This window comes from Electrona antarctica (genome assembly GCF_951216825.1).
Source record: "Electrona antarctica genome assembly, chromosome: 1".
Classification (NCBI taxonomy): Eukaryota; Metazoa; Chordata; class Actinopteri; order Myctophiformes; family Myctophidae; genus Electrona; species Electrona antarctica.
Window position 1 is genome coordinate 56,343,513 of NC_136806.1, and position 72,089 is coordinate 56,415,601.

The window sequence follows — 72,089 nt, forward strand, 5'->3', positions numbered from 1 at the left end:
AAAGACGAAAATCACTCCGAGTCGAGACCATGGGCTATAGTCCATCGTCTCGGAGTCATTTTCGTCTTTTTTTCAAATCCTTGTTTTTCATAATTTATGACCATGGCGATGGGCTATAGCCCATGGTCTCGAACGGCATACTATAGCATGCCATTTTCCATCATTTTTGAGGATTTGAAAAAAAGACGAAAATCACTCCGAGACCATGGGCTATAGCCCATCGTCTCGGAGTCATTTTCGACTTTTTTTCAAATCCTTGTTTTTCATCATTTATGACCATGGCGATGGCCTATAGCCCATGGTCTTGAACGGCATACTATAGTATTCCGTTTTGCATCATTTTTGAGGATTTGAACAAAAGACGAAAATCACTCCGAGACCATGGGCTATAGCCCATCGTCTCGGAGTCATTTTCGTCTTTTTTTCAAATCCTTGTTTTTCATCATTTATGACCATGGCGATGGGCTATAGTCCATGGTCTTGAACGGCATACTATAGCATGCCGTTTTGCATCATTTTTGAGGATTTGAAAAAAATACGAAAATCACTCCGAGACCATGGGCTATAGCCCATCGTCTCGGAGTCATTTTCATCTTTTTTTCAAATCCTCGTTTTTCATCATTTATGACCATGGCGATGGGCTATAGCCCATGGTCTCGAACGGCATACTATAGCATGCCGTTTTCCATCATTTTTGAGGATTTGAAAAAAAGACGAAAATCACGCCGAGACCATGGGCTATAGCCCATCGTCTCGGAGTCATTTTCGTCTTTTTTTCAAATCCTCGTTTTTCATCATTTATGACCATGGCGATGGGCTATAGCCCATGGTCTCGAACGGAATGCTATAGTATTCCGTTTTGCATCATTTTTGAGGATTTGAACAAAAGACGAAAATCACTCCGAGACCATGGGCTATAGCCCATCGTCTCGGAGTCATTTTCGTCTTTTTTTCAAATCCTTGTTTTTCATCATTTATGACCATGGCGATGGGCTATAGTCCATGGTCTTGAACGGCATACTATAGCATGCCGTTTTGCATCATTTTTGAGGATTTGAAAAAAATACGAAAATCACTCCGAGACCATGGGCTATAGCCCATCGTCTCGGAGTCATTTTCGTCTTTTTTTCAAATCCTTGTTTTTCATCATTTATGACCATGGCGATGGGCTATAGCCCATGGTCTCGAACGGCATACTATAGCATGCCGTTTTCCATCATTTTTGAGGATTTGAAAAAAAGACGAAAATCACTCCGAGTCGAGACCATGGGCTATAGTCCATCGTCTCGGAGTCATTTTCGTCTTTTTTTCAAATCCTTGTTTTTCATCATTTATGACCATGGCGATGGGCTATAGCCCATGGTCTCGAACGGCATACTATAGCATGCCATTTTCCATCATTTTTGAGGATTTGAAAAAAAGACGAAAATCACTCCGAGACCATGGGCTATAGCCCATCGTCTCGGAGTCATTTTCGACTTTTTTTCAAATCCTTGTTTTTCATCATTTATGACCATGGCGATGGGCTATAGTCCATGGTCTTGAACGGCATACTATAGCATGCCGTTTTGCATCATTTTTGAGGATTTGAAAAAAATACGAAAATCACTCCGAGACCATGGGCTATAGCCCATCGTCTCGGAGTCATTTTCATCTTTTTTTCAAATCCTCGTTTTTCATCATTTATGACCATGGCGATGGGCTATAGCCCATGGTCTCGAACGGCATACTATAGCATGCCGTTTTCCATCATTTTTGAGGATTTGAAAAAAAGACGAAAATCACTCCGAGACCATGGGCTATAGCCCATCGTCTCGGAGTCATTTTCGTCTTTTTTTCAAATCCTCGTTTTTCATCATTTATGACCATGGCGATGGGCTATAGCCCATGGTCTCGAACGGCATACTATATCATGCCGTTTTGCATCATTTTTGAGGATTTGAAAAAAAGACGAAAATCACTCCGAGACCATGGGCTATAGCCCATCGTCTCGGAGTCATTTTCGTCTTTTTTTCAAATCCTTGTTTTTCATCATTTATGACCATGGCGATGGGCTATAGCCCATGGTCTCGAACGGCATACTATAGCATGCCGTTTTCCATCATTTTTGAGGATTTGAAAAAAAGACGAAAATCACTCCGAGTCGAGACCATGGGCTATAGTCCATCGTCTCGGAGTCATTTTCGACTTTTTTTCAAATCCTTGTTTTTCATCATTTATGACCATGGCGATGGCCTATAGCCCATGGTCTTGAACGGCATACTATAGCATGCCGTTTTGCATCATTTTTGAGGATTTGAAAAAAAGACGAAAATCACTCCGAGACCATGGGCTATAGCCCATCGTCTCGGAGTCATTTTCGACTTTTTTTCAAATCCTTATTTTTCATCATTTATGACCATGGCGATGGCCTATAGCCCATGGTCTTGAACGGCATACTATAGCATGCCGTTTTGCATCATTTTTGAGGATTTGAAAAAAAGACGAAAATCACTCCGAGACCATGGGCTATAGCCCATCGTCTCGGAGTCATTTTCGTCTTTTTTTCAAATCCTCGTTTTTCATCATTTATGACCATGGCGATGGGCTATAGCCCATGGTCTCGAACGGCATGCTATAGTATTCCGTTTTGCATCATTTTTGAGGATTTGAACAAAAGACGAAAATCACTCCGAGACCATGGGCTATAGCCCATCGTCTCGGAGTCATTTTCATCTTTTTTTCAAATCCTCGTTTTTCATCATTTATGACCATGGCGATGGGCTATAGCCCATGGTCTCGAACGGCATACTATAGCATGCCGTTTTGCATCATTTTTGAGGATTTGAAAAAAAGACGAAAATCACTCCGAGACCATGGGCTATAGCCCATCGTCTCGGAGTCATTTTCGTCTTTTTTTCAAATCCTCGTTTTTCATCATTTATGACCATGGCGATGGGCTATAGCCCATGGTCTCGAACGGAATGCTATAGTATTCCGTTTTGCATCATTTTTGAGGATTTGAACAAAAGACGAAAATCACTCCGAGACCATGGGCTATAGCCCATCGTCTCGGAGTCATTTTCGTCTTTTTTTCAAATCCTTGTTTTTCATCATTTATGACCATGGCGATGGGCTATAGTCCATGGTCTTGAACGGCATACTATAGCATGCCGTTTTGCATCATTTTTGAGGATTTGAAAAAAATACGAAAATCACTCCGAGACCATGGGCTATAGCCCATCGTCTCGGAGTCATTTTCGTCTTTTTTTCAAATCCTTGTTTTTCATCATTTATGACCATGGCGATGGGCTATAGCCCATGGTCTCGAACGGCATACTATAGCATGCCGTTTTCCATCATTTTTGAGGATTTGAAAAAAAGACGAAAATCACTCCGAGTCGAGACCATGGGCTATAGTCCATCGTCTCGGAGTCATTTTCGTTTTTTTTTCAAATCCTTGTTTTTCATCATTTATGACCATGGCGATGGGCTATAGCCCATGGTCTCGAACGGCATACTATAGCATGCCATTTTCCATCATTTTTGAGGATTTGAAAAAAAGACGAAAATCACTCCGAGACCATGGGCTATAGCCCATCGTCTCGGAGTCATTTTCGACTTTTTTTCAAATCCTTGTTTTTCATCATTTATGACCATGGCGATGGCCTATAGCCCATGGTCTTGAACGGCATACTATAGTATTCCGTTTTGCATCATTTTTGAGGATTTGAACAAAAGACGAAAATCACTCCGAGACCATGGGCTATAGCCCATCGTCTCGGAGTCATTTTCGTCTTTTTTTCAAATCCTTGTTTTTCATCATTTATGACCATGGCGATGGGCTATAGTCCATGGTCTTGAACGGCATACTATAGCATGCCGTTTTGCATCATTTTTGAGGATTTGAAAAAAATACGAAAATCACTCCGAGACCATGGGCTATAGCCCATCGTCTCGGAGTCATTTTCATCTTTTTTTCAAATCCTCGTTTTTCATCATTTATGACCATGGCGATGGGCTATAGCCCATGGTCTCGAACGGCATACTATAGCATGCCGTTTTCCATCATTTTTGAGGATTTGAAAAAAAGACGAAAATCACTCCGAGTCGAGACCATGGGCTATAGCCCATCGTCTCGGAGTCATTTTCGTCTTTTTTTTCCAAATCCTTGTTTTTCATCATTTATGACCATGGCGATGGGCTATAGCCCATGGTCTCGAACGGCATACTATAGCATGCCGTTTTGCAACATTTTTGAGGATTTGAAAAAAAGACGAAAATCACTCCGAGACCATGGGCTATAGCCCATCGTCTCGGAGTCATTTTCGTCTTTTTTTCAAATCCTTGTTTTTCATAATTTATGACCATGGCGATGGGCTATAGCCCATGGTCTCTAACGGCATACTATAGCATGCCGTTTTCCATCATTTTTGAGGATTTGAAAAAAAGACGAAAATCACTCCGAGACCATGGGCTATATAGCCCATCGTCTCGGAGTCATTTTCGACTTTTTTTCAAATCCTTGTTTTTCATCATTTATGACCATGGTGATGGCCTATAGCCCATGGTCTTGAACGGCATACTATAGCATGCCGTTTTGCATCATTTTTGAGGATTTGAAAAAAAGACGAAAATCACTCCGAGACCATGGGCTATAGCCCATCGTCTCGGAGTCATTTTCGTCTTTTTTTCAAATCCTTGTTTTTCATCATTTATGACCATGGCGATGGGCTATAGCCCATGGTCTCGAACGGCATACTATAGCATGCCATTTTGCATCATTTTTGAGGATTTGAACAAAAGACGAAAATCACTCCGAGACCATGGGCTATAGCCCATCGTCTCGGACTCATTTTCGTCTTTTTTTCAAATCCTTGTTTTTCATCATTTATGACCATGGCGATGGGCTATAGCCCATGGTCTCGAACGGCATACTATAGCATGCCATTTTGCATCATTTTTGAGGATTTGAAAAAAAAGTCGAAAATCACTCCGAGACCATGGGCTATAGCCCATCGTCTCGGAGTAATTTTCGTCTTTTTTTCAAATCCTTGTTTTTCATCATTTATGACCATGGCGATGGGCTATAGCCCATGGTCTCGAACGGCATACTATAGCATGCCATTTTGCATCATTTTTGAGGATTTGAAAAAAGACGAAAATCACTCCGAGACCATGGGCTATAGCCCATCGTCTCGGAGTCATTTTCGTCTTTTTTTCAAATCCTTGTTTTTCATCATTTATGACCATGGCGATGGGCTATAGCCCATGGTCTCGAACGGCATACTATAGCATGCCATTTTGCATCGTTTTTGAGGATTTGAAAAAAAAGTCGAAAATCACTCCGAGACCATGGGCTATAGCCCATCGTCTCGGAGTAATTTTCGTCTTTTTTTCAAATCCTTGTTTTTCATCATTTATGACCATGGCGATGGGCTATAGCCCATGGTCTCGAACGGCATGCTATAGTATTCCGTTTTGCATCATTTTTGAGGATTTGAAAAAAAGACGAAAATCACTCCGAGACCATGGGCTATAGCCCATCGTCTCGGAGTCATTTTCGTCTTTTTTTCAAATCCTCGTTTTTCATCATTCATGACCATGGCGATGGGCTATAGCCCATGGTCTCGAACGGCATACTATAGCATGCCGTTTTGCATCATTTTTGAGGATTTGAAAAAAAGACGAAAATCACTCCGAGACCATGGGCTATAGCCCATCGTCTTGGAGTCATTTTCGTCTTTTTTTCAAATCCTTGTTTTTCATAATTTATGACCATGGCGATGGGCTATAGCCCATGGTATCGAACGGCATACTATAGCATGCCGTTTTGCATCATCTTTGAGGATTTGAAAAAAAGACAAAAAATCACTCCGAGACCATGGGCTATAGCCCATCGTCTCGGAGTCATTTTCGTCTTTTTTTCAAATCCTTGTTTTTCATCATTTATGACCATGGAGATGGGCTATAGCCCATGGTCTCGAACGGCATACTATAGCATGCCGTTTTCCATCATTTTTGAGGATTTGAAAAAAAGACGAAAATCACTCCGAGTCGAGACCATGGGCTATAGTCCATCATCTCGGAGTCATTTTCGTCTTTTTTTCAAATCCTTGTTTTTCATCATTTATGACCATGGCGATGGGCTATAGCCCATGGTCTCGAACGGCATACTATAGCATGCCATTTTCCATCATTTTTGAGGATTTGAAAAAAGACGAAAATCACTCCGAGACCATGGGCTATAGCCCATCGTCTCGGAGTCATTTTCGTATTTTTTTCAAATCCTTGTTTTTCATCATTTATGACCATGGCGATGGGCTATAGCCCATGGTCTCGAACGGCATACTATAGCATGCCATTTTGCATCATTTTTGAGGATTTGAAAAAAAAGTCGAAAATCACTCCGAGACCATGGGCTATAGCCCATCGTCTCGGAGTAATTTTCGTCTTTTTTTCAAATCCTTGTTTTTCATCATTTATGACCATGGCGATGGGCTATAGCCCAGGGTCTCGAACGGCATGCTATAGTATTCCGTTTTGCATCATTTTTGAGGATTTGAAAAAAAGACGAAAATCACTCCGAGACCATGGGCTATAGCCCATCGTCTCGGAGTCATTTTCGTCTTTTTTTCAAATCCTCGTTTTTCATCATTCATGACCATGGCGATGGGCTATAGCCCATGGTCTCGAACGGCATACTATAGCATGCCGTTTTGCATCATTTTTGAGGATTTGAAAAAAAGACGAAAATCACTCCGAGACCATGGGCTATAGCCCATGGTCTCGAACGGCATACTATAGCATGCCGTTTTCCATCATTTTTGAGGATTTGAAAAAAAGACGAAAATCACTCCGAGTCGAGACCATGGGCTATAGCCCATCGTCTCGGAGTCATTTTCGTCTTTTTTTCAAATCCTCGTTTTTCATCATTTATGACCATGGCGATGGGCTATAGCCCATGGTCTCGAACGGCATACTATAGCATGCCGTTTTGCATCATTTTTGAGGATTTGAAAAAAAGACGAAAATCACTCCGAGACCATGGGCTATAGCCCATCGTCTCGGAGTCATTTTCGTCTTTTTTTCAAATCCTTGTTTTTCATCATTTATGACCATGGCGATGGGCTATAGCCCATGGTCTCGAACGGCATACTATAGCATGCCGTTTTCCATCATTTTTGAGGATTTGAAAAAAAGACGAAAATCACTCCGAGTCGAGACCATGGGCTATAGTCCATCGTCTCGGAGTCATTTTCGACTTTTTTTCAAATCCTTGTTTTTCATCATTTATGACCATGGCGATGGCCTATAGCCCATGGTCTTGAACGGCATACTATAGCATGCCGTTTTGCATCATTTTTGAGGATTTGAAAAAAAGACGAAAATCACTCCGAGACCATGGGCTATAGCCCATCGTCTCGGAGTCATTTTCGACTTTTTTTCAAATCCTTGTTTTTCATCATTTATGACCATGGCGATGGCCTATAGCCCATGGTCTTGAACGGCATACTATAGCATGCCGTTTTGCATCATTTTTGAGGATTTGAAAAAAAGACGAAAATCACTCCGAGACCATCGGCTATAGCCCATCGTCTCGGAGTCATTTTCGTCTTTTTTTCAAATCCTCGTTTTTCATCATTTATGACCATGGCGATGGGCTATAGCCCATGGTCTCGAACGGCATACTATAGCATGCCGTTTTGCATCATTTTTGAGGATTTGAAAAAAAGACGAAAATCACTCCGAGACCATGGGCTATAGCCCATCGTCTCGGAGTCATTTTCGTCTTTTTTTCAAATCCTCGTTTTTCATCATTTATGACCATGGCGATGGGCTATAGCCCATGGTCTCGAACGGCATGCTATAGTATTCCGTTTTGCATCATTTTTGAGGATTTGAACAAAAGACGAAAATCACTCCGAGACCATTGGCTATAGCCCATCGTCTCGGAGTCATTTTCGTCTTTTTTTCAAATCCTTGTTTTTCATCATTTATGACCATGGCGATGGGCTATAGTCCATGGTCTTGAACGGCATACTATAGCATGCCGTTTTGCATCATTTTTGAGGATTTGAAAAAAATACGAAAATCACTCCGAGACCATGGGCTATAGCCCATCGTCTCGGAGTCATTTTCATCTTTTTTTCAAATCCTCGTTTTTCATCATTTATGACCATGGCGATGGGCTATAGCCCATGGTCTCGAACGGCATACTATAGCATGCCGTTTTCCATCATTTTTGAGGATTTGAAAAAAAGACGAAAATCACTCCGAGACCATGGGCTATAGCCCATCGTCTCGGAGTCATTTTCGTCTTTTTTTCAAATCCTTGTTTTTCATCATTTATGACCATGGCGATGGGCTATAGTCCATGGTCTTGAACGGCATACTATAGCATGCCGTTTTGCATCATTTTTGAGGATTTGAAAAAAAGACGAAAATGACTCCGAGACGATGGGCTATAGCCCATGGTCTCGGAGTGATTTTCGTCTTTTTTTCAAATCCTCGTTTTTCATCATTTATGACCATGGCGATGGGCTATAGCCCATGGTCTCGAACGGCATACTATAGCATGCCGTTTTCCATCATTTTTGAGGATTTGAAAAAAAGACGAAAATCACTCCGAGACCATGGGCTATAGCCCATCGTCTCGGAGTCATTTTCGTCTTTTTTTCAAATCCTCGTTTTTCATCATTTATGACCATGGCGATGGGCTATAGCCCATGGTCTCGAACGGCATACTATAGCATGCCGTTTTCCATCATTTTTGAGGATTTGAAAAAAAGACGAAAATCACTCCGAGTCGAGACCATGGGCTATAGCCCATCGTCTCGGAGTCATTTTCGTCTTTTTTTTCCAAATCCTTGTTTTTCATCATTTATGACCATGGCGATGGGCTATAGCCCATGGTCTCGAACGGCATACTATAGCATGCCGTTTTGCAACATTTTTGAGGATTTGAAAAAAAGACGAAAATCACTCCGAGACCATGGGCTATAGCCCATCGTCTCGGAGTCATTTTCGTCTTTTTTTCAAATCCTTGTTTTTCATAATTTATGACCATGGCGATGGGCTATAGCCCATGGTCTCTAACGGCATACTATAGCATGCCGTTTTCCATCATTTTTGAGGATTTGAAAAAAAGACGAAAATCACTCCGAGACCATGGGCTATAGCCCATCGTCTCGGAGTCATTTTCGACTTTTTTTCAAATCCTTGTTTTTCATCATTTATGACCATGGCGATGGCCTATAGCCCATGGTCTTGAACGGCATACTATAGCATGCCGTTTTGCATCATTTTTGAGGATTTGAAAAAAAGACGAAAATCACTCCGAGACCATGGGCTATAGCCCATCGTCTCGGAGTCATTTTCGTCTTTTTTTCAAATCCTTGTTTTTCATCATTTATGACCATGGCGATGGGCTATAGCCCATGGTCTCGAACGGCATACTATAGCATGCCATTTTGCATCATTTTTGAGGATTTGAACAAAAGACGAAAATCACTCCGAGACCATGGGCTATAGCCCATCGTCTCGGACTCATTTTCGTCTTTTTTTCAAATCCTTGTTTTTCATCATTTATGACCATGGCGATGGGCTATAGCCCATGGTCTCGAACGGCATACTATAGCATGCCATTTTGCATCATTTTTGAGGATTTGAAAAAAAAGTCGAAAATCACTCCGAGACCATGGGCTATAGCCCATCGTCTCGGAGTCATTTTCGTCTTTTTTTCAAATCCTTGTTTTTCATCATTTATGACCATGGCGATGGGCTATAGCCCATGGTCTCGAACGGCATGCTATAGTATTCCGTTTTGCATCATTTTTGAGGATTTGAAAAAAAGACGAAAATCACTCCGAGACCATGGGCTATAGCCCATCGTCTCGGAGTCATTTTCGTCTTTTTTTCAAATCCTCGTTTTTCATCATTCATGACCATGGCGATGGGCTATAGCCCATGGTCTCGAACGGCATACTATAGCATGCCGTTTTGCATCATTTTTGAGGATTTGAAAAAAAGACGAAAATCACTCCGAGACCATGGGCTATAGCCCATCGTCTTGGAGTCATTTTCGTCTTTTTTTCAAATCCTTGTTTTTCATAATTTATGACCATGGCGATGGGCTATAGCCCATGGTATCGAACGGCATACTATAGCATGCCGTTTTGCATCATCTTTGAGGATTTGAAAAAAAGACAAAAAATCACTCCGAGACCATGGGCTATAGCCCATCGTCTCGGAGTCATTTTCGTCTTTTTTTCAATTCCTTGTTTTTCATCATTTATGACCATGGCGATGGGCTATAGCCCATGGTCTCGAACGGCATACTATAGCATGCCGTTTTCCATCATTTTTGAGGATTTGAAAAAAAGACGAAAATCACTCCGAGTCGAGACCATGGGCTATAGTCCATCATCTCGGAGTCATTTTCGTCTTTTTTTCAAATCCTTGTTTTTCATCATTTATGACCATGGCGATGGGCTATAGCCCATGGTCTCGAACGGCATACTATAGCATGCCATTTTCCATCATTTTTGAGGATTTGAAAAAAGACGAAAATCACTCCGAGACCATGGGCTATAGCCCATCGTCTCGGAGTCATTTTCGTCTTTTTTTCAAATCCTTGTTTTTCATCATTTATGACCATGGCGATGGGCTATAGCCCATGGTCTCGAACGGCATACTATAGCATGCCATTTTGCATCGTTTTTGAGGATTTGAAAAAAAAGTCGAAAATCACTCCGAGACCATGGGCTATAGCCCATCGTCTCGGAGTAATTTTCGTCTTTTTTTCAAATCCTTGTTTTTCATCATTTATGACCATGGCGATGGGCTATAGCCCATGGTCTCGAACGGCATGCTATAGTATTCCGTTTTGCATCATTTTTGAGGATTTGAAAAAAAGACGAAAATCACTCCGAGACCATGGGCTATAGCCCATCGTCTCGGAGTCATTTTCGTCTTTTTTTTCCAAATCCTTGTTTTTCATCATTTATGACCATGGCGATGGGCTATAGCCCATGGTCTCGAACGGCATACTATAGCATGCCGTTTTGCAACATTTTTGAGGATTTGAAAAAAAGACGAAAATCACTCCGAGACCATGGGCTATAGCCCATCGTCTCGGAGTCATTTTCGTCTTTTTTTCAAATCCTTGTTTTTCATAATTTATGACCATGGCGATGGGCTATAGCCCATGGTCTCTAACGGCATACTATAGCATGCCGTTTTCCATCATTTTTGAGGATTTGAAAAAAAGACGAAAATCACTCCGAGACCATGGGCTATAGCCCATCGTCTCGGAGTCATTTTCGACTTTTTTTCAAATCCTTGTTTTTCATCATTTATGACCATGGCGATGGCCTATAGCCCATGGTCTTGAACGGCATACTATAGCATGCCGTTTTGCATCATTTTTGAGGATTTGAAAAAAAGACGAAAATCACTCCGAGACCATGGGCTATAGCCCATCGTCTCGGAGTCATTTTCGTCTTTTTTTCAAATCCTTGTTTTTCATCATTTATGACCATGGCGATGGGCTATAGCCCATGGTCTCGAACGGCATACTATAGCATGCCATTTTGCATCATTTTTGAGGATTTGAACAAAAGACGAAAATCACTCCGAGACCATGGGCTATAGCCCATCGTCTCGGACTCATTTTCGTCTTTTTTTCAAATCCTTGTTTTTCATCATTTATGACCATGGCGATGGGCTATAGCCCATGGTCTCGAACGGCATACTATAGCATGCCATTTTGCATCATTTTTGAGGATTTGAAAAAAAAGTCGAAAATCACTCCGAGACCATGGGCTATAGCCCATCGTCTCGGAGTAATTTTCGTCTTTTTTTCAAATCCTTGTTTTTCATCATTTATGACCATGGCGATGGGCTATAGCCCATGGTCTCGAACGGCATGCTATAGTATTCCGTTTTGCATCATTTTTGAGGATTTGAAAAAAAGACGAAAATCACTCCGAGACCATGGGCTATAGCCCATCGTCTCGGAGTCATTTTCGTCTTTTTTTCAAATCCTCGTTTTTCATCATTCATGACCATGGCGATGGGCTATAGCCCATGGTCTCGAACGGCATACTATAGCATGCCGTTTTGCATCATTTTTGAGGATTTGAAAAAAAGACGAAATCACTCCGAGACCATGGGCTATAGCCCATCGTCTTGGAGTCATTTTCGTCTTTTTTTCAAATCCTTGTTTTTCATAATTTATGACCATGGCGATGGGCTATAGCCCATGGTATCGAACGGCATACTATAGCATGCCGTTTTGCATCATCTTTGAGGATTTGAAAAAAAGACAAAAAATCACTCCGAGACCATGGGCTATAGCCCATCGTCTCGGAGTCATTTTCGTCTTTTTTTCAAATCCTTGTTTTTCATCATTTATGACCATGGCGATGGGCTATAGCCCATGGTCTCGAACGGCATACTATAGCATGCCGTTTTCCATCATTTTTGAGGATTTGAAAAAAAGACGAAAATCACTCCGAGACCATGGGCTATAGCCCATCGTCTCGGAGTCATTTTCGTCTTTTTTTCAAATCCTTGTTTTTCATCATTTATGACCATGGCGATGGGCTATAGCCCATGGTCTCGAACGGCATACTATAGCATGCCATTTTGCATCGTTTTTGAGGATTTGAAAAAAAAGTCGAAAATCACTCCGAGACCATGGGCTATATATAGCCCATCGTCTCGGAGTAATTTTCGTCTTTTTTTCAAATCCTTGTTTTTCATCATTTATGACCATGGCGATGGGCTATAGCCCATGGTCTCGAACGGCATGCTATAGTATTCCGTTTTGCATCATTTTTGAGGATTTGAAAAAAAGACGAAAATCACTCCGAGACCATGGGCTATAGCCCATCGTCTCGGAGTCATTTTCGTCTTTTTTTCAAATCCTCGTTTTTCATCATTCATGACCATGGCGATGGGCTATAGCCCATGGTCTCGAACGGCATACTATAGCATGCCGTTTTGCATCATTTTTGAGGATTTGAAAAAAAGACGAAAATCACTCCGAGACCATGGGCTATAGCCCATCGTCTCGGAGTCATTTTCTTCTTTTTTTCAAATCCTTGTTTTTCATCATTTATGACCATGGCGATGGGCTATAGCCCATGGTCTCGAACGGCATACTATAGCATGCCATTTTCCATCATTTTTGAGGATTTGAAAAAAGACGAAAATCACTCAGAGACCATGGGCTATAGCCCATCGTCTCGGAGTCATTTTCGACTTTTTTTCAAATCCTTGTTTTTCATCATTTATGACCATGGCGATGGCCTATAGCCCATGGTCTTGAACGGCATACTATAGCATGCCGTTTTGCATCATTTTTGAGGATTTGAAAAAAGACGAAAATCACTCCGAGACCATGGGCTATAGCCCATCGTCTCAGAGTCATTTTCGTCTTTTTTTCAAATCCTTGTTTTTCATCATTTATGACCATGGCGATGGGCTATAGCCCATGGTCTCGAACGGCATGCTATAGTATTCCGTTTTGCATCATTTTTGAGGATTTGAACAAAAGACGAAAATCACTCCGAGACCATGGGCTATAGCCCATCGTCTCGGAGTCATTTTCGTCTTTTTTTCAAATCCTTGTTTTTCATCATTTATGACCATGGCGATGGGCTATAGCCCATGGTCTCGAACGGCATACTATAGCATGCCGTTTTCCATCATTTTTGAGGATTTGAAAAAAAGACGAAAATCACTCCGAGTCGAGACCATGGGCTATAGCCCATCGTCTCGGAGTCATTTTCGTCTTTTTTTCAAATCCTTGTTTTTCATCATTTATGACCATGGCGATGGGCTATAGCCCATGGTCTCGAACGGCATACTATAGCATGCCGTTTTCCATCATTTTTGAGGATTTGAAAAAAAGACGAAAATCACTCCGAGTCGAGACCATGGGCTATAGCCCATCGTCTCGGAGTCATTTTCGTCTTTTTTTTCCAAATCCTTGTTTTTCATCATTTATGACCATGGCGATGGGCTATAGCCCATGGTCTCGAACGGCATACTATAGCATGCCGTTTTGCATCATTTTTGAGGATTTGAAAAAAAGACGAAAATCACTCCGAGACCATGGGCTATAGCCCATCGTCTCGGAGTCATTTTCGTCTTTTTTTCAAATCCTTGTTTTTCATAATTTATGACCATGGCGATAGGCTATAGCCCATGGTCTCGAACGGCATACTATAGCATGGCGTTTTCCATCATTTTTGAGGATTTGAATAAAAGACGAAAATCACACCGAGACCATGGGCTATAGCCCATCGTCTCGGAGTCATTTTCGTCTTTTTTTCAAATCCTTGTTTTTCATCATTTATGACCATGGCGATGGGCTATAGCCCATGGTCTTGAACAGCATACTATAGCATGCCGTTTTGCATCATTTTTGAGGATTTGAAAAAAAGACGAAAATCACTCCGAGACCATGGGCTATAGCCCATCGTCTCGGAGTCATTTTCGTCTTTTTTTCTAATCCTCGTTTTTCATCATTCATGACCATGGCGATGGGCTATAGCCCATGGTCTCGAACGGCATACTATAGCATGCCGTTTTGCATCATTTTTGAGGATTTGAAAAAAAGACGAAAATCACTCCGAGACCATGGGCTATAGCCCATCGTCTTGGAGTCATTTTCGTCTTTTTTTCAAATCCTTGTTTTTCATAATTTATGACCATGGCGATGGGCTATAGCCCATGGTATCGAACGGCATACTATAGCATGCCGTTTTGCATCATCTTTGAGGATTTGAAAAAAAGACGAAAATCACTCCGAGTCGAGACCATGGGCTAAAGCCCATCGTCTCGGAGTCATTTTCGTCTTTTTTTCAAATCCTCGTTTTTCATCATTTATGACCATGGCGATGGGCTATAGCCCATGGTCTCGAACGGCATACTATAGCATGCCGTTTTCCATCATTTTTGAGGATTTGAAAAAAAGACGAAAATCACTCCAAGACCATGGGCTATAGCCCATCGTCTCGGAGTCATTTTCGTCTTTTTTTCAAATCCTCGTTTTTCATCATTTATGACCATGGCGATGGGCTATAGCCCATGGTCTCGAACGGCATACTATAGCATGCCGTTTTGCATCATTTTTGAGGATTTGAAAAAAAGACGAAAATCACTCCGAGACCATGGGCTATAGCCCATCGTCTCGGAGTCATTTTCTTCTTTTTTTCAAATCCTTGTTTTTCATCATTTATGACCATGGCGATGGGCTATAGCCCATGGTCTCGAACGGCATACTATAGCATGCCATTTTCCATCATTTTTGAGGATTTGAAAAAAGACGAAAATCACTCAGAGACCATGGGCTATAGCCCATCGTCTCGGAGTCATTTTCGACTTTTTTTCAAATCCTTGTTTTTCATCATTTATGACCATGGCGATGGCCTATAGCCCATGGTCTTGAACGGCATACTATAGCATGCCGTTTTGCATCATTTTTGAGGATTTGAAAAAAGTCGAAAATCACTCCGAGACCATGGGCTATAGCCCATCGTCTCAGAGTCATTTTCGTCTTTTTTTCAAATCCTTGTTTTTCATCATTTATGACCATGGCGATGGGATATAGCCCATGGTCTCGAACGGCATGCTATAGTATTCCGTTTTGCATCATTTTTGAGGATTTGAACAAAAGACGAAAATCACTCTGAGACCATGGGCTATAGCCCATCGTCTCGGAGTCATTTTCGTCTTTTTTTCAAATCCTTGTTTTTCATCATTTATGACCATGGCGATGGGCTATAGCCCATGGTCTCGAACGGCATACTATAGCATGCCGTTTTGCAACATTTTTGAGGATTTGAAAAAAAGACGAAAATCACTCCGAGACCATGGGCTATAGCCCATCGTCTCGGAGTCATTTTCGTCTTTTTTTCAAATCCTTGTTTTTCATAATTTATGACCATGGCGATAGGCTATAGCCCATGGTCTCGAACGGCATACTATAGCATGCCGTTTTCCATCATTTTTGAGGATTTGAAAAAAAGACGAAAATCACTCCGAGACCATGGGCTATAGCCCATCGTCTCGGAGTCATTTTCGACTTTTTTTCAAATCCTTGTTTTTCATCATTTATGACCATGGCGATGGGCTATAGCCCATGGTCTTGAACAGCATACTATAGCATGCCGTTTTGCATCATTTTTGAGGATTTGAAAAAAAGGACGAAAATCACTCCGAGACCATGGGCTATAGCCCATCGTCTCGGAGTCATTTTCGTCTTTTTTTCAAATCCTTGTTTTTCATCATTTATGACCATGGCGATGGGCTATAGCCCATGGTCTCGAACGGCATGCTATAGTATTCCGTTTTGCATCATTTTTGAGGATTTGAAAAAAAGACGAAAATCACTCTGAGACCATGGGCTATAGCCCATCGTCTCGGAGTCATTTTCGTCTTTTTTTCAAATCCTTGTTTTTCATCATTTATGACCATGGCGATGGGCTATAGCCCATGGTCTCGAACGGCATACTATAGCATGCCGTTTTGCAACATTTTTGAGGATTTGAAAAAAAGACGAAAATCACTCCGAGACCATGGGCTATAGCCCATCGTCTCGGAGTCATTTTCGTCTTTTTTTCAAATCCTTGTTTTTCATAATTTATGACCATGGCGATAGGCTATAGCCCATGGTCTCGAACGGCATACTATAGCATGCCGTTTTCCATCATTTTTGAGGATTTGAAAAAAAGACGAAAATCACTCCGAGACCATGGGCTATAGCCCATCGTCTCGGAGTCATTTTCGACTTTTTTTCAAATCCTTGTTTTTCATCATTTATGACCATGGCGATGGGCTATAGCCCATGGTCTTGAACAGCATACTATAGCATGCCGTTTTGCATCATTTTTGAGGATTTGAAAAAAAGGACGAAAATCACTCCGAGACCATGGGCTATAGCCCATCGTCTCGGAGTCATTTTCGTCTTTTTTTCAAATCCTTGTTTTTCATCATTTATGACCATGGCGATGGGCTATAGCCCATGGTCTCGAACGGCATGCTATAGTATTCCGTTTTGCATCATTTTTGAGGATTTGAAAAAAAGACGAAAATCACTCCGAGACCATGGGCTATATCCCATCGTCTCGGAGTCATTTTCGTCTTTTTTTCAAATCCTCGTTTTTCATCATTCATGACCATGGCGATGGGCTATAGCCCATGGTCTCGAACGGCATACTATAGCATGCCGTTTTCCATCATTTTTGAGGATTTGAAAAAAAGACGAAAATCACTCCGAGTCGAGACCATGGGCTATAGCCCATCGTCTCGGAGTCATTTTCGACTTTTTTTCAAATCCTTGTTTTTCATAATTTATGACCATGGCGATGGCCTATAGCCCATGGTCTTGAACGGCATACTATAGCATGCCGTTTTGCATCATTTTTGAGGATTTGAAAAAAAGACGAAAATCACTCCGAGACCATGGGCTATAGCCCATCGTATCGGAGTCATTTTCGTCTTTTTTTCAAATCCTTGTTTTTCATCATTTATGACCATGGCGATGGGCTATAGCCCATGGTCTCGAACGGCATGCTATAGTATTCCGTTTTGCATCATTTTTGAGGATTTGAACAAAAGACGAAAATCACTCCGACACCATGGGCTATAGCCCATCGTCTCGGAGTCATTTTCGTCTTTTTTTTTTCAAATCCTTGTTTTTCATCATTTATGACCATGGCGATGGGCTATAGCCCATGGTCTTGAACGGCATACTATAGCATGCCGTTTTGCATAATTTTTGAGGATTTGAAAAAAAGACGAAAATCACTCCGAGCCCATCGTCTCGGAGTCATTTTTGTCTTTTTTTCAAATCCTCGTTTTTCATCATTTATGACCATGGCGATGGGCTATAGCCCATGGTCTCGAACGGCATACTATAGCATGCCGTTTTCCATCATTTTTTTAGGATTTGAAAAAAAGAGGAAAATCACTCCGAGTCGAGACCATGGGCTATAGCCCATCGTCTCGGAGTCATTTTCGTCTTTTTTTTTTCAAATCCTTGTTTTTCATCATTTATGACCATGGCGATGGGCTATAGCCCTTGGTCTCGAACGGCATACTATAGCATGCCGTTTTGCATCATTTTTGAGGATTTGAAAAAAAGACGAAAATCACTCCGAGACCATGGGCTGTAGCCCATCGTCTCGGAGTCATTTTCGTCTTTTTTTCAAATCCTTGTTTTTCATAATTTATGACCATGGCGATGGGCTATAGCCCATGGTCTCGAACGGCATACTATAGCATGCCGTTTTCCATAATTTGAGGATTTGAAGAAAAGACGAAAATCACTCCGAGACCATGGGCTATAGCCCATCGTCTCGGAGTCATTTTCGACTTTTTTTCAAATCCTTGTTTTTCATCATTTATGACCATGGCGATGGCCTATAGCCCATGGTCTTGAACGGCATACAATAGCATGCCGTTTTGCATCATTTTTGAGGATTTGAAAAAAAGACGAAAATCACTCCGAGACCATGGGCTATAGCCCATCGTCTCGGAGTCATTTTCGTCTTTTTTTCAAATCCTTGTTTTTCATCATTTATGACCATGGCGATGGGCTATAGCCCATGGTCTCGAACGGCATGCTATAGTATTCCGTTTTGCATCATTTTTGAGGATTTGAACAAAAGACGAAAATCACTCCGAGACCATGGGCTATAGCCCATCGTCTCGGAGTCATTTTCGTCTTTTTTTTTCAAATCCTTGTTTTTCATCATTTATGACCATGGCGATGGGCTATAGCCCATGGTCTCGAACGGCATACTATAGCATGCCGTTTTGCATCATTTTTGAGGATTTGAAAAAAAGACGAAAATCACTCCGAGACCATGGGCTATAGCCCATCGTCTCGGAGTCATTTTCGACTTTTTTTCAAATCCTTGTTTTTCATCATTTATGACCATGGCGATGGCCTATAGCCCATGGTCTTGAACGGCATACTATAGCATGCCGTTTTGCATCATTTTTGAGGATTTGAAAAAAAGACGAAAATCACTCCGAGACCATGGGCTATAGCCCATCGTCTCGGAGTCATTTTCGTATTTTTTTCAAATCCTTGTTTTTCATCATTTATGACCATGGCGATGGGCTATAGCCCATGGTCTCGAACGGCATGCTATAGTATTCCGTTTTGCATCATTTTTGAGGATTTGAACAAAAGACGAAAATCACTCCGAGACCATGGGCTATAGCCCATCGTCTCGGAGTCATTTTCGTCTTTTTTTCAAATCCTTGTTTTTCATCATTTATGACCATGGCGATGGGCTATAGCCCATGGTCTCGAACGGAATACTATAGCATGCCGTTTTCCATCATTTTTGAGGATTTAAAAAAAAGACGAAAATCACTCCGAGTCGAGACCATGGGCTATAGCCCATCGTCTCGGAGTCATTTTCGACTTTTTTTTTCAAATCCTTGTTTTTCATCATTTATGACCATGGCGATGGGCTATAGCCCATGGTCTTGAACGGCATACTATAGCATGCCGTTTTGCATCATTTTTGAGGATTTGAAAAAAATACGAAAATCACTCCGAGTCGAGACCATGGGCTATAGCCCATCGTCTCGGAGTCATTTTCGTATTTTTTTGAAATCCTCGTTTTTCATCATTTATGACCATGGCGATGGGCTATAGCCCATGGTCTCGAACGGCATACTATAGCATGCCGTTTTGCATCATTTTTGAGGATTTGAAAAAAAGACGAAAATCACTCCAAGACCATGGGCTATAGCCCATCGTCTCGGAGTTATTTTCATCTTTTTTTCAAATCCTCGTTTTTCATCATTTATGACCATGGCGATGGGCTATAGCCCATGGTCTCGAACGGCATACTATAGCATGCCGTTTTGCATCATTTTTGAGGATTTGAAAAAAAGACGAAAATCACTCCGAGACCATGGGCTATAGCCCATCGTCTCGGAGTCATTTTCGACTTTTTTTCAAATCCTTGTTTTTCATCATTTATGACCATGGCGATGGCCTATAGCCCATGGTCTTGAACGGCATACAATAGCATGCCGTTTTGCATCATTTTTGAGGATTTGAAAAAAAGACGAAAATCACTCCGAGACCATGGGCTATAGCCCATCGTCTCGGAGTCATTTTCGTCTTTTTTTCAAATCCTTGTTTTTCATCATTTATGACCATGGCGATGGGCTATAGCCCATGGTCTCGAACGGCATGCTATAGTATTCCGTTTTGCATCATTTTTGAGGATTTGAACAAAAGACGAAAATCACTCCGAGACCATGGGCTATAGCCCATCGTCTCGGAGTCATTTTCGTCTTTTTTTTTCAAATCCTTGTTTTTCATCATTTATGACCATGGCGATGGGCTATAGCCCATGGTCTCGAACGGCATACTATAGCATGCCGTTTTGCATCATTTTTGAGGATTTGAAAAAAAGACGAAAATCACTCCGAGACCATGGGCTATAGCCCATCGTCTCGGAGTCATTTTCGACTTTTTTTCAAATCCTTGTTTTTCATCATTTATGACCATGGCGATGGCCTATAGCCCATGGTCTTGAACGGCATACTATAGCATGCCGTTTTGCATCATTTTTGAGGATTTGAAAAAAAGACGAAAATCACTCCGAGACCATGGGCTATAGCCCATCGTCTCGGAGTCATTTTCGTATTTTTTTCAAATCCTTGTTTTTCATCATTTATGACCATGGCGATGGGCTATAGCCCATGGTCTCGAACGGCATGCTATAGTATTCCGTTTTGCATCATTTTTGAGGATTTGAACAAAAGACGAAAATCACTCCGAGACCATGGGCTATAGCCCATCGTCTCGGAGTCATTTTCGTCTTTTTTTCAAATCCTTGTTTTTCATCATTTATGACCATGGCGATGGGCTATAGCCCATGGTCTCGAACGGAATACTATAGCATGCCGTTTTCCATCATTTTTGAGGATTTAAAAAAAAGACGAAAATCACTCCGAGTCGAGACCATGGGCTATAGCCCATCGTCTCGGAGTCATTTTCGACTTTTTTTTTCAAATCCTTGTTTTTCATCATTTATGACCATGGCGATGGGCTATAGCCCATGGTCTTGAACGGCATACTATAGCATGCCGTTTTGCATCATTTTTGAGGATTTGAAAAAAATACGAAAATCACTCCGAGTCGAGACCATGGGCTATAGCCCATCGTCTCGGAGTCATTTTCGTATTTTTTTGAAATCCTCGTTTTTCATCATTTATGACCATGGCGATGGGCTATAGCCCATGGTCTCGAACGGCATACTATAGCATGCCGTTTTGCATCATTTTTGAGGATTTGAAAAAAAGACGAAAATCACTCCGAGACCATGGGCTATAGCCCATCGTCTCGGAGTCATTTTCGTATTTTTTTCAAATCCTTGTTTTTCATCATTTATGACCATGGCGATGGGCTATAGCCCATGGTCTCGAACGGCATGCTATAGTATTCCGTTTTGCATCATTTTTGAGGATTTGAACAAAAGACGAAAATCACTCCGAGACCATGGGCTATAGCCCATCGTCTCGGAGTCATTTTCGTCTTTTTTTCAAATCCTTGTTTTTCATCATTTATGACCATGGCGATGGGCTATAGCCCATGGTCTCGAACGGAATACTATAGCATGCCGTTTTCCATCATTTTTGAGGATTTGAAAAAAAGACGAAAATCACTCCGAGTCGAGACCATGGGCTATAGCCCATCGTCTCGGAGTCATTTTCGACTTTTTTTTTCAAATCCTTGTTTTTCATAATTTATGACCATGGCGATGGGCTATAGCCCATGGTCTTGAACGGCATACTATAGCATGCCGTTTTGCATCATTTTTGAGGATTTGAAAAAAAGACGAAAATCACTCCGAGACCATGGGCTATAGCCCATCGTCTCGGAGTAATTTTCGTATTTTTTTCAAATCCTTGTTTTTCATCATTTATGACCATGGCGATGGGCTATAGCCCATGGTCTCGAACGGCATGCTATAGTATTCCGTTTTGCATCATTTTTGAGGATTTGAACAAAAGACGAAAATCACTCCGAGACCATGGGCTATAGCCCATCGTCTCGGAGTCATTTTCGTCTTTTTTTCAAATCCTTGTTTTTCATCATTTATGACCATGGCGATGGGCTATAGCCCATGGTCTCGAACGGAATACTATAGCATGCCGTTTTCCATCATTTTTGAGGATTTGAAAAAAAGACGAAAATCACTCCGAGTCGAGACCATGGGCTATAGCCCATCGTCTCGGAGTCATTTTCGACTTTTTTTTTCAAATCCTTGTTTTTCATCATTTATGACCATGGCGATGGGCTATAGCCCATGGTCTTGAACGGCATACTATAGCATGCCGTTTTGCATCATTTTTGAGGATTTGAAAAAAATACGAAAATCACTCCGAGTCGAGACCATGGGCTATAGCCCATCGTCTCGGAGTCATTTTCGTATTTTTTTGAAATCCTCGTTTTTCATCATTTATGACCATGGCGATGGGCTATAGCCCATGGTCTCGAACGGCATACTATAGCATGCCGTTTTGCATCATTTTTGAGGATTTGAAAAAAAGACGAAAATCACTCCAAGACCATGGGCTATAGCCCATCGTCTCGGAGTCATTTTCGTCTTTTTTTCAAATCCTCGTTTTTCATCATTTATGACCATGGCGATGGGCTATAGCCCATGGTCTCGAACGGCATACTATAGCATGCCGTTTTGCATCATTTTTGAGGATTTGAAAAAAATACGAAAATCACTCCGAGTCGAGACCATGGGCTATAGCCCATCGTCTCGGAGTCATTTTCGTATTTTTTTGAAATCCTCGTTTTTCATCATTTATGACCATGGCGATGGGCTATAGCCCATGGTCTCGAACGGCATACTATAGCATGCCGTTTTGCATCATTTTTGAGGATTTGAAAAAAAGACGAAAATCACTCCGAGACCATGGGCTATAGCCCATCGTCTCGGAGTAATTTTCGTATTTTTTTCAAATCCTTGTTTTTCATCATTTATGACCATGGCGATGGGCTATAGCCCATGGTCTCGAACGGCATGCTATAGTATTCCGTTTTGCATCATTTTTGAGGATTTGAACAAAAGACGAAAATCACTCCGAGACCATGGGCTATAGCCCATCGTCTCGGAGTCATTTTCGTCTTTTTTTCAAATCCTTGTTTTTCATCATTTATGACCATGGCGATGGGCTATAGCCCATGGTCTCGAACGGAATACTATAGCATGCCGTTTTCCATCATTTTTGAGGATTTGAAAAAAAGACGAAAATCACTCCGAGTCGAGACCATGGGCTATAGCCCATCGTCTCGGAGTCATTTTCGACTTTTTTTTTCAAATCCTTGTTTTTCATCATTTATGACCATGGCGATGGGCTATAGCCCATGGTCTTGAACGGCATACTATAGCATGCCGTTTTGCATCATTTTTGAGGATTTGAAAAAAATACGAAAATCACTCCGAGTCGAGACCATGGGCTATAGCCCATCGTCTCGGAGTCATTTTCGTATTTTTTTGAAATCCTCGTTTTTCATCATTTATGACCATGGCGATGGGCTATAGCCCATGGTCTCGAACGGCATACTATAGCATGCCGTTTTGCATCATTTTTGAGGATTTGAAAAAAAGACGAAAATCACTCCAAGACCATGGGCTATAGCCCATCGTCTCGGAGTCATTTTCGTCTTTTTTTCAAATCCTCGTTTTTCATCATTTATGACCATGGCGATGGGCTATAGCCCATGGTCTCGAACGGCATACTATAGCATGCCGTTTTGCATCATTTTTGAGGATTTGAAAAAAATACGAAAATCACTCCGAGTCGAGACCATGGGCTATAGCCCATCGTCTCGGAGTCATTTTCGTATTTTTTTGAAATCCTCGTTTTTCATCATTTATGACCATGGCGATGGGCTATAGCCCATGGTCTCGAACGGCATACTATAGCATGCCGTTTTGCATCATTTTTGAGGATTTGAAAAAAAGACGAAAATCACTCCAAGACCATGGGCTATAGCCCATCGTCTCGGAGTCATTTTCGTCTTTTTTTCAAATCCTCGTTTTTCATCATTTATGACCATGGCGATGGGCTATAGCCCATGGTCTCGAACGGCATACTATAGCATGCCGTTTTGCATCATTTTTGAGGATTTGAAAAAAATACGAAAATCACTCCGAGTCGAGACCATGGGCTATAGCCCATCGTCTCGGAGTCATTTTCGTATTTTTTTGAAATCCTCGTTTTTCATCATTTATGACCATGGCGATGGGCTATAGCCCATGGTCTCGAACGGCATACTATAGCATGCCGTTTTGCATCATTTTTGAGGATTTGAAAAAAAGACGAAAATCACTCCAAGACCATGGGCTATAGCCCATCGTCTCGGAGTCATTTTCGTCTTTTTTTCAAATCCTCGTTTTTCATCATTTATGACCATGGCGATGGGCTATAGCCCATGGTCTCGAACGGCATACTATAGCATGCCGTTTTGCATCATTTTTGAGGATTTGAAAAAAATACGAAAATCACTCCGAGTCGAGACCATGGGCTATAGCCCATCGTCTCGGAGTCATTTTCGTATTTTTTTGAAATCCTCGTTTTTCATCATTTATGACCATGGCGATGGGCTATAGCCCATGGTCTCGAACGGCATACTATAGCATGCCGTTTTGCATCATTTTTGAGGATTTGAAAAAAAGACGAAAATCACTCCAAGACCATGGGCTATAGCCCATCGTCTCGGAGTCATTTTCGTCTTTTTTTTTTAAATCCTCGTTTTTCATCATTTATGACCATGGCGATGGGCTATAGCCCATGGTCTCGAACGGCATACTATAGCATGCCGTTTTGCATCATTTTTGAGGATTTGAAAAAAAGACGAAAATCACTCCGAGACCATGGGCTATAGCCCATGGTCTCGGAGTCATTTTCTTCTTTTTTTCAAATCCTTGTTTTTCATCATTTATGACCATGGCGATGGGCTATAGCCCATGGTCTCGAACGGCATACTATAGCATGCCATTTTCCATCATTTTTGAGGATTTGAAAAAAGACGAAAATCACTCAGAGACCATGGGCTATAGCCCATCGTCTCGGAGTCATTTTCGACTTTTTTTCAAATCCTTGTTTTTCATCATTTATGACCATGGCGATGGCCTATAGCCCATGGTCTTGAACGGCATACTATAGCATGCCGTTTTGCATCATTTTTGAGGATTTGAAAAAAGACGAAAATCACTCCGAGACCATGGGCTATAGCCCATCGTCTCAGAGTCATTTTCGTCTTTTTTCAAATCCTTGTTTTTCATTATTTATGACCATGGCGATGGGCTATAGCCCATGGTCTCAAACGGCATGCTATAGTATTCCGTTTTGCATAATTTTTGAGGATTTGAACAAAAGACGAAAATCACTCCGAGACCATGGGCTATAGCCCATCGTCTCGGAGTCATTTTCGTCTTTTTTTCAAATCCTTGTTTTTCTTCATTTATGACCATGGCGATGGGCTATAGCCCATGGTCTCGAACGGCATACTATAGCATGCCGTTTTGCATCATTTTTGAGGATTTGAAAAAAAGACGAAAATCACTCCAAGACCATGGGCTATAGCCCATCGTCTCGGAGTCATTTTCGTCTTTTTTTTTTAAATCCTCGTTTTTCATCATTTATGACCATGGCGATGGGCTATAGCCCATGGTCTCGAACGGCATACTATAGCATGCCGTTTTGCATCATTTTTGAGGATTTGAAAAAAAGACGAAAATCACTCCGAGACCATGGGCTATAGCCCATGGTCTCGGAGTCATTTTCTTCTTTTTTTCAAATCCTTGTTTTTCATCATTTATGACCATGGCGATGGGCTATAGCCCATGGTCTCGAACGGCATACTATAGCATGCCATTTTCCATCATTTTTGAGGATTTGAAAAAAGACGAAAATCACTCAGAGACCATGGGCTATAGCCCATCGTCTCGGAGTCATTTTCGACTTTTTTTCAAATCCTTGTTTTTCATCATTTATGACCATGGCGATGGCCTATAGCCCATGGTCTTGAACGGCATACTATAGCATGCCGTTTTGCATCATTTTTGAGGATTTGAAAAAAGACGAAAATCACTCCGAGACCATGGGCTATAGCCCATCGTCTCAGAGTCATTTTCGTCTTTTTTTCAAATCCTTGTTTTTCATTATTTATGACCATGGCGATGGGCTATAGCCCATGGTCTCAAACGGCATGCTATAGTATTCCGTTTTGCATAATTTTTGAGGATTTGAACAAAAGACGAAAATCACTCCGAGACCATGGGCTATAGCCCATCGTCTCGGAGTCATTTTCGTCTTTTTTTCAAATCCTTGTTTTTCTTCATTTATGACCATGGCGATGGGCTATAGCCCATGGTCTCGAACGGCATACTATAGCATGCCGTTTTGCATCATTTTTGAGGATTTGAAAAAAAGACGAAAATCACTCCGAGACCATGGGCTATAGCCCATCGTCTCGGAGTCATTTTCGACTTTTTTTCAAATCCTTGTTTTTCATCATTTATGACCATGGCGATGGCCTATAGCCCATGGTCTTGAACGGCATACTATAGCATGCCGTTTTGCATCATTTTTGAGGATTTGAAAAAAATACGAAAATCACTCCGAGTCGAGACCATGGGCTATAGCCCATCGTCTCGGAGTCATTTTCGTATTTTTTTGAAATCCTCGTTTTTCATCATTTATGACCATGGCGATGGGCTATAGCCCATGGTCTCGAACGGCATACTATAGCATGCCGTTTTGCATAATTTTTGAGGATTTGAAAAAAAGACGAAAATCACTCCAAGACCATGGGCTATAGCCCATCGTCTCGGAGTCATTTTCGTCTTTTTTTCAAATCCTCGTTTTTCATCATTTATGACCATGGCGATGGGCTATAGCCCATGGTCTCGAACGGCATACTATAGCATGCCGTTTTGCATCATTTTTGAGGATTTGAAAAAAATACGAAAATCACTCCGAGTCGAGACCATGGGCTATAGCCCATCGTCTCGGAGTCATTTTCGTATTTTTTTGAAATCCTCGTTTTTCATCATTTATGACCATGGCGATGGGCTATAGCCCATGGTCTCGAACGGCATACTATAGCATGCCGTTTTGCATCATTTTTGAGGATTTGAAAAAAAGACGAAAATCACTCCGAGTCGAGACCATGGGCTATAGCCCATCGTCTCGGAGTCATTTTCGACTTTTTCTTTCAAATCCTTGTTTTTCATCATTTATGACCATGGCGATGGGCTATAGCCCATGGTCTTGAACGGCATACTATAGCATGCCGTTTTGCATCATTTTTGAGGATTTGAAAAAAATACGAAAATCACTCCGAGTCGAGACCATGGGCTATAGCCCATCGTCTCGGAGTCATTTTCGTATTTTTTTGAAATCCTCGTTTTTCATCATTTATGACCATGGCGATGGGCTATAGCCCATGGTCTCGAACGGCATACTATAGCATGCCGTTTTGCATCATTTTTGAGGATTTGAAAAAAAGACGAAAATCACTCCAAGACCATGGGCTATAGCCCATCGTCTCGGAGTCATTTTCGTCTTTTTTTCAAATCCTCGTTTTTCATCATTTATGACCATGGCGATGGGCTATAGCCCATGGTCTCGAACGGCATAATATAGCATGCCGTTTTGCATCATTTTTGAGGATTTGAAAAAAAGACGAAAATCACTCCGAGACCATGGGCTATAGCCCATCGTCTCGGAGTCATTTTCTTCTTTTTTTCAAATCCTTGTTTTTCATCATTTATGACCATGGCGATGGGCTATAGCCCATGGTCTCGAACGGCATACTATAGCATGCCATTTTCCATCATTTTTGAGGATTTGAAAAAAGACGAAAATCACTCAGAGACCATGGGCTATAGCCCATCGTCTCGGAGTCATTTTCGACTTTTTTTCAAATCCTTGTTTTTCATCATTTATGACCATGGCGATGGCCTATAGCCCATGGTCTTGAACGGCATACTATAGCATGCCGTTTTGCATCATTTTTGAGGATTTGAAAAAAGACGAAAATCACTCCGAGACCATGGGCTATAGCCCATCGTCTCAGAGTCATTTTCGTCTTTTTTTCAAATCCTTGTTTTTCATTATTTATGACCATGGCGATGGGCTATAGCCCATGGTCTCAAACGGCATGCTATAGTATTCCGTTTTGCATAATTTTTGAGGATTTGAACAAAAGACGAAAATCACTCCGAGACCATGGGCTATAGCCCATCGTCTCGGAGTCATTTTCGTCTTTTTTTCAAATCCTTGTTTTTCTTCATTTATGACCATGGCGATGGGCTATAGCCCATGGTCTCGAACGGCATACTATAGCATGCCGTTTTGCATCATTTTTGAGGATTTGAAAAAAAGACGAAAATCACTCCGAGACCATGGGCTATAGCCCATCGTCTCGGAGTCATTTTCGACTTTTTTTCAAATCCTTGTTTTTCATCATTTATGACCATGGCGATGGCCTATAGCCCATGGTCTTGAACGGCATACTATAGCATGCCGTTTTGCATCATTTTTGAGGATTTGAAAAAAATACGAAAATCACTCCGAGTCGAGACCATGGGCTATAGCCCATCGTCTCGGAGTCATTTTCGTATTTTTTTGAAATCCTCGTTTTTCATCATTTATGACCATGGCGATGGGCTATAGCCCATGGTCTCGAACGGCATACTATAGCATCCCGTTTTGCATCATTTTTGAGGATTTGAAAAAAAGACGAAAATCACTCCGAGTCGAGACCATGGGCTATAGCCCATCGTCTCGGAGTCATTTTCGACTTTTTCTTTCAAATCCTTGTTTTTCATCATTTATGACCATGGCGATGGGCTATAGCCCATGGTCTTGAACGGCATACTATAGCATGCCGTTTTGCATCATTTTTGAGGATTTGAAAAAAATACGAAAATCACTCCGAGTCGAGACCATGGGCTATAGCCCATCGTCTCGGAGTCATTTTCGTATTTTTTTGAAATCCTCGTTTTTCATCATTTATGACCATGGCGATGGGCTATAGCCCATGGTCTCGAACGGCATACTATAGCATGCCGTTTTGCATCATTTTTGAGGATTTGAAAAAAAGACGAAAATCACTCCAAGACCATGGGCTATAGCCCATCGTCTCGGAGTCATTTTCTTCTTTTTTTCAAATCCTTGTTTTTCATCATTTATGACCATGGCGATGGGCTATAGCCCATGGTCTCGAACGGCATACTATAGCATGCCATTTTCCATCATTTTTGAGGATTTGAAAAAAGACGAAAATCACTCAGAGACCATGGGCTATAGCCCATCGTCTCGGAGTCATTTTCGACTTTTTTTCAAATCCTTGTTTTTCATCATTTATGACCATGGCGATGGCCTATAGCCCATGGTCTTGAACGGCATACTATAGCATGCCGTTTTGCATCATTTTTGAGGATTTGAAAAAAATACGAAAATCACTCCGAGTCGAGACCATGGGCTATAGCCCATCGTCTCGGAGTCATTTTCGTATTTTTTTGAAATCCTCGTTTTTCATCATTTATGACCATGGCGATGGGCTATAGCCCATGGTCTCGAACGGCATACTATAGCATGCCGTTTTGCATCATTTTTGAGGATTTGAAAAAAAGACGAAAATCACTCCAAGACCATGGGCTATAGCCCATCGTCTCGGAGTCATTTTCGTCTTTTTTTCAAATCCTCGTTTTTCATCATTTATGACCATGGCGATGGGCTATAGCCCATGGTCTCGAACGGCATACTATAGCATGCCGTTTTGCATCATTTTTGAGGATTTGAAAAAAATACGAAAATCACTCCGAGTCGAGACCATGGGCTATAGCCCATCGTCTCGGAGTCATTTTCGTATTTTTTTGAAATCCTCGTTTTTCATCATTTATGACCATGGCGATGGGCTATAGCCCATGGTCTCGAACGGCATACTATAGCATGCCGTTTTGCATCATTTTTGAGGATTTGAAAAAAAGACGAAAATCACTCCAAGACCATGGGCTATAGCCCATCGTCTCGGAGTCATTTTCGTCTTTTTTTCAAATCCTCGTTTTTCATCATTTATGACCATGGCGATGGGCTATAGCCCATGGTCTCGAACGGCATACTATAGCATGCCGTTTTGCATCATTTTTGAGGATTTGAAAAAAAGACGAAAATCACTCCGAGTCGAGACCATGGGCTATAGCCCATCGTCTCGGAGTCATTTTCGACTTTTTTTTTCAAATCCTTGTTTTTCATCATTTATGACCATGGCGATGGGCTATAGCCCATGGTCTTGAACGGCATACTATAGCATGCCGTTTTGCATCATTTTTGAGGATTTGAAAAAAAGACGAAAATCACTCCAAGACCATGGGCTATAGCCCATCGTCTCGGAGTCATTTTCGTCTTTTTTTCAAATCCTCGTTTTTCATCATTTATGACCATGGCGATGGGCTATAGCCCATGGTCTCGAACGGCATACTATAGCATGCCGTTTTGCATCATTTTTGAGGATTTGAAAAAAATACGAAAATCACTCCGAGACCATGGGCTATAGCCCATCGTCTCGGAGTCATTTTCGTCTTTTTTTCAAATCCTCGTTTTTCATCATTTATGACCATGGCGATGGGCTATAGCCCATGGTCTCGAACGGCATACTATAGCATGCCGTTTTGCATCATTTTTGAGGATTTGAAAAAAGGACGAAAATCACCCCGAGACCATGGGCTATAGCCCATCGTCTCGGAGTCATTTTCGTCTTTTTTTCAAATCCTTGTTTTTCATCATTTATGACCATGGTGATGGGCTATAGCCCATGGTCTCGAACGGCATACTATAGCATGCCGTTTTCCATCATTTTTGAGGATTTGAAAAAAAGACGAAAATCACTCCAAGTCGAGACCATGGGCTATAGCCCATCGTCTCGGAGTCATTTTCGTCTTTTTTTTTCAAATCCTTGTTTTTCATCATTTATGACCATGGCGATGGGCTATAGCCCATGGTCTCGAACGGCATACTATAGCATGCCGTTTTGCATCATTTTTGAGGATTTGAAAAAAAGACGAAAATCACTCCGAGACCATGGGCTATAGCCCATCGTCTCGGAGTCATTTTCGTCTTTTTTTCAAATCCTCGTTTTTCATCATTTATGACCATGGCGATGGGCTATAGCCCATGGTCTCGAACGGCATACTATAGCATGCCGTTTTGCATCATTTTTGAGGATTTGAAAAAAGGACGAAAATCACCCCGAGACCATGGGCTATAGCCCATCGTCTCGGAGTCATTTTCGTCTTTTTTTCAAATCCTTGTTTTTCATCATTTATGACCATGGTGATGGGCTATAGCCCATGGTCTCGAACGGCATACTATAGCATGCCGTTTTCCATCATTTTTGAGGATTTGAAAAAAAGACGAAAATCACTCCAAGTCGAGACCATGGGCTATAGCCCATCGTCTCGGAGTCATTTTCGTCTTTTTTTTTCAAATCCTTGTTTTTCATCATTTATGACCATGGCGATGGGCTATAGCCCATGGTCTCGAACGGCATACTATAGCATGCCGTTTTGCATCATTTTTGAGGATTTGAAAAAAAGACGAAAATCACTCCGAGACCATGGGCTATAGCCCATCGTCTCGGAGTCATTTTCGTCTTTTTTTCAAATCCTTGTTTTTCATCATTTATGACCATGGCGATGGGCTATAGCCCATGGTCTCGAACGGCATACTATAGCATGCCGTTTTGCATCATTTTTGAGGATTTGAAAAAAAGACGAAAATCACCCCGAGATCATGGGCTATAGCCCATCGTCTCGGAGTCATTTTCGTCTTTTTTTCAAATCCTTGTTTTTCATCATTTATGACCATGGTGATGGGCTATAGCCCATGGTCTCGAACGGCATACTATAGCATGCCGTTTTCCATCATTTTTGAGGATTTGAAAAAAAGACGAAAATCACTCCAAGTCGAGACCATGGGCTATAGCCCATCGTCTCGGAGTCATTTTCGTCTTTTTTTTTCAAATCCTTGTTTTTCATCATTTATGACCATGGCGATGGGCTATAGCCCATGGTCTCGAACGGCATACTATAGCATGCCGTTTTGCATCATTTTTGAGGATTTGAAAAAAAGACGAAAATCACTCCGAGACCATGGGCTATAGCCCATCGTCTCGGAGTCATTTTCGTCTTTTTTTCAAATCCTTGTTTTTCATCATTTATGACCATGGTGATGGGCTATAGCCCATGGTCTCGAACGGCATACTATAGCATGCCGTTTTCCATCATTTTTGAGGATTTGAAAAAAAGACGAAAATCACTCCAAGTCGAGACCATGGGCTATAGCCCATCGTCTCGGAGTCATTTTCGTCTTTTTTTTTCAAATCCTTGTTTTTCATCATTTATGACCATGGCGATGGGCTATAGCCCATGGTCTCGAACGGCATACTATAGCATGCCGTTTTGCATCATTTTTGAGGATTTGAAAAAAAGACGAAAATCACTCCGAGACCATGGGCTATAGCCCATCGTCTCGGAGTCATTTTCGTCTTTTTTTCAAATCCTTGTTTTTCATCATTTATGACCATGGCGATGGGCTATAGCCCATGGTCTCGAACGGCATACTATAGCATGCCATTTTCCATCATTTTTGAGGATTTGAAAAAAGACGAAAATCACTCAGAGACCATGGGCTATAGCCCATCGTCTCGGAGTAATTTTTGACTTTTTTTCAAATCCTTGTTTTTCATCATTTATGACCATGGCGATGGCCTATAGCCCATGGTCTTGAACGGCATACTATAGCATGCCGTTTTGCATCATTTTTGAGGATTTGAAAAAAGACGAAAATCACTCCGAGACCATGGGCTATAGCCCATCGTCTCAGAGTCATTTTCGTCTTTTTTTCAAATCCTTGTTTTTCATTATTTATGACCATGGCGATGGGCTATAGCCCATGGTCTCGAACGGCATGCTATAGTATTCCGTTTTGCATCATTTTTGAGGATTTGAACAAAAGACGAAAATCACTCCGAGACCATGGGCTATAGCCCATCGTCTCGGAGTCATTTTCGTCTTTTTTTCAAATCCTTGTTTTTCTTCATTTATGACCATGGCGATGGGCTATAGCCCATGGTCTCGAACGGCATACTATAGCATGCCGTTTTCCATCATTTTTGAGGATTTGAAAAAAAGACGAAAATCACTCCGAGTCGAGACCATGGGCTATAGCCCATCGTCTCGGAGTCATTTTCGTCTTTTTTTTTTCAAATCCTTGTTTTTCATCATTTATGACCATGGCGATGGGCTATAGCCCATGGTCTCGAACGGCATACTATAGCATGCCGTTTTGCATCATTTTTGAGGATTTGAAAAAAAGACGAAAATCACTCCGAGACCATGGGCTATAGCCCATCGTCTCGGAGTCATTTTCGTCTTTTTTTCAAATCCTTGTTTTTCATAATTTATGACCATGGCGATAGGCTATAGCCCATGGTCTCGAACGGCATACTATAGCATGCCGTTTTCCATCATTTTTGAGGATTTGAAAAAAAGACGAAAATCACTCCGAGACCATGGGCTATAGCCCATCGTCTCGGAGTCATTTTCGTCTTTTTTTCAAATCCTTGTTTTTCATAATTTATGACCATGGCGATAGGCTATAGCCCATGGTCTTGAACAGCATACTATAGCATGCCGTTTTCCATCATTTTTGAGGATTTGAAAAAAAGACGAAAATCACTCCGAGACCATGGGCTATAGCCCATCGTCTCGGAGTCATTTTCGACTTTTTTTCAAATCCTTGTTTTTCATCATTTATGACCATGGCGATGGGCTATAGCCCATGGTCTTGAACAGCATACTATAGCATGCCGTTTTGCATCATTTTTGAGGATTTGAAAAAAAGGACGAAAATCACTCCGAGACCATGGGCTATAGCCCATCGTCTCGGAGTCATTTTCGTCTTTTTTTCAAATCCTCGTTTTTCATCATTTATGACCATGGCGATGGGCTATAGCCCATGGTCTCGAACGGCATGCTATAGTATTCCGTTTTGCATCATTTTTGAGGATTTGAAAAAAAGACGAAAATCACTCCGAGACCATGGGCTATAGCCCATCGTCTCGGAGTCATTTTCGTCTTTTTTTCAAATCCTTGTTTTTCATCATTTATGACCATGGTGATGGGCTATAGCCCATGGTCTCGAACGGCATACTATAGCATGCCGTTTTCCATCATTTTTGAGGATTTGAAAAAAAGACGAAAATCACTCCGAGTCGAGACCATGGGCTATAGCCCATCGTCTCGGAGTCATTTTCGTCTTTTTTTTTCAAATCCTTGTTTTTCATCATTTATGACCATGGCGATGGGCTATAGCCCATGGTCTCGAACGGCATACTATAGCATGCCGTTTTGCATCATTTTTGAGGATTTAAAAAAAAGGACGAAAATCACTCCGAGACCATGGGCTATAGCCCATCGTCTCGGAGTCATTTTCGTCTTTTTTTCAAATCCTTGTTTTTCATCATTTATGACAATGGCGATGGGCTATAGCCCATGGTCTCGAACGGCATGCTATAGTATTCCGTTTTGCATCATTTTTGAGGATTTGAAAAAAAGACGAAAATCACTCCGAGACCATGGGCTATAGCCCATCGTCTCGGAGTCATTTTCGTCTTTTTTTCAAATCCTCGTTTTTCATCATTTATGACCATGGCGATGGGCTATAGCCCATGGTCTCGAACGGCATACTATAGCATGCCGTTTTGCATCATTTTTGAGGATTTGAAAAAAAGACGAAAATCACTCCAAGACCATGGGCTATAGCCCATCGTCTCGGAGTCATTTTCGTCTTTTTTTCAAATCCTCGTTTTTCATCATTTATGACCATGGCGATGGGCTATAGCCCATGGTCTCGAACGGCATACTATAGCATGCCGTTTTGCATCATTTTTGAGGATTTGAACAAAAGACGAAAATCACTCCGAGACCATGGGCTACAGCCCATCGTCTCGGAGTCATTTTCGTATTTTTTTCAAATCCTTGTTTTTCATCATTTATGACCATGGCGATGGGCTATAGCCCATGGTCTCGAACGGCATACTATAGCATGCCATTTTCCATCATTTTTGAGGATTTGAAAGAAAGACGAAAATCACTCCGAGACCATGGGCTATAGCCCATCGTCTCGGAGTCATTTTCGTCTTTTTTTCAAATCCTTGTTTTTCATCATTTATGACCATGGTGATGGGCTATAGCCCATGGTCTCGAACGGCATACTATAGCATGCCGTTTTCCATCATTTTTGAGGATTTGAAAAAAAGACGAAAATCACTCCGAGTCGAGACCATGGGCTATAGCCCATCGTCTCGGAGTCATTTTCGTCTTTTTTTTTCAAATCCTTGTTTTTCATCATTTATGACCATGGCGATGGGCTATAGCCCATGGTCTCGAACGGCATACTATAGCATGCCGTTTTCCATCATTTTTGAGGATTTGAAAAAAAGACGAAAATCACTCCGAGACCATGGGCTATAGCCCATCGTCTCGGAGTCATTTTCGACTTTTTTTCAAATCCTTGTTTTTCATCATTTATGACCATGGCGATGGGCTATAGCCCATGGTCTTGAACGGCATACTATAGCATGCCGTTTTGCATCATTTTTGAGGATTTAAAAAAAAGGACGAAAATCACTCCGAGACCATGGGCTATAGCCCATCGTCTCGGAGTCATTTTCGTCTTTTTTTCAAATCCTTGTTTTTCATCATTTATGACCATGGCGATGGGCTATAGCCCATGGTCTCGAACGGCATGCTATAGTATTCCGTTTTGCATCATTTTTGAGGATTTGAAAAAAAGACGAAAATCACTCCGAGACCATGGGCTATAGCCCATCGTCTCGGAGTCATTTTCGTCTTTTTTTCAAATCCTCGTTTTTCATCATTTATGACCATGGCGATGGGCTATAGCCCATGGTCTCGAACGGCATACTATAGCATGCCGTTTTGCATCATTTTTGAGGATTTGAAAAAAAGACGAAAATCACTCCAAGACCATGGGCTATAGCCCATCGTCTCGGAGTCATTTTCGTCTTTTTTTCAAATCCTCGTTTTTCATCATTTATGACCATGGCGATGGGCTATAGCCCATGGTCTCGAACGGCATACTATAGCATGCCGTTTTGCATCATTTTTGAGGATTTGAACAAAAGACGAAAATCACTCCGAGACCATGGGCTACAGCCCATCGTCTCGGAGTCATTTTCGTCTTTTTTTCAAATCCTTGTTTTTCATCATTTATGACCATGGCGATGGGCTATAGCCCATGGTCTCGAACGGCATACTATAGCATGCCATTTTCCATCATTTTTGAGGATTTGAAAGAAAGACGAAAATCACTCCGAGACCATGGGCTATAGCCCATCGTCTCGGAGTCATTTTCGACTTTTTTTCAAATCCTTGTTTTTCATCATTTATGACCATGGCGATGGCCTATAGCCCATGGTCTTGAACGGCATACTATAGCATGCCGTTTTGCATCATTTTTGAGGATTTGAAAAAAAGACGAAAATCACTCCGAGACCATGGGCTATAGCCCATCGTCTCGGAGTCATTTTCGTCTTTTTTTCAAATCCTTGTTTTTCATCATTTATGACCATGGCGATGGGCTATAGCCCATGGTCTCGAACGGCATGCTATAGTATTCCGTTTTGCATCATTTTTGAGGATTTGAACAAAAGACGAAAATCACTCCGACACCATGGGCTATAGCCCATCGTCTCGGAGTCATTTTCGTCTTTTTTTCAAATCCTTGTTTTTCATCATTTATGACCATGGCGATGGGCTATAGCCCATGGTCTCGAACGGCATGCTATAGTATTCCGTTTTGCATCATTTTTGAGGATTTGAACAAAAGACGAAAATCACTCCGAGACCATGGGCTATAGCCCATCGTCTCGGAGTCATTTTCGTCTTTTTTTCAAATCCTTGTTTTTCATCATTTATGACCATGGCGATGGGCTATAGCCCATGGTCTCGAACGGCATACTATAGCATGCCGTTTTCCATCATTTTTGAGGATTTGAAAAAAAGACGAAAATCACTCCGAGTCGAGACCATGGGCTATAGCCCATCGTCTCGGAGTCATTTTCGTCTTTTTTTTTCAAATCCTTGTTTTTCATCATTTATGACCATGGCGATGGGCTATAGCCCATGGTCTTGAACGGCATACTATAGCATGCCGTTTTGCATCATTTTTGAGGATTTGAACAAAAGACGAAAATCACTCCGAGACCATGGGCTATAGCCCATCGTCTCGGAGTCATTTTCGTCTTTTTTTCAAATCCTCGTTTTTCATCATTTATGACCATGGCGATGGGCTATAGCCCATGGTCTCGAACGGCATACTATAGCATGCCGTTTTGCATCATTTTTGAGGATTTGAAAAAAAGACGAAAATCACCCCGAGACCATGGGCTATAGCCCATCGTCTCGGAGTCATTTTCGTCTTTTTTTTTCAAATCCTTGTTTTTCATCATTTATGACCATGGCGATGGGCTATAGCCCATGGTCTCGAACGGCATGCTATAGTATTCCGTTTTGCATCATTTTTGAGGATTTGAACAAAAGACGAAAATCACTCCGACACCATGGGCTATAGCCCATCGTCTCGGAGTCATTTTCGTCTTTTTTTTTTCAAATCCTTGTTTTTCATCATTTATGACCATGGCGATGGGCTATAGCCCATGGTCTTGAACGGCATACTATAGCATGCCGTTTTGCATCATTTTTGAGGATTTGAAAAAAAGACGAAAATCACTCCGAGTCGAGACCATGGGCTATAGCCCATCGTCTCGGAGTCATTTTTGTCTTTTTTTCAAATCCTCGTTTTTCATCATTTATGACCATGGCGATGGGCTATAGCCCATGGTCTCGAACGGGATACTATAGCATGCCGTTTTCCATCATTTTTGAGGATTTGAAAAAAAGAGGAAAATCACTCCGAGTCGAGACCATGGGCTATAGCCCATCGTCTCGGAGTAATTTTCGTCTTTTTTTTTTCAAATCCTTGTTTTTCATCATTTATGACCATGGCGATGGGCTATAGCCCATGGTCTCGAACGGCATACTATAGCATGCCGTTTTGCATCATTTTTGAGGATTTGAAAAAAAGACGAAAATCACTCCGAGACCATGGGCTATAGCCCATCGTCTCGGAGTCATTTTCGTCTTTTTTTCAAATCCTTGTTTTTCATAATTTATGACCATGGCGATGGGCTATAGCCCATGGTCTCGTACGGCATACTATAGCATGCCGTTTTCCATCATTTTTGAGGATTTGAAGAAAAGACGAAAATCACTCCGAGACCATGGGCTATAGCCCATCGTCTCGGAGTCATTTTCGACTTTTTTTCAAATCCTTGTTTTTCATCATTTATGACCATGGCGATGGCCTATAGCCCATGGTCTTGAACGGCATACAATAGCATGCCGTTTTGCATCATTTTTGAGGATTTGAAAAAAAGACGAAAATCACTCCGAGACCATGGGCTATAGCCCATCGTCTCGGAGTCATTTTCGTCTTTTTTTCAAATCCTCGTTTTTCATCATTTATGACCATGGCGATGGGCTATAGCCCATGGTCTCGAACGGCATACTATAGCATGCCGTTTTGCATCATTTTTGAGGATTTGAAAAAAAGACGAAAATCACTCCAAGACCATGGGCTATAGCCTATCGTCTCGGAGTCATTTTCGTCTTTTTTTCAAATCCTCGTTTTTCATCATTTATGACCATGGCGATGGGCTATAGCCCATGGTCTCGAACGGCATACTATAGCATGCCGTTTTGCATCATTTTTGAGGATTTGAAAAAAAGACGAAAATCACCCCGAGACCATGGGCTATAGCCCATCGTCTCGGAGTCATTTTCGTCTTTTTTTTTCAAATCCTTGTTTTTCATCATTTATGACCATGGCGATGGGCTATAGCCCATGGTCTCGAACGGCATACTATAGCATGCCGTTTTGCATCATTTTTGAGGATTTGAAAAAAAGACGAAAATCACTCCGAGACCATGGGCTATAGCCCATCGTCTCGGAGTCATTTTCGTCTTTTTTTCAAATCCTTGTTTTTCATCATTTATGACCATGGCGATGGGCTATAGCCCATGGTCTCGAACGGCATGCTATAGTATTCCGTTTTGCATCATTTTTGAGGATTTGAACAAAAGACGAAAATCACTCCGACACCATGGGCTATAGCCCATCGTCTCGGAGTCATTTTCGTCTTTTTTTTTTCAAATCCTTGTTTTTCATCATTTATGACCATGGCGATGGGCTATAGCCCATGGTCTTGAACGGCATACTATAGCATGCCGTTTTGCATCATTTTTGAGGATTTGAAAAAAAGACGAAAATCACTCCGAGTCGAGACCATGGGCTATAGCCCATCGTCTCGGAGTCATTTTTGTCTTTTTTTCAAATCCTCGTTTTTCATCATTTATGACCATGGCGATGGGCTATAGCCCATGGTCTCGAACGGGATACTATAGCATGCCGTTTTCCATCATTTTTGAGGATTTGAAAAAAAGAGGAAAATCACTCCGAGTCGAGACCATGGGCTATAGCCCATCGTCTCGGAGTAATTTTCGTCTTTTTTTTTTCAAATCCTTGTTTTTCATCATTTATGACCATGGCGATGGGCTATAGCCCATGGTCTCGAACGGCATACTATAGCATGCCGTTTTGCATCATTTTTGAGGATTTGAAAAAAAGACGAAAATCACTCCGAGACCATGGGCTATAGCCCATCGTCTCGGAGTCATTTTCGTCTTTTTTTCAAATCCTTGTTTTTCATAATTTATGACCATGGCGATGGGCTATAGCCCATGGTCTCGTACGGCATACTATAGCATGCCGTTTTCCATCATTTTTGAGGATTTGAAGAAAAGACGAAAATCACTCCGAGACCATGGGCTATAGCCCATCGTCTCGGAGTCATTTTCGACTTTTTTTCAAATCCTTGTTTTTCATCATTTATGACCATGGCGATGGCCTATAGCCCATGGTCTTGAACGGCATACAATAGCATGCCGTTTTGCATCATTTTTGAGGATTTGAAAAAAAGACGAAAATCACTCCGAGACCATGGGCTATAGCCCATCGTCTCGGAGTCATTTTCGTCTTTTTTTCAAATCCTTGTTTTTCATCATTTATGACCATGGCGATGGGCTATAGCCCATGGTCTCGAACGGCATGCTATAGTATTCCGTTTTGCATCATTTTTGAGGATTTGAACAAAAGACGAAAATCACTCCGAGACCATGGGCTATAGCCCATCGTCTCGGAGTCATTTTCGTCTTTTTTTTTCAAATCCTTGTTTTTCATCATTTATGACCATGGCGATGGGCTATAGCCCATGGTCTCGAACGGCATACTATAGCATGCCGTTTTGCATCATTTTTGAGGATTTGAAAAAAAGACGAAAATCACTCCGAGACCATGGGCTATAGCCCATCGTCTCGGAGTCATTTTCGACTTTTTTTCAAATCCTTGTTTTTCATCATTTATGACCATGGCGATGGCCTATAGCCCATGGTCTTGAACGGCATACTATAGCATGCCGTTTTGCATCATTTTTGAGGATTTGAAAAAAAGACGAAAATCACTCCGAGACCATGGGCTATAGCCCATCGTCTCGGAGTCATTTTCGTATTTTTTTCAAATCCTTGTTTTTCATCATTTATGACCATGGCGATGGGCTATAGCCCATGGTCTCGAACGGCATACTATAGCATGCCGTTTTCCATCATTTTTGAGGATTTGAAAAAAAGACGAAAATCACTCCGAGTCGAGACCATGGGCTATAGCCCATCGTCTCGGAGTCATTTTCGACTTTTTTTTTCAAATCCTTGTTTTTCATCATTTATGACCATGGCGATGGGCTATAGCCCATGGTCTTGAACGGCATACTATAGCATGCCGTTTTGCATCATTTTTGAGGATTTGAAAAAAAGACGAAAATCACTCCAAGACCATGGGCTATAGCCCATCGTCTCGGAGTCATTTTCGTCTTTTTTTCAAATCCTTGTTTTTCATCATTTATGACCATGGCGATGGGCTATAGCCCATGGTCTCGAACGGCATGCTATAGTATTCCGTTTTGCATCATTTTTGAGGATTTGAACAAAAGACGAAAATCACTCCGAGACCATGGGCTATATCCCATCGTCTCGGAGTCATTTTCGTCTTTTTTTCAAATCCTTGTTTTTCATCATTTATGACCATGGCGATGGGCTATAGCCCATGGTCTCGAACGGCATGCTATAGTATTCCGTTTTGCATCATTTTTGAGGATTTGAACAAAAGACGAAAATCACTCCGAGACCATGGGCTATAGCCCATCGTCTCGGAGTCATTTTCGTCTTTTTTTCAAATCCTTGTTTTTCATCATTTATGACCATGGCGATGGGCTATAGCCCATGGTCTCGAACGGCATACTATAGCATGCCGTTTTCCATCATTTTTGAGGATTTGAAAAAAAGACGAAAATCACTCCGAGTCGAGACCATGGGCTATAGCCCATCGTCTCGGAGTCATTTTCGTCTTTTTTTTTTCAAATCCTTGTTTTTCATCATTTATGACCATGGCGATGGGCTATAGCCCATGGTCTTGAACGGCATACTATAGCATGCCGTTTTGCATCATTTTTGAGGATTTGAAAAAAAGACGAAAATCACTCCGAGACCATGGGCTATAGCCCATCGTCTCGGAGTCATTTTCGTATTTTTTTCAAATCCTTGTTTTTCATCATTTATGACCATGGCGATGGGCTATAGCCCATGGTCTCGAACGGCATGCTATAGTATTCCGTTTTGCATCATTTTTGAGGATTTGAACAAAAGACGAAAATCACTCCGAGACCATGGGCTATAGCCCATCGTCTCGGAGTAATTTTCGTCTTTTTTTCAAATCCTCGTTTTTCATCATTTATGACCATGGCGATGGGCTATAGCCCATGGTCTCGAACGGCATACTATAGCATGCCGTTTTGCATCATTTTTGAGGATTTGAAAAAAAGACGAAAATCACTCCAAGACCATGGGCTATAGCCTATCGTCTCGGAGTCATTTTCGTCTTTTTTTCAAATCCTCGTTTTTCATCATTTATGACCATGGCGATGGGCTATAGCCCATGGTCTCGAACGGCATACTATAGCATGCCGTTTTGCATCATTTTTGAGGATTTGAAAAAAAGACGAAAATCACCCCGAGACCATGGGCTATAGCCCATCGTCTCGGAGTCATTTTCGTCTTTTTTTTTCAAATCCTTGTTTTTCATCATTTATGACCATGGCGATGGGCTATAGCCCATGGTCTCGAACGGCATACTATAGCATGCCGTTTTGCATCATTTTTGAGGATTTGAAAAAAAGACGAAAATCACTCCGAGACCATGGGCTATAGCCCATCGTCTCGGAGTCATTTTCGTCTTTTTTTCAAATCCTTGTTTTTCATCATTTATGACCATGGCGATGGGCTATAGCCCATGGTCTCGAACGGCATGCTATAGTATTCCGTTTTGCATCATTTTTGAGGATTTGAACAAAAGACGAAAATCACTCCGACACCATGGGCTATAGCCCATCGTCTCGGAGTCATTTTCGTCTTTTTTTTTTCAAATCCTTGTTTTTCATCATTTATGACCATGGCGATGGGCTATAGCCCATGGTCTTGAACGGCATACTATAGCATGCCGTTTTGCATCATTTTTGAGGATTTGAAAAAAAGACGAAAATCACTCCGAGTCGAGACCATGGGCTATAGCCCATCGTCTCGGAGTCATTTTTGTCTTTTTTTCAAATCCTCGTTTTTCATCATTTATGACCATGGCGATGGGCTATAGCCCATGGTCTCGAACGGCATACTATAGCATGCCGTTTTGCATCATTTTTGAGGATTTGAAAAAAAGACGAAAATCACTCCGAGACCATGGGCTATAGCCCATCGTCTCGGAGTCATTTTCGTCTTTTTTTCAAATCCTTGTTTTTCATAATTTATGACCATGGCGATGGGCTATAGCCCATGGTCTCGAACGGCATACTATAGCATGCCGTTTTCCATCATTTTTGAGGATTTGAAGAAAAGACGAAAATCACTCCGAGACCATGGGCTATAGCCCATCGTCTCGGAGTCATTTTCGACTTTTTTTCAAATCCTTGTTTTTCATCATTTATGACCATGGCGATGGCCTATAGCCCATGGTCTTGAACGGCATACAATAGCATGCCGTTTTGCATCATTTTTGAGGATTTGAAAAAAAGACGAAAATCACTCCGAGACCATGGGCTATAGCCCATCGTCTCGGAGTCATTTTCGTCTTTTTTTCAAATCCTTGTTTTTCATCATTTATGACCATGGCGATGGGCTATAGCCCATGGTCTCGAACGGCATGCTATAGTATTCCGTTTTGCATCATTTTTGAGGATTTGAACAAAAGACGAAAATCACTCCGAGACCATGGGCTATAGCCCATCGTCTCGGAGTCATTTTCGTCTTTTTTTTTCAAATCCTTGTTTTTCATCATTTATGACCATGGCGATGGGCTATAGCCCATGGTCTCGAACGGCATACTATAGCATGCCGTTTTGCATCATTTTTGAGGATTTGAAAAAAAGACGAAAATCACTCCGAGACCATGGGCTATAGCCCATCGTCTCGGAGTCATTTTCGACTTTTTTTCAAATCCTTGTTTTTCATCATTTATGACCATGGCGATGGCCTATAGCCCATGGTCTTTAACGGCATACTATAGCATGCCGTTTTGCATCATTTTTGAGGATTTGAAAAAAAGACGAAAATCACTCCGAGACCATGGGCTATAGCCCATCGTCTCGGAGTCATTTTCGTATTTTTTTCAAATCCTTGTTTTTCATCATTTATGACCATGGCGATGGGCTATAGCCCATGGTCTCGAACGGCATACTATAGCATGCCGTTTTCCATCATTTTTGAGGATTTGAAAAAAAGACGAAAATCACTCCGAGTCGAGACCATGGGCTATAGCCCATCGTCTCGGAGTCATTTTCGACTTTTTTTTTCAAATCCTTGTTTTTCATCATTTATGACCATGGCGATGGGCTATAGCCCATGGTCTTGAACGGCATACTATAGCATGCCGTTTTGCATCATTTTTGAGGATTTGAAAAAAATACAAAAATCACTCCGAGACCATGGGCTATAGCCCATCGTCTCGGAGTCATTTTCGTCTTTTTTTCAAATCCTTGCTTTTCATCATTTATGACCATGGCGATGGGCTATAGCCCATGGTCTCGAACGGCATACTATAGCATGCCGTTTTCCATCATTTTTGAGGATTTGAAAAAAAGACGAAAATCACTCCGAGTCGAGACCATGGGCTATAGCCCATCGTCTCGGAGTCATTTTCGTCTTTTTTTCAAATCCTCGTTTTTCATCATTTATGACCATGGCGATGGGCTATAGCCCATGGTCTCGAACGGCATACTATAGCATGCCGTTTTGCATCATTTTTGAGGATTTGAAAAAAAGACGAAAATCACTCCAAGACCATGGGCTATAGCCCATCGTCTCGGAGTCATTTTCGTCTTTTTTTCAAATCCTCGTTTTTCATCATTTATGACCATGGCGATGGGCTATAGCCCATGGTCTCGAACGGCATACTATAGCATGCCGTTTTGCATCATTTTTGAGGATTTGAAAAAAAGACGAAAATCACTCCGAGATGATGGGCTATAGCCCATCGTCTCGGAGTCATTTTCGTCTTTTTTTTCAAATCCTTGTTTTTCATCATGTATGACCATGGCGATGGGCTATAGCCCATGGTCTCGAACGGCATACTATAGCATGCCATTTTCCATCATTTTTGAGGATTTGAAAAAAGACGAAAATCACTCCGAGACCATGGGCTATAGCCCATCGTCTCGGAGTCATTTTCGACTTTTTTTCAAATCCTTGTTTTTCATCATTTATGACCATGGCGATGGCCTATAGCCCATGGTCTTGAACGGCATACTATAGCATGCCGTTTTGCATCATTTTTGAGGATTTGAAAAAAAGACGAAAATGACTCCGAGACCATGGGCTATAGCCCATCGTCTCGGAGTCATTTTCGTCTTTTTTTCAAATCCTTGTTTTTCATCATTTATGACCATGGCGATGGGCTATAGCCCATGGTCTCGAACGGCATGCTATAGTATTCCGTTTTGCATCATTTTTGAGGATTTGAACAAAAGACGAAAATCACTCCGAGACCATGGGCTATAGCCCATCGTCTCGGAGTCATTTTCGTCTTTTTTTCAAATCCTTGTTTTTCATCATTTATGACCATGGCGATGGGCTATAGCCCATGGTCTCGAACGGCATACTATAGCATGCCGTTTTCCATCATTTTTGAGGATTTGAAAAAAATACGAAAATCACTCCGAGTCGAGACCATGGGCTATAGCCCATCGTCTCAGAGTCATTTTCGTCTTTTTTTTCAAATCCTTGTTTTTCATCATTTATGACCATGGCGATGGGCTATAGCCCATGGTCTTGAACGGCATACTATAGTATTCCGTTTTGCATCATTTTTGAGGATTTGAAAAAAAGACGAAAATCACTCCGAGACCATGGGCTATAGCCCATCGTCTCGGAGTCATTTTCGTATTTTTTTCAAATCCTTGTTTTTCATCATTTATGACCATGGCGATGGGCTATAGCCCATGGTCTCGAACGGCATGCTATAGTATTCCGTTTTGCATCATTTTTGAGGATTTGAACAAAAGACGAAAATCACTCCGAGACCATGGGCTATAGCCCATCGTCTCGGAGTCATTTTCGTCTTTTTTTCAAATCCTTGTTTTTCATCATTTATGACCATGGCGATGGGCTATAGCCCATGGTCTCGAACGGCATACTATAGCATGCCGTTTTCCATCATTTTTGAGGATTTGAAAAAAAGACGAAAATGACTCCGAGACCATGGGCTATAGCCCATCGTCTCGGAGTCATTTTCGTCTTTTTTTCAAATCCTTGTTTTTCATCATTTATGACCATGGCGATGGGCTATAGCCCATGGTCTCGAACGGCATGCTATAGTATTCCGTTTTGCATCATTTTTGAGGATTTGAACAAAAGACGAAAATCACTCCGAGACCATGGGCTATAGCCCATCGTCTCGGAGTCATTTTCGTCTTTTTTTCAAATCCTTGTTTTTCATCATTTATGACCATGGCGATGGGCTATAGCCCATGGTCTCGAACGGCATACTATAGCATGCCGTTTTCCATCATTTTTGAGGATTTGAAAAAAATACGAAAATCACTCCGAGTCGAGACCATGGGCTATAGCCCATCGTCTCAGAGTCATTTTCGTCTTTTTTTTCAAATCCTTGTTTTTCATCATTTATGACCATGGCGATGGGCTATAGCCCATGGTCTTGAACGGCATACTATAGTATTCCGTTTTGCATCATTTTTGAGGATTTGAAAAAAAGACGAAAATCACTCCGAGACCATGGGCTATAGCCCATCGTCTCGGAGTCATTTTCGTATTTTTTTCAAATCCTTGTTTTTCATCATTTATGACCATGGCGATGGGCTATAGCCCATGGTCTCGAACGGCATGCTATAGTATTCCGTTTTGCATCATTTTTGAGGATTTGAACAAAAGACGAAAATCACTCCGAGACCATGGGCTATAGCCCATCGTCTCGGAGTCATTTTCGTCTTTTTTTCAAATCCTTGTTTTTCATCATTTATGACCATGGCGATGGGCTATAGCCCATGGTCTCGAACGGCATACTATAGCATGCCGTTTTCCATCATTTTTGAGGATTTGAAAAAAAGACGAAAATCACTCCGAGTCGAGACCATGGGCTATAGCCCATCGTCTCGGAGTCATTTTCGACTTTTTTTTTAAATCCTTGTTTTTCATCATTTATGACCATGGCGATGGGCTATAGCCCATGGTCTTGAACGGCATACTATAGCATGCCGTTTTGCATCATTTTTGAGGATTTGAAAAAAATACGAAAATCACTCCGAGACCATGGGCTATAGCCCATCGTCTCGGAGTCATTTTCGTCTTTTTTTCAAATCCTTGTTTTTCATCATTTATGACCATGGCGATGGGCTATAGCCCATGGTCTCGAACGGCATACTATAGCATGCCGTTTTCCATCATTTTTGAGGATTTGAAAAAAAGACGAAAATCACTCCGAGTCGAGACCATGGGCTATAGCCCATCGTCTCGGAGTCATTTTCGTCTTTTTTTCAAATCCTCGTTTTTCATCATTTATGACCATGGCGATGGGCTATAGCCCATGGTCTCGAACGGCATACTATAGCATGCCATTTTCCATCATTTTTGAGGATTTGAAAAAAGACGAAAATCACTCCGAGACCATGGGCTATAGCCCATCGTCTCGGAGTCATTTTCGACTTTTTTTTTCAAATCCTTGTTTTTCATCATTTATGACCATGGCGATGGGCTATAGCCCATGGTCTTGAACGGCATACTATAGCATGCCGTTTTGCATCATTTTTGAGGATTTGAAAAAAATACGAAAATCACTCCGAGACCATGGGCTATAGCCCATCGTCTCGGAGTCATTTTCGTCTTTTTTTCAAATCCTTGTTTTTCATCATTTATGACCATGGCGATGGGCTATAGCCCATGGTCTCGAACGGCATACTATAGCATGCCGTTTTCCATCATTTTTGAGGATTTGAAAAAAAGACGAAAATCACTCCGAGTCGAGACCATCATCGTCTCGGAGTCATTTTCGTCTTTTTTTCAAATCCTCGTTTTTCATCATTTATGACCATGGCGATGGGCTATAGCCCATGGTCTCGAACGGCATACTATAGCATGCCGTTTTGCATCATTTTTGAGGATTTGAAAAAAAGACGAAAATCACTCCAAGACCATGGGCTATAGCCCATCGTCTCGGAGTCATTTTCGTCTTTTTTTCAAATCCTCGTTTTTCATCATTTATGACCATGGCGATGGGCTATAGCCCATGGTCTCGAACGGCATACTATAGCATGCCGTTTTGCATCATTTTTGAGGATTTGAAAAAAAGACGAAAATCACTCCGAGATGATGGGCTATAGCCCATCGTCTCGGAGTCATTTTCGTCTTTTTTTCAAATCCTTGTTTTTCATCATTTATGACCATGGCGATGGGCTATAGCCCATGGTCTCGAACGGCATACTATAGCATGCCATTTTCCATCATTTTTGAGGATTTGAAAAAAGACGAAAATCACTCCGAGACCATGGGCTATAGCCCATCGTCTCGGAGTCATTTTCGACTTTTTTTCAAATCCTTGTTTTTCATCATTTATGACCATGGCGATGGCCTATAGCCCATGGTCTTGAACGGCATACTATAGCATGCCGTTTTGCATCATTTTTGAGGATTTGAACAAAAGACGAAAATCACTCCGAGACCATGGGCTATAGCCCATCGTCTCGGAGTCATTTTCGTCTTTTTTTCAAATCCTTGTTTTTCATCATTTATGACCATGGCGATGGGCTATAGCCCATGGTCTCGAACGGCATACTATAGCATGCCGTTTTCCTTCATTTTTGAGGATTTGAAAAAAAGACGAAAATCACTCCGAGATGATGGGCTATAGCCCATCGTCTCGGAGTCATTTTCGTCTTTTTTTCAAATCCTTGTTTTTCATCATTTATGACCATGGCGATGGGCTATAGCCCATGGTCTCGAACGGCATACTATAGCATGCCATTTTCCATCATTTTTGAGGATTTGAAAAAAGACGAAAATCACTCCGAGACCATGGGCTATAGCCCATCGTCTCGGAGTCATTTTCGACTTTTTTTCAAATCCTTGTTTTTCATCATTTATGACCATGGCGATGGCCTATAGCCCATGGTCTTGAACGGCATACTATAGCATGCCGTTTTGCATCATTTTTGAGGATTTGAACAAAAGACGAAAATCACTCCGAGACCATGGGCTATAGCCCATCGTCTCGGAGTCATTTTCGTCTTTTTTTCAAATCCTTGTTTTTCATCATTTATGACCATGGCGATGGGCTATAGCCCATGGTCTCGAACGGCATACTATAGCATGCCGTTTTCCTTCATTTTTGAGGATTTGAAAAAAAGACGAAAATCACTCCGAGTCGAGACCATGGGCTATAGCCCATCGTCTCGGAGTCATTTTCGTCTTTTTTTTTCAAATCCTTGTTTTTCATCATTTATGACCATGGCGATGGGCTATAGCCCATGGTCTCGAACGGCATACTATAGCATGCCGTTTTGCATCATTTTTGAGGATTTAAAAAAAAGACGAAAATCACTCCGAGACCATGGGCTATAGCCCATCGTCTCGGAGTCATTTTTGTCTTTTTTTCAAATCCTTGTTTTTCATAATTTATGACCATGGCGATGGGCTATAGCCCATGGTCTCGAACGGCATACTATAGCATGCCGTTTTCCATCATTTTTGAGGATTTGAAAAAAAGACGAAAATCACTCCGAGTCGAGACCATGGGCTATAGCCCATCGTCTCGGAGTCATTTTCGTCTTTTTTTCAAATCCTTGTTTTTCATCATTTATGACCATGGCGATAGGCTATAGCCCATGGTCTCGAACGGCATACTATAGCATGCCGTTTTTCACGATTTCAGAGGATTTGAAAAAATGGTGAAAATCACTGAAAGCGAAAGGCTATAGTCCATGGTCTCCGAGGGCATGCTATAGTATGTCGTTTTTCACGATTTCAGAGGATTTGAAAAAATTGTGAAAATCACTGAAAGCGAAAGGCTATAGTCCATGGTCTCGGAGGGCATGCTATAGTATGTCGTTTTTCACGATTTCAGAGGATTTGAAAAAAAGACGAAAATCACTCCAAGACCATGGGCTATAGCCCATCGTCTCGGAGTCATTTTCGTCTTTTTTTCAAATCCTTGTTTTTCATCATTTATGACCATGGCGATGGCCTATAGCCCATGGTCTTGAACGGCATACTATAGCATGCCGTTTTGCATCATTTTTGAGGATTTGAAAAAAAGACGAAAATCACTCCGAGACCATGGGCTATATCCCATCGTCTCGGAGTCATTTTCGTCTTTTTTTCAAATCCTTGTTTTTCATCATTTATGACCATGGCGATGGGCTATAGCCCATGGTCTCGAACGGCATGCTATAGTATTCCGTTTTGCATCATTTTTGAGGATTTGAACAAAAGACGAAAATCACTCCGAGACCATGGGCTATAGCCCATCGTCTCGGAGTAATTTTCGTCTTTTTTTCAAATCCTTGTTTTTCATCATTTATGACCATGGCGATGGGCTATAGCCCATGGTCTCGAACGGCATACTATAGCATGCCGTTTTCCATCATTTTTGAGGATTTGAAAAAAAGACGAAAATCACTCCGAGTCGAGACCATGGGCTATAGCCCATCGTCTCGGAGTCATTTTCGTCTTTTTTTTTCAAATCCTTGTTTTTCATCATTTATGACCATGGCGATGGGCTATAGCCCATGGTCTTGAACGGCATACTATAGCATGCCGTTTTGCATCATTTTTGAGGATTTGAAAAAAAGACGAAAATCACTCCGAGACCATGGGCTATAGCCCATCGTCTCGGAGTCATTTTCGTATTTTTTCAAATCCTTGTTTTTCATCATTTATGACCATGGCGATGGGCTATAGCCCATGGTCTCGAACGGCATGCTATAGTATTCCGTTTTGCATCATTTTTGAGGATTTGAACAAAAGACGAAAATCACTCCGAGACCATTTCGTCTTTTTTTCAAATCCTCGTTTTTCATCATTTATGACCATGGCGATGGGCTATAGCCCATGGTCTCGAACGGCATACTATAGCATGCCGTTTTGCATCATTTTTGAGGATTTGAAAAAAAGACGAAAATCACTCCAAGACCATGGGCTATAGCCTATCGTCTCGGAGTCATTTTCGTCTTTTTTTCAAATCCTCGTTTTTCATCATTTATGACCATGGCGATGGGCTATAGCCCATGGTCTCGAACGGCATACTATAGCATGCCGTTTTGCATCATTTTTGAGGATTTGAAAAAAAGACGAAAATCACCCCGAGACCATGGGCTATAGCCCATCGTCTCGGAGTCATTTTCGTCTTTTTTTTTCAAATCCTTGTTTTTCATCATTTATGACCATGGCGATGGGCTATAGCCCATGGTCTCGAACGGCATACTATAGCATGCCGTTTTGCATCATTTTTGAGGATTTGAAAAAAAGACGAAAATCACTCCGAGACCATGGGCTATAGCCCATCGTCTCGGAGTCATTTTCGTCTTTTTTTCAAATCCTTGTTTTTCATCATTTATGACCATGGCGATGGGCTATAGCCCATGGTCTCGAACGGCATGCTATAGTATTCCGTTTTGCATCATTTTTGAGGATTTGAACAAAAGACGAAAATCACTCCGACACCATGGGCTATAGCCCATCGTCTCGGAGTCATTTTCGTCTTTTTTTTTTCAAATCCTTGTTTTTCATCATTTATGACCATGGCGATGGGCTATAGCCCATGGTCTTGAACGGCATACTATAGCATGCCGTTTTGCATCATTTTTGAGGATTTGAAAAAAAGACGAAAATCACTCCGAGTCGAGACCATGGGCTATAGCCCATCGTCTCGGAGTCATTTTTGTCTTTTTTTCAAATCCTCGTTTTTCATCATTTATGACCATGGCGATGGGCTATAGCCCATGGTCTCGAACGGCATACTATAGCATGCCGTTTTGCATCATTTTTGAGGATTTGAAAAAAAGACGAAAATCACTCCGAGACCATGGGCTATAGCCCATCGTCTCGGAGTCATTTTCGTCTTTTTTTCAAATCCTTGTTTTTCATAATTTATGACCATGGCGATGGGCTATAGCCCATGGTCTCGAACGGCATACTATAGCATGCCGTTTTCCATCATTTTTGAGGATTTGAAGAAAAGACGAAAATCACTCCGAGACCATGGGCTATAGCCCATCGTCTCGGAGTCATTTTCGACTTTTTTTCAAATCCTTGTTTTTCATCATTTATGACCATGGCGATGGCCTATAGCCCATGGTCTTGAACGGCATACAATAGCATGCCGTTTTGCATCATTTTTGAGGATTTGAAAAAAAGACGAAAATCACTCCGAGACCATGGGCTATAGCCCATCGTCTCGGAGTCATTTTCGTCTTTTTTTCAAATCCTTGTTTTTCATCATTTATGACCATGGCGATGGGCTATAGCCCATGGTCTCGAACGGCATGCTATAGTATTCCGTTTTGCATCATTTTTGAGGATTTGAACAAAAGACGAAAATCACTCCGAGACCATGGGCTATAGCCCATCGTCTCGGAGTCATTTTCGTCTTTTTTTTTCAAATCCTTGTTTTTCATCATTTATGACCATGGCGATGGGCTATAGCCCATGGTCTCGAACGGCATACTATAGCATGCCGTTTTGCATCATTTTTGAGGATTTGAAAAAAAGACGAAAATCACTCCGAGACCATGGGCTATAGCCCATCGTCTCGGAGTCATTTTCGACTTTTTTTCAAATCCTTGTTTTTCATCATTTATGACCATGGCGATGGCCTATAGCCCATGGTCTTTAACGGCATACTATAGCATGCCGTTTTGCATCATTTTTGAGGATTTGAAAAAAAGACGAAAATCACTCCGAGACCATGGGCTATAGCCCATCGTCTCGGAGTCATTTTCGACTTTTTTTCAAATCCTTGTTTTTCATCATTTATGACCATGGCGATGGGCTATAGCCCATGGTCTCGAACGGCATACTATAGCATGCCGTTTTCCATCATTTTTGAGGATTTGAAAAAAATACGAAAATCACTCCGAGTCGAGACCATGGGCTATAGCCCATCGTCTCAGAGTCATTTTCGTCTTTTTTTTCAAATCCTTGTTTTTCATCATTTATGACCATGGCGATGGGCTATAGCCCATGGTCTCGAACGGCATGCTATAGTATTCCGTTTTGCATCATTTTTGAGGATTTGAACAAAAGACGAAAATCACTCCGAGACCATGGGCTATAGCCCATCGTCTCGGAGTCATTTTCGACTTTTTTTTTCAAATCCTTGTTTTTCATCATTTATGACCATGGCGATGGGCTATAGCCCATGGTCTTGAACGGCATACTATAGCATGCCGTTTTGCATCATTTTTGAGGATTTGAAAAAAATACGAAAATCACTCCGAGACCATGGGCTATAGCCCATCGTCTGAGTCATTTTCGTCTTTTTTTCAAATCCTTGTTTTTCATCATTTATGACCATGGCGATGGGCTATAGCCCATGGTCTCGAACGGCATACTATAGCATGCCGTTTTCCATCATTTTTGAGGATTTGAAAAAAAGACGAAAATCACTCCGAGTCGAGACCATGGGCTATAGCCCATCGTCTCGGAGTCATTTTCGTCTTTTTTTCAAATCCTCGTTTTTCATCATTTATGACCATGGCGATGGGCTATAGCCCATGGTCTCGAACGGCATACTATAGCATGCCGTTTTGCATCATTTTTGAGGATTTGAAAAAAAGACGAAAATCACTCCGAGATGATGGGCTATAGCCCATCGTCTCGGAGTCATTTTCGTCTTTTTTTCAAATCCTTGTTTTTCATCATTTATGACCATGGCGATGGGCTATAGCCCATGGTCTCGAACGGCATACTATAGCATGCCATTTTCCATCATTTTTGAGGATTTGAAAAAAGACGAAAATCACTCCGAGACCATGGGCTATAGCCCATCGTCTCGGAGTCATTTTCGACTTTCTTTTTCAAATCCTTGTTTTTCATCATTTATGACCATGGCGATGGGCTATAGCCCATGGTCTTGAACGGCATACTATAGCATGCCGTTTTGCATCATTTTTGAGGATTTGAAAAAAATACGAAAATCACTCCGAGACCATGGGCTATAGCCCATCGTCTCGGAGTCATTTTCGTCTTTTTTTCAAATCCTTGTTTTTCATCATTTATGACCATGGCGATGGGCTATAGCCCATGGTCTCGAACGGCATACTATAGCATGCCGTTTTCCATCATTTTTGAGGATTTGAAAAAAAGACGAAAATCACTCCGAGTCGAGACCATCATCGTCTCGGAGTAATTTTCGTCTTTTTTTCAAATCCTCGTTTTTCATCATTTATGACCATGGCGATGGGCTATAGCCCATGGTCTCGAACGGCATACTATAGCATGCCGTTTTGCATCATTTTTGAGGATTTGAAAAAAAGACGAAAATCACTCCAAGACCATGGGCTATAGCCCATCGTCTCGGAGTCATTTTCGTCTTTTTTTCAAATCCTCGTTTTTCATCATTTATGACCATGGCGATGGGCTATAGCCCATGGTCTCGAACGGCATACTATAGCATGCCGTTTTGCATCATTTTTGAGGATTTGAAAAAAAGACGAAAATCACTCCGAGATGATGGGCTATAGCCCATCGTCTCGGAGTCATTTTCGTCTTTTTTTCAAATCCTTGTTTTTCATCATTTATGACCATGGCGATGGGCTATAGCCCATGGTCTCGTCGAACGGCATACTATAGCATGCCATTTTCCATCATTTTTGAGGATTTGAAAAAAGACGAAAATCACTCCGAGACCATGGGCTATAGCCCATCGTCTCGGAGTCATTTTCGACTTTTTTTCAAATCCTTGTTTTTCATCATTTATGACCATGGCGATGGCCTATAGCCCATGGTCTTGAACGGCATACTATAGCATGCCGTTTTGCATCATTTTTGAGGATTTGAACAAAAGACGAAAATCACTCCGAGACCATGGGCTATAGCCCATCGTCTCGGAGTCATTTTCGTCTTTTTTTCAAATCCTTGTTTTTCATCATTTATGACCATGGCGATGGGCTATAGCCCATGGTCTCGAACGGCATACTATAGCATGCCGTTTTCCTTCATTTTTGAGGATTTGAAAAAAAGACGAAAATCACTCCGAGATGATGGGCTATAGCCCATCGTCTCGGAGTCATTTTCGTCTTTTTTTCAAATCCTTGTTTTTCATCATTTATGACCATGGCGATGGGCTATAGCCCATGGTCTCGAACGGCATACTATAGCATGCCATTTTCCATCATTTTTGAGGATTTGAAAAAAGACGAAAATCACTCCGAGACCATGGGCTATAGCCCATCGTCTCGGAGTCATTTTCGTCTTTTTTTCAAATCCTTGTTTTTCATCATTTATGACCATGGCGATGGGCTATAGCCCATGGTCTCGAACGGCATACTATAGCATGCCGTTTTCCTTCATTTTTGAGGATTTGAAAAAAAGACGAAAATCACTCCGAGTCGAGACCATGGGCTATAGCCCATCGTCTCGGAGTCATTTTCGTCTTTTTTTTTCAAATCCTTGTTTTTCATCATTTATGACCATGGCGATGGGCTATAGCCCATGGTCTCGAACGGCATACTATAGCATGCCGTTTTGCATCATTTTTGAGGATTTAAAAAAAAGACGAAAATCACTCCGAGACCATGGGCTATAGCCCATCGTCTCGGAGTCATTTTTGTCTTTTTTTCAAATCCTTGTTTTTCATAATTTATGACCATGGCGATGGGCTATAGCCCATGGTCTCGAACGGCATACTATAGCATGCCGTTTTCCATCATTTTTGAGGATTTGAAAAAAAGACGAAAATCACTCCGAGTCGAGACCATGGGCTATAGCCCATCGTCTCGGAGTCATTTTCGTCTTTTTTTCAAATCCTTGTTTTTCATAATTTATGACCATGGCGATAGGCTATAGCCCATGGTCTCGAACGGCATACTATAGCATGCCGTTTTTCACGATTTCAGAGGATTTGAAAAAATGGTGAAAATCACTGAAAGCGAAAGGCTATAGTCCATGGTCTCGGAGGGCATGCTATAGTATGTCGTTTTTCACGATTTCAGAGGATTTGAAAAAATTGTGAAAATCACTGAAAGCGAAAGGCTATAGTCCATGGTCTCGGAGGGCATGCTATAGTATGTCGTTTTTCACGATTTCAGAGGATTTGAAAAAATGGTGAAAATCACGGAAAGCGAAAGGCTATAGTCCATGGTCTCGGAGGGCATGCTATAGTATGTCGTTTTTCACGATTTCGGAGGATTTGAAAAAATGGTGTGAAAATCACGGAAAGCGAAAGGCTATAGTCCATGGTCTCGGAGGGCATGCTTTAGTATGTCGTTTTTCACGATTTCGGAGGATTTGAAAAAATGGTGAAAATCACGGAAAGCGAAAGGCTATAGTCCATGGTCTCGGAGGGCATTCTATAGTATGTCGTTTTTCACGATTTCGGAGGATTTGAAAAAATGGTGAAAATCACGGAAAGCGAAAGGCTATAGTCCATGGTCTCGGAGGGCATGCTATAGTATGTCGTTTTTCACGATTTCAGAGGATTTGAAAAAATGGTGAAAATCACTGAAAGTGAAAGGCTATAGTCCATGGTCTCGGAGGGCATGCTATAGTATGTCGTTTTTCACGATTTCAGAGGATTTGAAAAAATGGTGAAAATCACGGAAAGCGAAAGGCTATAGTCCATGGTCTCGGAGGGCATTCTATAGTATGTCGTTTTTCACGATTTCAGAGGATTTGAAAAAATGGTGAAAATCACGGAAAGCGAAAGGCTATAGTCCATGGTCTCGGAGGGCATGCTATAGTATGTCGTTTTTCACGATTTCGGAGGATTTGAAAAAATGGTGAAAATCACGGAAAGCGAAAGGCTATAGTCCATGGTCTCGGAGGGCATGCTATAGTATGTAGTTTTTCACGATTTCGGAGGATTTGAAAAAATGGTGAAAATCACGGAAAGCGAAAGGCTATAGTCCATGGTCTCGGAGGGCATGCTTTAGTATGTCGTTTTTCACGATTTCGGAGGATTTGAAAAAATGGTGAAAATCACGGAAAGCGAAAGGCTATAGTCCATGGTCTCGGAGGGCATGCTATAGTATGTCGTTTTTCACGATTTCGGAGGATTTGAAAAAATGGTGAAAATCACGGAAAGCGAAAGGCTATAGTCCATGGTCTCGGAGGGCATGCTATAGTATGTCGTTTTTCACGATTTCAGAGGATTTGAAAAAATGGTGAAAATCACGGAAAGCGAAAGGCTATAGTCCATGGTCTCGGAGGGCATGCTATAGTATGTCGTTTTTCACGATTTCAGAGGATTTGAAAAAATGGTGAAAATCACGGAAAGCGAAAGGCTATAGTCCATGGTCTCGGAGGGCATGCTTTAGTATGTCGTTTTTCACGATTTCAGAGGATTTGAAAAAATGGTGAAAATCACGGAAAGCGAAAGGCTATAGTCCATGGTCTCGGAGGGCATGCTATAGTATGTCGTTTTTCACGATTTCGGAGGATTTGAAAAAATGGTGAAAATCACGGAAAGCGAAAGGCTATAGTCCATGGTCTCGGAGGGCATGCTACAGTATGTCGTTTTTCACGATTTCAGAGGATTTGAAAAAATTGTGAAAATCACAGAAAGCGAAAGGCTATAGTCCATGGTTTCGGAGGGCATGCTATAGTATGTCGTTTTTCACGATTTCAGAGGATTTGAAAAAATTGTGAAAATCACGGAAAGCGAAAGGCTATAGTCCATGGTCTCGGAGGGCATGCTATAGTATGTCGTTTTTCACGATTTCGGAGGATTTGAAAAAATGGTGAAAATCACGGGAAGCGAAAGGCTATAGTCCATGGTCTTGGAGGGCATGCTATAGTATGTCGTTTTTCACGATTTCGGAGGATTTGAAAAAATGGTGAAAATCACGGAAAGCGAAAGGCTATAGTCCATGGTCTCGGAGGGCATGCTATAGTATGTCGTTTTTCACGATTTCAGAGGATTTGAAAAAATGGTGAAAATCACTGAAAGTGAAAGGCTATAGTCCATGGTCTCGGAGGGCATGCTATAGTATGTCGTTTTTCACGATTTCAGAGGATTTGAAAAAATGGTGAAAATCACAGAAAGCGAAAGGCTATAGTCCATGGTCTCGGAGGGCATGCTATAGTATGTCGTTTTTCACGATTTCAGAGGATTTGAAAAAATGGTGAAAATCACTGAAAGTGAAAGGCTATAGTCCATGGTCTCGGAGGGCATGCTATAGTATGTCGTTTTTCACGATTTCAGAGGATTTGAAAAAATGGTGAAAATCACGGAAAGCGAAAGGCTATAGTCCATGGTCTCGGAGGGCATGCTATAGTATGTAGTTTTTCACGATTTCGGAGGATTTGAAAAAATGGTGAAAATCACGGAAAGCGAAAGGCTATAGTCCATGGTCTCGGAGGGCATGCTTTAGTATGTCGTTTTTCACGATTTCGGAGGATTTGAAAAAATGGTGAAAATCACGGAAAGCGAAAGGCTATAGTCCATGGTCTCGGAGGGCATGCTATAGTATGTCGTTTTTCACGATTTCGGAGGATTTGAAAAAATGGTGAAATCACGGAAAGCGAAAGGCTATAGTCCAAGGTCTCGGAGGGCATGCTATAGTATGTCGTTTTTCACGATTTCAGAGGATTTGAAAAAATGGTGAAAATCACGGAAAGCGAAAGGCTATAGTCCATGGTCTCGGAGGGCATGCTATAGTATGTCGTTTTTCACGATTTCAGAGGATTTGAAAAAATGGTGAAAATCACGGAAAGCGAAAGGCTATAGTCCATGGTCTCGGAGGGCATGCTTTAGTATGTCGTTTTTCACGATTTCAGAGGATTTGAAAAAATGGTGAAAATCACGGAAAGCGAAAGGCTATAGTCCATGGTCTCGGAGGGCATGCTATAGTATGTCGTTTTTCACGATTTCGGAGGATTTGAAAAAATGGTGAAAATCACGGAAAGCGAAAGGCTATAGTCCATGGTCTCGGAGGGCATGCTACAGTATGTCGTTTTTCACGATTTCAGAGGATTTGAAAAAATTGTGAAAATCACGGAAAGCGAAAGGCTATAGTCCATGGTCTCGGAGGGCATGCTATAGTATGTCGTTTTTCACGATTTCAGAGGATTTGAAAAAATGGTGAAAATCACGGAAAGCGAAAGGCTATAGTCCATGGTCTCGGAGGGCATGCTATAGTATGTCGTTTTTCACGATTTCGGAGGATTTGAAAAAATGGTGAAAATCACGGAAAGCGAAAGGCTATAGTCCATGGTCTCGGAGGGCATGCTATAGTATGTCGTTTTTCACGATTTCGGAGGATTTGAAAAAATGGTGAAAATCACGGAAAGCGAAAGGCTATAGTCCATGGTCTCGGAGGGCATGCTTTAGTATGTCGTTTTTCACGATTTCGGAGGATTTGAAAAAATGGTGAAAATCACGGAAAGCGAAAGGCTATAGTCCATGGTCTCGGAGGGCATGCTATAGTATGTCGTTTTTCACGATTTCGGAGGATTTGAAAAAATGGTGAAATCACGGAAAGCGAAAGGCTATAGTCCAAGGTCTCGGAGGGCATGCTATAGTATGTCGTTTTTCACGATTTCAGAGGATTTGAAAAAATGGTGAAAATCACGGAAAGCGAAAGGCTATAGTCCATGGTCTCGGAGGGCATGCTATAGTATGTCGTTTTTCACGATTTCAGAGGATTTGAAAAAATGGTGAAAATCACGGAAAGCGAAAGGCTATAGTCCATGGTCTCGGAGGGCATGCTTTAGTATGACGTTTTTCACGATTTCAGAGGATTTGAAAAAATGGTGAAAATCACGGAAAGCGAAAGGCTATAGTCCATGGTCTCGGAGGGCATGCTATAGTATGTCGTTTTTCACGATTTCGGAGGATTTGAAAAAATGGTGAAAATCACGGAAAGCGAAAGGCTATAGTCCATGGTCTCGGAGGGCATGCTACAGTATGTCGTTTTTCACGATTTCAGAGGATTTGAAAAAATTGTGAAAATCACGGAAAGCGAAAGGCTATAGTCCATGGTCTCGGAGGGCATGCTATAGTATGTCGTTTTTCACGATTTCAGAGGATTTGAAAAAATGGTGAAAATCACGGAAAGCGAAAGGCTATAGTCCATGGTCTCGGAGGGCATGCTATAGTATGTCGTTTTTCACGATTTCGGAGGATTTGAAAAAATGGTGAAAATCACGGAAAGCGAAAGGCTATAGTCCATGGTCTCGGAGGGCATGCTATAGTATGTCGTTTTTCACGATTTCGGAGGATTTGAAAAAATGGTGAAAATCACGGAAAGCGAAAGGCTATAGTCCATGGTCTCGGAGGGCATGCTATAGTATGTCGTTTTTCACGATTTCAGAGGATTTGAAAAAATGGTGAAAATCACGGAAAGCGAAAGGCTATAGTCCATGGTCTCGGAGGGCATTCTATAGTATGTCGTTTTTCACGATTTCAGAGGATTTGAAAAAATTGTGAAAATCACGGAAAGCGAAAGGCTATAGTCCATGGTCTCGGAGGGCATGCTTTAGTATGTCGTTTTTCACGATTTCAGAGGATTTGAAAAAATGGTGAAAATCACGGAAAGCGAAAGGCTATAGTCCATGGTCTCGGAGGGCATGCTATAGTATGTCGTTTTTCACGATTTCGGAGGATTTGAAAAAATGGTGAAAATCACGGAAAGCGAAAGGCTATAGTCCATGGTCTCGGAGGGCATGCTACAGTATGTCGTTTTTCACGATTTCAGAGGATTTGAAAAAATTGTGAAAATCACGGAAAGCGAAAGGCTATAGTCCATGGTCTCGGAGGGCATGCTATAGTATGTCGTTTTTCACGATTTCAGAGGATTTGAAAAAATGGTGAAAATCACGGAAAGCGAAAGGCTATAGTCCATGGTCTCGGAGGGCATGCTATAGTATGTCGTTTTTCACGATTTCGGAGGATTTGAAAAAATTGTGAAAATCACGGAAAGCGAAAGGCTATAGTCCATGGTCTCGGAGGGCATGCTATAGTATGTCGTTTTTCACGATTTCGGAGGATTTGAAAAAATGGTGAAAATCACGGAAAGCGAAAGGCTATAGTCCATGGTCTCGGAGGGCATGCTATAGTATGTCGTTTTTCACGATTTCAGAGGATTTGAAAAAATGGTGAAAATCACTGAAAGTGAAAGGCTATAGTCCATGGTCTCGGAGGGCATGCTATAGTATGTCGTTTTTCACGATTTCAGAGGATTTGAAAAAATGGTGAAAATCACGGAAAGCGAAAGGCTATAGTCCATGGTCTCGGAGGGCATTCTATAGTATGTCGTTTTTCACGATTTCAGAGGATTTGAAAAAATGGTGAAAATCACGGAAAGCGAAAGGCTATAGTCCATGGTCTCGGAGGGCATGCTATAGTATGTCGTTTTTCACGATTTCGGAGGATTTGAAAAAATGGTGAAAATCACGGAAAGCGAAAGGCTATAGTCCATGGTCTCGGAGGGCATGCTATAGTATGTCGTTTTTCACGATTTCGGAGGATTTGAAAAAATTGTGAAAATCACGGAAAGCGAAAGGCTATAGTCCATGGTCTCGGAGGGCATGCTATAGTATGTCGTTTTTCACGATTTCAGACGATTTGAAAAAATGGTGAAAATCACGGAAAACGAAAGGCTATAGTCCATGGTCTCGGAGGGCATGCTATAGTATGTCGTTTTTCACGATTTCAGAGGATTTGAAAAAATGGTGAAAATCACGGAAAGCGAAAGGCTATAGTCCATGGTCTCGGAGGGCCTGCTATAGTATGTCGTTTTTCACGATTTCAGAGGATTTGAAAAAATGGTGAAAATCACGGAAAGCGAAAGGCTATAGTCCATGGTCTCGGTGGGCATGCTATAGTATGTTGTTTTTCACGATTTCAGAGGATTTGAAAAAATGGTGAAAATCACGGAAAGCGAAAGGCTATAGTCCATGGTCTCGGAGGGCATGCTATAGTATGTCGTTTTTCACGATTTCAGAGGATTTGAAAAAATGGTGAAAATCACGGAAAGCGAAAGGCTATAGTCCAAGGTCTCGGAGGGCGTGCTATAGTATATCGTTTTTCACGATTTCAGAGGATTTGAAAAAATGGTGAAAATCACGGAAAGCGAAAGGCTATAGTCCATGGTCTCGGAGGGCATGCTATAGTATGTCGTTTTTCACGATTTCAGAGGATTTTAAAAAATTGTGAAAATCACGGAAAGCGAAAGGCTATAGTCCATGGTCTCGGAGGGCATGCTATAGTATGTCGTTTTTCATGATTTCAGCGGATTTGAAAAAATTGTGAAAATCACGGAAAGCGAAAGGCTATAGTCCATGGTCTCGGAGGGCATGCTATAGTATGTCGTTTTTCACGATTTCGGAGGATTTGAAAAAATGGTGAAAATCACGGGAAGCGAAAGGCTATAGTCCATGGTCTTGGAGGGCATGCTATAGTATGTCGTTTTTCACGATTTCGGAGGATTTGAAAAAATGGTGAAAATCACGGAAAGCGAAAGGCTATAGTCCATGGTCTCGGAGGGCATGCTATAGTATGTCGTTTTTCACGATTTCAGAGGATTTGAAAAAATGGTGAAAATCACTGAAAGTGAAAGGCTATAGTCCATGGTCTCGGAGGGCATGCTATAGTATGTCGTTTTTCACGATTTCAGAGGATTTGAAAAAATGGTGAAAATCACAGAAAGCGAAAGGCTATAGTCCATGGTCTCGGAGGGCATGCTATAGTATGTCGTTTTTCACGATTTCAGAGGATTTGAAAAAATGGTGAAAATCACTGAAAGTGAAAGGCTATAGTCCATGGTCTCGGAGGGCATGCTATAGTATGTCGTTTTTCACGATTTCAGAGGATTTGAAAAAATGGTGAAAATCACGGAAAGCGAAAGGCTATAGTCCATGGTCTCGGAGGGCATGCTATAGTATGTAGTTTTTCACGATTTCGGAGGATTTGAAAAAATGGTGAAAATCACGGAAAGCGAAAGGCTATAGTCCATGGTCTCGGAGGGCATGCTTTAGTATGTCGTTTTTCACGATTTCGGAGGATTTGAAAAAATGGTGAAAATCACGGAAAGCGAAAGGCTATAGTCCATGGTCTCGGAGGGCATGCTATAGTATGTCGTTTTTCACGATTTCGGAGGATTTGAAAAAATGGTGAAATCACGGAAAGCGAAAGGCTATAGTCCAAGGTCTCGGAGGGCATGCTATAGTATGTCGTTTTTCACGATTTCAGAGGATTTGAAAAAATGGTGAAAATCACGGAAAGCGAAAGGCTATAGTCCATGGTCTCGGAGGGCATGCTATAGTATGTCGTTTTTCACGATTTCAGAGGATTTGAAAAAATGGTGAAAATCACGGAAAGCGAAAGGCTATAGTCCATGGTCTCGGAGGGCATGCTTTAGTATGTCGTTTTTCACGATTTCAGAGGATTTGAAAAAATGGTGAAAATCACGGAAAGCGAAAGGCTATAGTCCATGGTCTCGGAGGGCATGCTATAGTATGTCGTTTTTCACGATTTCGGAGGATTTGAAAAAATGGTGAAAATCACGGAAAGCGAAAGGCTATAGTCCATGGTCTCGGAGGGCATGCTACAGTATGTCGTTTTTCACGATTTCAGAGGATTTGAAAAAATTGTGAAAATCACGGAAAGCGAAAGGCTATAGTCCATGGTCTCGGAGGGCATGCTATAGTATGTCGTTTTTCACGATTTCAGAGGATTTGAAAAAATGGTGAAAATCACGGAAAGCGAAAGGCTATAGTCCATGGTCTCGGAGGGCATGCTATAGTATGTCGTTTTTCACGATTTCGGAGGATTTGAAAAAATGGTGAAAATCACGGAAAGCGAAAGGCTATAGTCCATGGTCTCGGAGGGCATGCTATAGTATGTCGTTTTTCACGATTTCGGAGGATTTGAAAAAATGGTGAAAATCACGGAAAGCGAAAGGCTATAGTCCATGGTCTCGGAGGGCATGCTATAGTATGTCGTTTTTCACGATTTCAGAGGATTTGAAAAAATGGTGAAAATCACGGAAAGCGAAAGGCTATAGTCCATGGTCTCGGAGGGCATTCTATAGTATGTCGTTTTTCACGATTTCAGAGGATTTGAAAAAATTGTGAAAATCACGGAAAGCGAAAGGCTATAGTCCATGGTCTCGGAGGGCATGCTTTAGTATGTCGTTTTTCACGATTTCAGAGGATTTGAAAAAATGGTGAAAATCACGGAAAGCGAAAGGCTATAGTCCATGGTCTCGGAGGGCATGCTATAGTATGTCGTTTTTCACGATTTCGGAGGATTTGAAAAAATGGTGAAAATCACGGAAAGCGAAAGGCTATAGTCCATGGTCTCGGAGGGCATGCTACAGTATGTCGTTTTTCACGATTTCAGAGGATTTGAAAAAATTGTGAAAATCACGGAAAGCGAAAGGCTATAGTCCATGGTCTCGGAGGGCATGCTATAGTATGTCGTTTTTCACGATTTCAGAGGATTTGAAAAAATGGTGAAAATCACGGAAAGCGAAAGGCTATAGTCCATGGTCTCGGAGGGCATGCTATAGTATGTCGTTTTTCACGATTTCGGAGGATTTGAAAAAATTGTGAAAATCACGGAAAGCGAAAGGCTATAGTCCATGGTCTCGGAGGGCATTCTATAGTATGTCGTTTTTCACGATTTCAGAGGATTTGAAAAAATGGTGAAAATCACGGAAAGCGAAAGGCTATAGTCCATGGTCTCGGAGGGCATGCTATAGTATGTCGTTTTTCACGATTTCGGAGGATTTGAAAAAATGGTGAAAATCACGGAAAGCGAAAGGCTATAGTCCATGGTCTCGGAGGGCATGCTATAGTATGTCGTTTTTCACGATTTCGGAGGATTTGAAAAAATGGTGAAAATCACGGAAAGCGAAAGGCTATAGTCCATGGTCTCGGAGGGCATGCTATAGTATGTCGTTTTTCACGATTTCAGACGATTTGAAAAAATGGTGAAAATCACGGAAAACGAAAGGCTATAGTCCATGGTCTCGGAGGGCATGCTATAGTATGTCGTTTTTCACGATTTCAGAGGATTTGAAAAAATGGTGAAAATCACGGAAAGCGAAAGGCTATAGTCCATGGTCTCGGAGGGCCTGCTATAGTATGTCGTTTTTCACGATTTCAGAGGATTTGAAAAAATGGTGAAAATCACGGAAAGCGAAAGGCTATAGTCCATGGTCTCGGTGGGCATGCTATAGTATGTTGTTTTTCACGATTTCAGAGGATTTGAAAAAATGGTGAAAATCACGGAAAGCGAAAGGCTATAGTCCATGGTCTCGGAGGGCATGCTATAGTATGTCGTTTTTCACGATTTCAGAGGATTTGAAAAAATGGTGAAAATCACGGAAAGCGAAAGGCTATAGTCCAAGGTCTCGGAGGGCGTGCTATAGTATATCGTTTTTCACGATTTCAGAGGATTTGAAAAAATGGTGAAAATCACGGAAAGCGAAAGGCTATAGTCCATGGTCTCGGAGGGCATGCTATAGTATGTCGTTTTTCACGATTTCAGAGGATTTTAAAAAATTGTGAAAATCACGGAAAGCGAAAGGCTATAGTCCATGGTCTCGGAGGGCATGCTATAGTATGTCGTTTTTCATGATTTCAGCGGATTTGAAAAAATTGTGAAAATCACGGAAAGCGAAAGGCTATAGTCCATGGTCTCGGAGGGCATGCTATAGTATGTCGTTTTTCACGATTTCAGAGGATTTGAAAAAATGGTGAAAATCACGGAAAGCGAAAGGCTATAGTCCATAGTCTCGGAGGGCATGCTATAGTATGTCGTTTTTCACGATTTCAGAGGATTTGAAAAAATGGTGAAAATCACGGAAAGCGAAAGGCTATAGTCCATGGTCTCGGAGGGCATGCTATAGTGTGTTGTTTTTCACGATTTCAGAGGATTTGAAAAAATGGTGAAAATCACGGAAAGCGAAAGGCTATATTCCATGGTCTCGGAGGGCATGCTATAGTATGTCGTTTTTCACGATTTCAGAGGATTTGAAAAAATGGTGAAAATCAAGGAAAGCGAAAGGCTATAGTCCATGGTCTCGGAGGGCATGCTATAGTATGTCGTTTTTCACGATTTCAGAGGATTTGAAAAAATTGTGAAAATCAAGGAAAGCGAAAGGCTATAGTCCATGGTCTCGGAGGGCATGCTATAGTATGTCGTTTTTCACGATTTCAGAGGATTTGAAAAAATTGTGAAAATCACGGAAAGCGAAAGGCTATAGTCCATGGTCTCGGAGGGCATGCTATAGTATGTCGTTTTTCACGATTTCAGAGGATTTGAAAAAATTGTGAAAATCACGGAAAGCGAAAGGCTATAGTCCATGGTCTCGGAGGGCATGCTATAGTATGTCGTTTTTCACGATTTCAGAGGATTTGAAAAAATTGTGAAAATCACGGAAAGCGAAAGGCTATAGTCCATGGTCTCGGAGGGCATGCAATAGTATGTCGTTTTTCACGATTTCAGAGGATTTGAAAAAATGGTGAAAATCACGAAAAGCGAAAGGCTATAGTCCATGGTCTCGGAGGGCATGCTATAGTATGTCGTTTTTCACGATTTCAGAGGATTTGAAAAAATGGTGAAAATCACGGAAAGCGAAAGGCTATAGTCCATGGTCTCGGAGGGCATGTTATAGTATGTCGTTTTTCACGATTTCAGAGGATTTGAAAAAATGGTGAAAATCACTGAAAGCGAAAGGCTATAGTCCATGGTCTCGGAGGGCATGCTATAGTATGTCGTTTTTCACGATTTCAGAGGATTTGAAAAAATTGTGAAAATCACGGAAAGCGAAAGGCTATAGTCCATGGTCTCGGAGGGCATGCTATAGTATGTAGTTTTTCACGATTTCAGAGGATTTGAAAAAATGGTGAAAATCACGGAAAGCGAAAGGCTATAGTCCATGGTCTCGGAGGGCATGTTATAGTATGTCGTTTTTCACGATTTCAGAGGATTTGAAAAAATGGTGAAAATCACGGAAAGCGAAAGGCTATAGTCCATGGTCTCGGAGGGCATGCTATAGTATGTCGTTTTTCACGATTTCAGAGGATTTGAAAAAATGGTGAAAATCACGGAAAGCGAAAGGCTATAGTCCATGGTCTCGGAGGGCATGCTATAGTATGTCGTTTTTCACGATTTCAGAGGATTTGAAAAAATGGTGAAAATCACGGAAAGCGAAAGGCTATAGTCCATGGTCTCGGAGGGCATGCTATAGTATGTCGTTTTTCACGATTTCAGAGGATTTGAAAACATGGTGAAAATCACTGAAAGCGAAAGGCTATAGTCCATGGTCTCGGAGGGCATGCTATAGTATGTCGTTTTTCACGATTTCAGAGGATTTGAAAAAAAATTGAAAATCACGGAAAGCGAAAGGCTATAGTCCATGGTCTCGGAGGGCATGCTATATTATGTAGTTTTTCACGATTTCAGAGGATTTGAAAAAATTGTGAAAATCACGGAAAGCGAAAGGCTATAGTCCATGGTCTCGGAGGGCATGCTATAGTATGTCGTTTTTCACGATTTCAGAGGATTTGAAAAAATTGTGAAAATCACGGAAAGCGAAAGGCTATAGTCCATGGTCTCGGAGGGCATGCTATAGTATGTCGTTTTTCACGATTTCAGAGGATTTGAAAAAATGGTGAAAATCACGGAAAGCGAAAGGCTATAGTCCATGGTCTCGGAGGGCATGCTATAGTATGTCGTTTTTCACGATTTCAGAGGATTTGAAAAAATGGTGAAAATCACGGAAAGCGAAAGGCTATAGTCCATGGTCTCGGAGGGCATGCTATAGTATGTCGTTTTTCACGATTTCAGAGGATTTGAAAAAATGGTGAAAATCACGGAAAGCGAAAGGCTATAGTCCATGGTCTCGAAAGGGCATGCTATAGTATGTCGTTTTTCACGATTTTAGAGGATTTGAAAAAATGGTGAAAATCACGGAAAGCGAAAGGCTATAGTCCATGGTCTCGAAAGGGCATGCTATAGTATGTCGTTTTTCACGATTTCAGAGGATTTGAAAAAATGGTGAAAATCACGGAAAGCGAAAGGCTATAGTACATGGTCTCGGAGAGCATGCTATAGTATGTCGTTTTTCACGATTTCAGAGGATTTGAAAAAATGGTGAAAATCACGGAAAGCGAAAGGCCAGTCCATGGTCTCGGAGGGCATGCTATAGTATGTCGTTTTTCACGATTTCAGAGGATTTGAAAAAAAAATTAAAATCACGGAAAGCGAAAGGCTATAGTCCATGGTCTCGGAGGGCATGCTATAGTATGTCATTTTTCACGATTTCAGAGGATTTGAAAAAATGGTGAAAGTCACGGAAAGCGAAAGGCTATAGTCCATGGTCTCGGAGGGCATGCTATAGTATGTCGTTTTTCACGATTTCAGAGGATTTGAAAAAATGGTGAAAGTCACGGAAAGCGAAAGGCTATAGTCCATGGTCTCGGAGGGCATGCTATAGTATGTCGTTTTTCACGATTTCAGAGGATTTGAAAAAATGGTGAAAATCACGGAAAGCGAAAGGCTATAGTCCATGGTCTCGGAGGGCATGCTATAGTATGTCGTTTTTCACGATTTCGGAGGATTTGAAAAAATGGTGAAAATCACGGAAAGCGAAAGGCTATAGTCCATGGTCTCGGAGGGCATGCTATAGTATGTCGTTTTTCACGATTTCAGAGGATTTGAAAAAATGGTGAAAATCACGGAAAGCGAAAGGCTATAGTCCATGGTCTCGGAGGGCATGCTATAGTATGTCGTTTTTTACGATTTCAGAGGATTTGAAAAAATGGTGAAAATCACGGAAAGCAAAAGGCTATAGTCCATGGTCTCGGAGGGCATGCTATAGTATGTCGTTTTTCACGATTTCAGAGGATTTGAAAAAATGGTGAAAATCACGGAAAGCGAAAGGCTATAGTCCATGGTCTCGGAGGGCATGCTATAGTATGTCGTTTTTCACGATTTCAGAGGATTTGAAAAAATTGTGAAAATCACGGAAAGCGAAAGGCTATAGTCCATGGTCTCGGAGGGCATGCTATAGTATGTCATTTTTCACGATTTCGGAGGATTTGAAAAAATGGTGAAAATCACGGAAAGCGAAAGGCTATAGTCCATGGTCTCGGAGGGCATGCTATAGTATGTCGTTTTTCACGATTTCGGAGGATTTGAAAAAATGGTGTGAAAATCACTGAAAGCGAAAGGCTATAGTCCATGGTCTCGGAGGGCATGCTTTAGTATGTCGTTTTTCACGATTTCGGAGGATTTAAAAAAATGGTGAAAATCACGGAAAGCGAAAGGCTATAGTCCATGGTCTCGGAGGGCATGCTATAGTATGTCGTTTTTAACGATTTCGGAGGATTTGAAAAAATGGTGAAAATCACGGAAAGCGAAAGGCTATAGTCCATGGTCTCGGAGGGCATGCTATAGTATGTCGTTTTTCAAGATTTCAGAGGATTTCAAAAAATGGTGAAAATCACGGAAAGCGAAAGGCTATAGTCCATGGTCTCGGAGGGCATGCTATAGTATGTCGTTTTTTACGATTTCAGAGGATTTGAAAAAATGGTGAAAATCACGGAAAGCGAAAGGCTATAGTCCATGGTCTCGGAGGGCATGCTATAGTATGTCGTTTTTCACGATTTCGGAGGATTTGAAAAAATGGTGAAAATCACGGAAAGCGAAAGGCTATAGTCCATGGTCTCGGAGGGCATGCTATAGTATGTCGTTTTTCACGATTTCAGAGGATTTGAAAAAATGGTGAAAATCACTGAAAGTGAAAGGCTATAGTCCATGGTCTCGGAGGGCATGCTATAGTATGTCGTTTTTCACGCTTTCAGAGGATTTGAAAAAATGGTGAAAATCACGGAAAGAGAAAGGCTATAGTCCATGGTCTCGGAGGGCATGCTATAGTATGTCGTTTTTCACGATTTCAGAGGATTTGAAAAAATGGTGAAAATCACGGAAAGCGAAAGGCTATAGTCCATGGTCTCGGAGGGCATTCTATAGTATGTCGTTTTTCACGATTTCAGAGGATTTGAAAAAATTGTGAAAATCACGGAAAGCGAAAGGCTATAGTCCATGGTCTCGGAGGGCATGCTATAGTATGTCGTTTTTCACGATTTCAGAGGATTTGAAAAAATGGTGAAAATCACGGAAAGCGAAAGGCTATAGTCCATGGTCTCAAAGGGCATGCTATAGTATGTCGTTTTTCACGATTTCGGAGGATTTGAAAAAATGGTGAAAATCACGGAAAGCGAAAGGCTATAGTCCATGGTCTCGGAGGGCATGCTATAGTATGTCGTTTTTCACGATTTCGGAGGATTTGAAAAAATGGTGAAAATCACGGAAAGCGAAAGGCTATAGTCCATGGTCTCGGAGGGCATGCTATAGTATGTCGTTTTTCACGATTTCAGAGGATTTGAAAAAATGGTGAAAATCACGGAAAGCGAAAGGCTATAGTCCATGGTCTCGGAGGGCATGCTATAGTATGTCGTTTTTCACGATTTCAGAGGATTTGAAAAAATTGTGAAAATCACGGAAAGCGAAAGGCTATAGTCCATGGTCTCGGAGGGCATGCTATAGTATGTCGTTTTTCACGATTTCAGAGGATTTTAAAAAATGGTGAAAATCACGGAAGCGAAAGGCTATAGTCCATGGTCTCGGAGGGCATGCTATAGTATGTCGTTTTTCACGATTTCAGAGGATTTGAAAAAATGGTGAAAATCACGGAAAGCAAAATGATATAGTCCTTGGTCTCGGAGGGCATGCTATAGTATGTTGTTTTTCACGATTTCAGAGGATTTGAAAAAATGGTGAAAATCACGGAAAGCGAAAGGCTATAGTCCATGGTCTCAAAGGGCATGCTATAGTATGTCGTTTTTCACGATTTCAGAGGATTTGAAAAAATGGTGAAAATCACGGAAAACGAAAGGCTATAGTCCATGGTCTCGGAGGGCATGCTATAGTATGTCGTTTTTCACGATTTCAGAGGATTTGAAAAAATTGTGAAAATCACGGAAAGCGAAAGGCTATAGTCCATGGTCTCGGAGGGCATGCTATAGTATGTCGTTTTTCACGATTTCAGAGGATTTGAAAAAATGGTGAAAATCACGGAAAGCGAAAGGCTATAGTCCATGGTCTCGGAGGGCATGCTATAGTATGTCGTTTTTCACGATTTCAGAGGATTTGAAAAAATGGTGAAAATCACGGAAGCGAAAGGCTATAGTCCATGGTCTCGGAGGGCATGCTATAGTATGTCGTTTTTCACGATTTCAGAGGATTTGAAAAAATTGTGAAAATCACGGAAAGCAAAATGATATAGTCCTTGGTCTCGGAGGGCATGCTATAGTATGTTGTTTTTCACGATTTCAGAGGATTTGAAAAAATGGTGAAAATCACGGAAAGCGAAAGGCTATAGTCCATGGTCTCGGAGGGCATGCTATAGTATGTCGTTTTTCACGATTTCAGAGGATTTGAAAAAATGGTGAAAATCACGGAAAGCGAAAGGCTATAGTCCATGGTCTCGGAGGGCATGCTATAGTATGTCGTTTGTCACGATTTCAGAGGATTTGAAAAAATGGTGAAAATCACTGAAAGCGAAAGGCTATAGTCCATGGTCTCGGAGGGCATGCTATAGTATGTCGTTTTTCACGATTTCAGAGGATTTGAAAAAATTGTGAAAATCACGGAAAGCGAAAGGCTATAGTCCATGGTCTCGGAGGGCATGCTATAGTATGTAGTTTTTCACGATTTCAGAGGATTTGAAAAAATGGTGAAAATCACGGAAAGCGAAAGGCTATAGTCCATGGTCTCGGAGGGCATGCTATAGTATGTCGTTTTTCACGATTTCAGAGGATTTGAAAAAATTGTGAAAATCACGGAAAGCGAAAGGCTATAGTCCATGGTCTCGGAGGGCATGCTATAGTATGTCGTTTTTCACGATTTCAGAGGATTTGAAAAAATGGTGAAAATCACGGAAAGCGAAAGGCTATAGTCCATGGTCTCGGAGGGCATGCTATAGTATGTCGTTTTTCACGATTTCAGAGGATTTGAAAAAATTGTGCAAATCACGGAAAGCG